A 72,089-nucleotide genomic window follows, 5' to 3' on the forward strand; every position below is an offset into this window, starting at 1 on the left:
TTGCACACAGCTTCAGCCCCCTTTACTTCCATTCCACAGGTTAAGCCTTTATAATTAGATTTGCACACTTTTTTATGTTCTTCTAATTCATCAGGTTTGCCTTTGTACTGATTTCTGGCACGATAAATGAAAATTTTTAAGGGAATTAATTATCCAACACCTTACCTGTGTCAAATGAAGTCACTGTTAGCACTTCGTTCAAAGATGTATGACTGCGCTTTTTCCACGTACCATCAAAAGCTGCTGCTATATCTTTGTCACCACTATTTCCTCAGCTGATCTCCTCAAAGATGTAGTGGCTTTAGGCAAAATTCTTGTTGAAACTTCCTGTCACTTTGGTTGGTATCTCGAAAACTTGTTTATCTTTAAACTTGGAAATGTACATTTTTGCTTGGGTATTACAAACTTATCTGTCAAAATTCCACTTCTTTTTGTCTGTCTATCTTGGGGAATCAGTTGGTAACAATTATTTTTTAACTTCCCCTAAAACTGTATTATTTGTATACAAGGTAAGAATACTCGACTCCACTAGAAGGCTTCGCTAATTTTGAATTCAAATTTCCAAATAAATATAGCTAATTTAATTCTCTAGGTGACCTGCGGAAAATGTCCTGTTGAAAATGCAATGTCATAGAATTCATTACTGTGTATATTGAAATAAACTTTCATGCAAAATTCTAAGTGCGCAAATTAAATCTTTTTAAAAATATCTTTCACAGTATATATTCACAATTCTGTATTGTACGTTACGTTATGTAGCAGTGTTTAAATAAAAGTTCCGGTGAGAGATCTACGATACTAGAACGTTAGAATTCACTTAAGTGAAATATTTTCTTAGACATATAACATTGAATCCCGTGTACTAGTTTTATTTTTACTCTATGAATACATGTGTCATTTGTTAAAATAAATGAATAAAGTTTGTTTACACATTTATTTATCTTAGTTATTTTCTCGTTTCCATCATGGTTACGCAAAATGCCAAAAGCAAAGGTATTCTCTAACGCTCTGCTACATCACATGGAGTCCAGGCATCATAGAACTCAGTAGTTCTCATATATAATTGAGCTTCTATGCTCAGTTTGCTTTAGAGATATTGTATGGACAGACAAACCGTTAGATAGATGGATGTAAATGAAACTTTTTAATTCACGAGTGATAGGCTTTGCTAAAGCTTAAACTATAAATTCATATTTCTTATAGCAAACCTTCATAATTCTAATGTAATGGTGCAATTATTAAGGTATTAAATTTTAAAGTTATACAGTTAAATTTTGCGTATTTTAAACACTGAACACATATACTAAAATCATACAGGAGAAATAAAAACTGTATTCACCTTGTATACTGGTATAAGGTGTTAATGACAGATTTGCCACAACTGCTAAGGTAAAATATTACAACTAAATTAAATATCCATCTGTTATTCAACCAAATTAATTGTACTCATAATGATACCCAAATCTAAAAGAAAGTTGTACGATTCTCATCAAGCATTTTTAATTTCCGGTTTTTCTCAAGCAATTTATTAGTAATAATATTGTTATACTGATTGTACATGTAGTAAAATTTATTTCAACGTATACACACTATAAGCTGACACCCCACCTCTCTCAGGATGGCTGAAAACTTTGATGGAAAGTACTGTAAGCGGTGGAAACATTTCCTTATCTTCATGTACACACCAGTGATTCTATCTATACCTTATTCTTCAATTTTTCCAAATACAAAGTGAGAGATGTAGCTTTACACGTTTTATACATAAAATCTTCCTATCTAAAGCCATTAAAATATAATTTACTTTATTTCATGAAAAGGTTATGTCACAGCGCAGTTACTGGAATATGGGTATATGTTACATCTTATAGGTGCTTTTCAGTATAAGACGATAATTTACTAGAAATATGTTTCTTCATATTTATATTAGTCATCCCGTCTTTAGTCACTTCAAGACATATCTTCACAAGTTTTATAAATTCTTTACAAACTTTTTCTCAGCTTCAGTTAATTTTTGTGTATTTATTAACTTTAAAAATTAAAAGACTTTGAATATCTATTAATTTTGGTAACCTATTTTATTTTATAATTCATTATATGCTTGAATTAGGTAAAACTTCAGTGACGGTGGCTTATAAGAAATTAAATAAATATCATAAGATATCAATTTGAATTGTGGGTAGTATTGTGACGCTATTAATATGTTTTTTTTTTTTTAGAATTTACTAAACGATAGTGACACTAAATGGGGTGTAGAATATTTCAATTTATTTAATACAAACAAGATAGGATGTGTAGGAGTACTTACAATAAGTAAATGACCCCCCAATATATTGTATTTTATGACAGAGTTCTGCAAATAATCATATTTAGTATCTAAAATATATAGTGAAAAAAAAATTTACCTTACTCGTTTAATAGTGAAAGGTTTACCTATGTAACCTACACTTTATTTCAAAAAAGGTTCCAAAGTTATTACGGAAGCAGTGTGCCATTGTTCGTAAGTATCGAGTTTAGTTCTTTATTTTGTCAAATTTTAACATGCATAACTATATATAACTTTTAAAATGTACTTCTAAACCAAACATTGGGTTTCAAATTAAACATGATCTTAGTTTACCATTCAAAATGGTAACCGATACACTGTCAAATTTTAGACTACACGTTACACTTTAATTCAGTTGTCAAGGAATAAATATATATTTTGATATATACACAAGTTTGGTATGCAACATGATAAATAATTTTCTCAAATGAATAAATAACCTTGCGATCTAAGCCTAATTCTCGAAAAATTAAAAACTACGTCTATTTAACGTGTATTAAAATATGTGTATCAGTTTCTCGTTTTAACGGAGATTTTACAAACTATAATTCATCGTAAACTAGATAGGTAATATTTTCATTTTTAAAATAAACAAACTCTTAAATATGTTTATGAATTTTATTGAATCTCTTCAGAAATGATTTACAACTAGGTTTTTAATTTTACGATAATGTAGTTTATAAGAGTAACGGGACAGATTGAGGGGCGGTCTATCAGATCCACCCTGTCAGACATAACCCCACAAATACCACAGTCGGTTCCCGGCAATACTCCATTACCTGTGCAAAGCATTTGAGAGCCTGCTTGTTTCATGGTTGATTTCATTTTTAACACGATTTAAAGTTTTATCCTTCTAAGATACGAAAAAGTAATATATACATTTTACAATGGAACTATAACATCTACAACATGCTATACCATCTAATTTATTAAACAAAATAAACCAGAGATTATCATATTGCGCCTATTTCATGCCTTTAACACTGATTTTCACGTTTCATACACATTGTATTGCTTTTTCAGTATTTGCCAAGGTTTACAATCACCATTACCCTTAAGCTATGGAAAAGTATGTTACAAGCACAGATCTCCATACATCACAAGCAGAGCCCTTCTTCATGCTCATTACTATTTATGCATGTTTCCGTAATATCAAAAAGTTTAAATTTATAACACCTTGCCCCATGACTGAAATATAAAATGATGTGTTATACGTAAAAGGATATTTAAACACATTTTGTAGTTATGGTAATAATTGAATGAATTAACTAGTTAAATTCTGCCCAATGACAACTTCCGTTTAGTGCAGCATCCAAAATCTGAAACTATCTTAGATTTGGTTCCTGGAATTTGGAGTCAATGTAGATCCAATAAACAGATCCAACAATGAGTTTCTGATCACGTGAAGAACTATATTTTAGTTTTGTAAATTTTACAATGATCTACTAAAATAATATGTGATACACGTGTTTGTTACACTCTAATGAGTCTTTTATCAAAATTAAGCAACCATACACAAACATGTAGTACATGTTTAACTGATATTGATTTTCATATTTACGTTTGATTTGTGTATACTGTTTTGGTTGATAAGTAAAAGTCTTAAATGACGTTTTATGTCATTTATTCCAACAAAAATATTTTTGCGTTCCTGTTATTCAATATAAAATCGCGTATAAAACCGATTGCAAGTCGATATATAATGGTAGTTTAGTATATATTGTAAAACTAGTGTTGTCATCATTTGAGTTTCTGAGCAATTTATTATGAGTAGAATATGAAATGCGGATTTTAACTAAAACTTTTCTAGAAAATTGAAACAGCCGTTGAAGTCTTTAAATTACCTATTTAAGAGGTTAAACTTTAGTTCTTTATCGACCATTCACATTTAAATTAAATTATTACTTTTTACCTTTCACGTGTCCCTTTTTGTAGGAATGTTTCACCTTTTACTCTTCCTTCATTTTGTACTTATATACCTTTCCTCTTTTAGTTTTGTAGCATACATGTATTCTTCGCTTTTCACTCTTAATATGTTTTCTTTTAAATTTCACTTATTATCGTTCTTCTTCATTCTTTTTTGTATAAAGTGTAGGTTATTATTACTGATTGTTATATTAATTCTTATTTAACATTTTGTGTTTAAAGAAAGTTCCTAGGATTTATATAACACAAATCGTATACTTTTTCATCTCAGAAGCAAAGAAAATATTTATATTGCACAAATTCTGACGTTCCATAAAAATGCTAAAATGTGTGTAAGGATCTAGATTATTCTAGAAAGTACACGGATATATGCACTGTTTTCTTATACGAAGGCTATGAATACTCCACGTGATGATTTAATTTATTGAGTATCTCTTATTAGGCTATAATCTTAAAACCATATGGTAGAAATTATCTTTATATTTATACATTAAAAAGTTACGGCGATCTTTATTAATTTACACAACAAGATACATTTATAAATATGCAGCAGCTTCTTGGAAGAAAAGTTTTATAAAAAAATTTAATAAAAGTTAAATTTATACACTTTCGTTTTTTGTGTTCTCACACTAACTGAATTGTATGTGTTACTATCCAGCAGCCACTTTATTCATTCTTGTCGAATACTAAAGAAGTATATAACTTTTATTTAATTACGTTTCTTATTTCTATATTTCACTGAGTAACTACCTGTTAAATACCTTAATAAATCTTACAAAGTATAGGTGCTTTAAACTATTTTAAATAATTTAAACAATGCTTATTGTATATTTTAGTTATGATGAAAAATTGTAGACCAATATTTAAAATTATAAAGTAATATACTTCTATTTTTCACGATTTCTTCGTATTGTACTAACGGGAGTTTGAAATAGGCAGAATCTACGTCTACGACCACTGAGTAACTCCCTATCCTAGAATAAAATTAAAATTACCTTACAATCTTTAAATCGTACTATCTACTAGGTGTTTTAATTTCCATTAATTTAAACGTTTTTTATTAATGATTTAAGAGTGAGTTAAGAGAGAGTTTACATTCTGAACACACGCGCTCGGTTTATTTGGACATCCGAATACACATAGATATATGTTTGCTTGTTTACATAAAAAATAAATTATGAATGATTATGTTAGGTTTATGTTGTAGCTGACCACGTAATATTCCCCTAAAATTATAATTTAATATGAAACAAGTTTTAATCTTTGAAATTGGCATACTAATTTATTCACATTTATTCTGAAACAAAATCCTATCTACACTTGTAAGTAACAAAAAGGGGGATGGTATGAAATAGGTAGCGGTTTATCAATGAACAAGATTGGCTTGGTATAAGTTACAAGAGGTGATTGTGAAGCAGTACAGTCGTATATAAAGTACAAATGTCTTATTAAAAACCACTGTGGTCGACCAATGAAACCTTACCAGCCCATGGCAAAGAATCAGGTACTACAACATGAAAATATTATGTTTCTTGATAAAAAAGCTTTTTACAAACCATACACATTTGTCCTAACTAGTGATCCCTAGTGATTGTATAACGAGTTCTTTTGGGGAGTTTTAACAGTATAATAACTTTCTAGTATATTACACGAAAGAGTCATACTGTTATGGAAAGATGGCAATATTCATGAATTTTCTCCCAAATAACTTATTTTTAATAATTAATATTAATTCAAGGGAGGATAAAATTTATACATTGGATAAAAAAGATCTGTTTTAGATTATTTATTAAACAAAACTAGTATATTTCAACTGTCCTCATAGTAGAACTTAGGCAAAATCTCTGCATAACTCCCAGAGTACAAAACCTTCTCCTTGTCCAAATATAAATTTGAATTTGACACTAATTGAATAATAATTGCTCTGCTGAGGCTCGATCTCTTACTTGCCGGTTGAGTGCAATACCACTACAAAACAGACACCTTAATTTTTACGATTGAATTAATTTGTATTGGGCCGTTTATGATACATATGTGCTTAGATTTCCTAACTAACATATGATGGAAAGACCAAATACCTGTCAAACTACTTTTAGTTACATCAATTAAATTTTAATAAATATATAATTAGCCGAATTTTATAACAACTAACATGTTACTTAGTAATACATTTATCCACACTATCAGAATGAGATAAGCGGTAGAGTTATCATTTGTATGCCACCTCAGCGAAACATGTTACGTATAGCATATTCATACCTTGTTCTAAATACATATTTGAAAATATTCTTTTTACAGGGTGTCCATACTACCCTATTACAATTTACCATTTGAATTTTCATCTGAAAGTAAGTAAGAAATGTCTTGTAAAGTATAGTCCTATATTACTTAGTTTACAATCTGGGTTTTAGGAGGGAAAAACACCTTTACATTGAATAAGTACAAAAAGTTCAAATTTTTCAAAATAGTTCACAATATTTAGTCCATTCATAGTATGTATTTAAACATATGACGGGAATACATGATTTTTCTACTGTAATAAATAAAAAAATAGGGAGATTTTAACGTAATTTAATAGGGATAGTGAATTATATGCTCTTTGTACATGTACATATTAATATTAAATTTATTTCGCTGCGGTAAATTATAACCAAATAGTAATTGTTTTACAGAACGCTATTTCTCACCTAAATTACTAACTGATTTCCTAATGTTGCTTTAGCTTATTAATAATTAGCTTTTTATTGCATTGAACGGAAAATAACGAGATTAATAGCTAGCTAATTGTCGTTATTTCGACTACTTGTACGAAATTTGTTTCAACGCAGTATATGTTGCTTTGCTGAATTGATAATAGTATTTTATGTTTTTTTTTGTGGTCTGTAAACAAAGGCATGTTATTACCTAAATTGATAAAGTAATTTATGGACACCCTGTACATACCAAGCACATACGTTTTGAATAAATTCACTACATGCTAGTTGGATAATTCTGGACATCTCTTGTATTTGGGCCAAAATTGTACAGCAACTGTTCAGACTTTCTTCATAAGTACAAGGAACTGCTACTCTCTATTATTAGAGTTCCTAGAACTATATCAAGGAGTACAGAATAAATATGCAGTTTAAAATGGTTTAGACAACCAAACTTGGTAATTTGGTCTTAGATTTACAGAAGAAAATTGTTATCCTAGACTTTGTTGAAATTTAAAAAGCACAAATAGCAAAAAAAGGACTAATTTGTTAGAATTTTTCTACCTAGCCATACATTAGGAAATCTCTGTATTCATCAACGATAAATTGAATAAAATGAATGTCTTTTTTGCAATCCGATTTATTTATATATTTAATTCGCAAATATTTAATTAATATCCGTACAAATAAAAAAAAAATACAAATAAATGTAATAATTTTAAATAAATAATAACTTGTGAAATAGAGGGTAATGAAACATGTAAAATGTGCTGTATATCTAAGTCTAGAGATTAAAACAGAAAGTGGGTTAATAAACTTCCAAGCCCAAGCTATTCCGCAGTCTGTTCAGGGAGTGTCTCCGGGGTTTAAAGAAGACAACGAACCCGCCCTGTATCTCTGGGTTTCTATTACTGCTTTCATGTTAAACCTACAAGACTTCATTTTCACCCTGCAGGGCGGAATCTTGATCTACATATGAATTGAAGTAAAATTATACTTTCATCTCTGCTGGAAATCATCATTGTTCATTCCATAATGAATAGTATATTAGGAGCATCACTGATAATTGTATTAGTTAGACCTTTTCTACCAATAGGGGAATAGAGTTTAATTCGTTTATATTAATATTTGTTACTTCATTTGCGTTTATAAATATTAAGGGCTATATATTGTAATAAAAAAGATTTTTTTAAGATTTTTTAAATTTGACATTTCATTGTGTGTTAATTTAAAAAATATACTTTAAGGGGAATTGACACCATTTTTACAATTTGGTGTATTATTATGGGAGTTCCGATTTCCAAGCGGTATAACTCGTTGATAATGGGACCTGATATATTGAAATTGCAAATGTAGAAGAAACGTGATCCTTTTTAAATAAATCATAAAAATAAACTCTAATGTGTTATAATTTTTTTAAGGGAATACACCATTACTTATTGGGACAAAACTTGTACATAAACAACTTAGAAATTTAAAGAATTTGAAAAATGTCTTTCTCAAATGACTCTTCCGCCAATTACAAAAGTTGAGCAACGTGATTAATTAAAAAGGGTTATGTCAGTGTTCAAGACAACTAGTTGTAAAAACGAATATTGAGTTGAGATTTTACTTTGCGCTTGATAAATTCTGATGAAAACGTAAGCGGAATATGAGATATAACTGAATTTAACATCAGTATTTAGTCAACACTTCCCACCATATCTATGTTACTTGAAGTAACAAAGTTGCCTCTAGAGGTTTTGTTTGGAAGACTAGAGACACAAATGGTAATTTTATGTTTATATAAAAGAATAAAAATTAAGAATATAATGAAATTTAATTATTTTCCATACTATAAAATACTAACATATCTTACAGGGTCTATGTTGGGTGAAATTAAATAATACTCTAGTGTATAAAAATATAATTCAATTTTAAATAATGAGTTTGCATTGTAAATAAATGTGCTTTACTTGCAGCATTAACTATCTTATGCTTTAATACCTTCTTATTAATAATAAATACTTATATTTGGTATGTGTAATAGTTATTATGGGGATCTAACTTGCTCCCTCTTCCACATAACATTAAGCATACGCCCCTGGCAGAATGTGCTCAAACCTGACGATGTGTATTGTTGCCATTAATCCTGGACTAATTCTTAGTCAAAGCCAGATCTGAGTCCTCAGTTACAAGTGGACAATTAATTCCAATATTTGGAACGGACGCTTGACTCCATTCATTAGCAAAGCGGATACGAGTGAGTGGGATTAACATTATAGGTCTCAAGTGCATTTCAAAGTCTTAATACAAAATGTCCTGTACTTTTGGATTGGTAAAAGGTGGCTACTATTGTTTACTTAAAAGAAACTCTGTTATCGTATCAATGTTTTACAAAGCATGTGTCATATGAAAAATGAGTTTGAAATATAAAAAGGTAATATTGCATATTTCGTCAAACAAAGTTTCTATTACGAGATATATAGATTATACTGCTTATAACTAGTTAACTAAAATATAGTAATAAAGAAATTAAAATAGATAATAAGAGTTCCTAGTCAAAACAAAATGAAACATGAAGATACACGAAAGGATAACTTTTTAATATTTTTTTACGATTAGAAAAATATAAATCATTCTTAAAACTGTTAAATACTTAATGCAAAGAAAGAAATTTACTTGCATTTACTAATCTTAAATTTGAAGAATTAATTAAAAGTTTATATTTTGTTAAAGCTAAACATGTTATTTCATAAATAATAATTGTTAAGATAGTTAAACTGTATAGAAAAACTATTTATTTAGAAAAGTTACAAAGGAAATGTTATTTTTTCATGTCAGGACTTGTTACTCAACTTCTGAAATTCTTTCATAAATTAAAGTTCTGTGATCTACCAATATACAATTAAAGTTAATCATAAAGGTTAATATCTGCTATTTCAAATAATATATCTTATATATCATTTTAAATGATAAATTATATACTTTAGAAAGGTTGGACCGACTCGGCTTATTCATGTTGTAAAATATTCGTTAAAATCCGAGGAAGTTTCACAAAGAGAAAGATTAGAAAATTAACCTAGATGATATTTTTAAGTTTGGAAAATATTCTATTATTCGTGCTTCATAATCCAAATGTAAATGACACTCATCAGCTTTAAATACTTTAAAGGTTTGGGTGAAACATCTGTTAACATTTAAATGTTATAATAAATAAACTGTACAGTGATTGACCAGTAGTGTAATAGCGACAGAAATTCCAAAAATAATATTTAACTTATACTCTAGATTGAACCAGTGGCGAATTTAAGACATCTAACGCATTGTATATATTATTAAAACACTATTATAAAACCAACATTCATGATAAATTCTGAGAACGATTTTACGTACATGTTTCTAAGCCGTGCTTTCTAGACACTGTAAAATCGAATTTTAGCAGTGGATAAGGAAATCAGAGAAACAGAGAAACGAATACCAACATGCCTTCAAACACAAAACTTCAAAAAACCTTATATACGATTATTGCACAAATTTGATAAAAACTTTCCCCTTTATATGGAACATAGAAGTGAATGGAAAGTTCGCAGGATTTCCTCCTAGTCAGTAGTAGGAACCTCAATCCAATATATGTGTGTATAGTTTCATCATTGGGAAACAAGGCAAACTCAACTATGGCACTGGACATACTTTAGACCACAAATAGATAACAAGAACCAGAAGTAGAGTTTTCACCGAAGTATATTTCCGGAAATTACATACGTTTGCATTTATCAGATTATTAAACCAAATCAACTGTAGCAACGTAAGTAAACTTCGGTACGGTTGGAATTAAACACATTTTAATCGAAGTACGCTTCACAGACCTATATGTGCAACTATTTTTCGCTTGAAGAAAAAGACAAAGAATACTATGGGAATGACAGAAATGACATGACCTAGGCTAGAAGTAAAACATTACAACCGAAACAGGATCACAATACCTTTGTACCTGTATTTATGATCGGGGAAATAACACTACACGTTACATTCAGCTGTAGTGTTGAGAGTATAATAATTCAATATAATAAAACTTGATATAAGTGTTCGGTTAAAGTCTGATTCTCTTAACCATGAACACTAAAATAATATGTGCCAGATGTATGTTTGAAAACCAATATAGAACTCAATCAAATTACTACATAAGAGCATTTAAAAAGTAGTATATGGATTTTGATTTTGAAAATTGCTTGTTTAGCAATAGGTAACACCAATATGAAATACATTTATGTGCATAATATTACTTTCTAAGTCTGCTTGGCAGAGGATTTAATTTTTGTAATTTGATATAACTTTAACAACTTAACTTTATAAACTTTAGATGGTAATTTCGGATATGAGAGCTTCTCTTGAATATGCGTGATTATTAGCGTTTTTCGATAGGACATATTATAAAATGATCTGACTCTACCAATCTTTGTTTTATTTTTTGGAATGTAGCTCTTTTTTAAGTCATATTATTATCACGTACAATACTTAGAGGTCATCAGAAAAAAGATAGCACAATTTCTTACATTAGCTATCCCTTTTTTTTAAGAAGATACATCACTACGTTTTAGGGATTAATATCTACCTTCTCCCTTAGGTCTGAAAATCCTAATACGTATAAAATATAAACTAAAAACTGAGGCGATGGGTTTTCGTGAAAATAAGGAAATAGTTTCATAATACCGGAATGGTACGGCAACGGTGTAAAGCCCAGACAGGAATTCAACCGATATCACTGCACAAGAGTTAAGAACGCAAATAACACATTAACTAGTGAAAGTGGAACGCTGACGAGTATTGCAAGTATTTACAATGATTAATAAGAAACACACTATGTTCATTGATATTAATTTTTGAGCTTAAGGGATAAAGGTGGGTTTGAAATAAAAATTTAATTTTGTGAATTGTAACACGATCTTTGTAAGTTCGACGATCTTCACCTCCCAATCTACGATTTTCATAGTAAAGCCATTAATTACTGTCGAGATGTAAATTTGTTTAGAAATAGCAAGTAATTTCTGTTATTAGCAATCAATTTTGTTTCAGCTACTGCACACAAATTTTAAATTATTTGAATGAAGGTGTAAAATTTGTGAGCGGTGTGGTTGGGGAAAAACAGTTGATATAAATAATATAATTTAAGAATAAACATTAATGAATGTACTGATTATTATTAGTTTACTTTATTGTTAGTGACCTCTGAAATAATATTTTTAACAGTTTGGCAGTTAATAGGTTTTCGTAAATTGTAAGCTATTTATTGTACAGACATATGGGCTAATTTGAATATTCAGGTCAATTATCGATCAGAGATAATATTTTTGTATTTATTATCTAGAATCTGTGTAACAAATTAATTTAAAAAACATCTGTCAAACTTAGTTTGGTTTCGTACGTTTAAAACGTGATATAATTTAATAAACTAAAACTTTTGAGTGTAAATATCAATTTAATTTACTACACAAAATATCGTAGGGTACTGTTTTATGTTTTTTTTTTTTTTTGCATCTCAATTTGCAACCTAATATTGCTAATCAACGATGTAAATTAATTTCATTCCATAAAAAGATTAAATAAAAAATGTAGTGGGTTTCAATGGTTTGAGAAAGTGCTTATGCAGAAAATTTTCAAGGGTATAATAATCATTTTAATTTTGATAACTTGATGTGTTATTTTAAACAAAATATCAAAAACAAATACATTTTCGTACAAATATGAGTATTGATATGGCACTTAAAAAACACTCTTATAGGAGAAGATAACGATAAGATAATAATATTAAATTTCATTTACAATGTTACTTAGAAGAAAGTTTCAATTATAGGTATAAACTTAAATTAAAAACAATTTCCTTTACGAACTTCCACGTGGGATAGGTAGCAGAAATACGTACAATTTTACAGAAGAAGTAGGTTTGTTAAACCTGTGTGTTGGGATAATTATTTTAATATTAATTATAAGTGTTTATTACTGATAATTAACTGATGTTATTTATTTTCTTAACTAATCCGATCAATAATAAAGTTCATTAAATATTTCTCTAGACCAGTCAACACATTTAATCTATGTTAAATCAGCTGAAGTAGAATTTTCCTGATGTGAATGAAGACATTACGTTTTTAGGGAAACAACAAATTTAGTACGTATTTTGCCCTCAGAATAAGTAAAACTTTTGTTATATAACGATGTATTTTTGGTTCAGTTGAATGGTATGTAAACTCACGTGATTTAAGTTTCAGTCATTGGTTTTAATAACACTTATCAGGGAAAAGCTTGTAATAATTTATGGTTGTTCAGTAAACAATTAAGCATTATCCTTAAATTGAAACTAAACAGATCACGAAAATGTATTAATCGTTTAAGTGCTTTTAAATTCAATTCGCTGGAATTATTGGCCATAAAATTTTATGTGAGGAATAAACGGAAATAAATTTACGACTCAATCATGTGATGATGCAGCTGCTTGGTTATTGTCCGTTGTTTCATTTAGTTTGAGCGTTAATTATGACAACATAAACTCCTAAATAAATATATAATCATAACTCCTTAATAAATTTTGTTACAGGTTGAATTTTTACGGAAATAATGTATTGAATATGAAATAAAATTAATAAAAACTAGTGAGATAAGTTCGTGTATAATATCTAAAAAGCAATTGTATTTGGTAAGTATTGTTTGAAAATAATATCCTTAAATGATACAATAAAATAGCAGTGATGTGTGCTCAGCCTTTAACAATGCGAGACATCTCACTGTTAAACTACTCATTACCTGAAGCTACTTGAAAACACAAAGTAGGTTTCCTTTGATTTTAAAATGAATACTGGAAATGAATACTGTGCTGTAATTTAAAATAAAATTGAAATTATTGAAATTAATTTTTGAAACTTTCATTATAAGTTTGACTTATGAATTATTATACATAAATTCAAGGTAATAGAATACTAAACGAAATGTCATGTGATAAACTTCGCTGAAGGTGTATGCAAAGTCTTTAGGTCATGCGATGGAATGCGATACGGTCGTATTTGTTTCTTTGACTTGTTTAAAGGTAACATCGAGTTCGGTTCCATGTCACTATATGAAATATGGATGAGCGTTAGGAAAATATTTAAAATTGGAATTTAGGGGTATCAATATTGGAACGATAAGGATGCAGATTACGTAAATTCGTAAACAAACTGCTACTATCCAAAAGAGAACAACATTCAAATATATTCTTGGAATACTGCATACAATCTTAGCTTAGTGGTTTACTCCTACATTGTAAGATTGTTGGTTAAGCTTCATTTTACATCCCGTTTAGTGTAACTTGTACGATCTGACGTTACAGAATTGACTGCTGGAAATCTATAGTCTACTAAGAGATAAAAAAATTCGACAACAAAAAAGTCTTTGCTCTGTATTCAAATCAGAAACACTTGAAAAATATAATATAGATGAATAAATGTTTAAAATGTCTCATCTTATGCCAATTATATACACTTTGGTGTTTTGAACACATAAAATCAAGTTGGAGCTATCTAATTTTCGACACATAAGGTTGCTATTGCTATGCGAATAATATTTAAACAACCACTCTACTATAGCTACGTCCTATATTATACTACATGCGATGTTTTACAGTTATTGCATACATCAATTATTATGTAATTATCAGTAATGTCTACTAAAAATCTCACTGTACTGCAAGTTATTTTTCAGCATTCTCATTCTGTCCCAGTGTAAACAAACGCAAACTATTTACAAACTTTAAGAATCCGTGTTGTTTCAGATACGTGGTTGGTGTTGGCGTAGTGCTATTAGCATTAAAATAATTTAGTTTTTACTAAGCGAAAAAGACAGTTTTATTCGGAGACAAAGAATAATACAACTAAAAATACAAGTTACAACTTTAATGTGTAAATGAGCAGAGTGTTGTACTTTATGGCAGGCAAAAATCACAGAACTAATCGTCAATGTCAACTTTTTAAATTAAACTTAATATTAAAAATTTCAAATATTCCTGGACAAATTCAAATAAATGATTTAAAGTTTCCTCAAACTAATCTCATCAAAAGATGTATTTGTGTCAGAGATGAGATGGTATTGGACTTTAATATCTTGTTCGAACAGTGGGATCTTCAATTTTATCAAGGTCAGAATCTTAATTTTTCTTCTGTACCAAGCGCTTTAATCAGTGCCAACAAAATCAAATTCTCTCCAGAACCTGACGAAAATATTTATTCATTTTAATTTTGAATCTTGTTCGTTTAACTTTTAGCTCACAAAATGCCTTGTGTCATGAAATATTAAAAAGCATACACAGAAGACTAGATATTTAACCCTCCCTTTATTTTCACAATAGACGAAGTACAGTAAATATCTTATTAAGAACAGGCTGCAATCAAATTCATTAAGTTTATATTTATAAACTTAGCAAAATCAAATTTTTAAAATATAACATCGAATATGTTCAGAATTCAATTCAAACAGTAAAGATACAGTTAATCAGTTACGTTTATTACCCTATTTTATATTAGTACATGAATAAAATACAAAAATCAGTCCAATTGTGAAATCGATCTCGATTCTAAAATATTGCTATTTAGCTCATAGGCGATTCTACAGGTATTTTGGAATGTTTAGTTGCTACATTGAACCATTTACATTTATAAAGAAAACATAGAGACAGGTTAATTAGGTAAGCTTATTCCAAAATTAAATTTAAATTGTTTTTACTCGTCGAAAAATAATTCAAAAGTAAAGCAAAGAGGCTTATCTCACACACTGTACAGTTACAGTGTTAATAACCATTCTTGTCTGATATAACAATGATATGCTAATTAAAGCATTCAAGCGGCCATTTGAAAGTGGGAATTAATTGGCTACTTTTGGTAACTAAGGACGAGAGTCAGGTCTGGGTTTGACAGAGTGCTAGTAGGATTGATATCAACATTACACTCTCTTGTGTTGGAAACATTGACGTACTTAGGATCTAATTTGAGGAGTAGTTAAGAAAATAAGAAAATAATCACAATTATACAAGATATGATTTTGCCACACCACGTGTTGCGTAACTGGAATAGCTGAGTTCTTATTTATAATTTTCATAGCCCATTTCATTATCGATGTGGCCTGCAGAAAGATACATGAACGGACAGACAACCATACAGTGAATAAGATCTTTAAACTCCCAGACAGATAAAACCAAGTCATACGCCTCAATTCCATGGATAGACATGCCCCATCATATAAATAATCTATGCATATGTAGAAATGAGTTTTCTTGAAAAGGTTCATCTCTATACGTAATTTTGTTCTCAATAATATATAATGTGGAATGACAGATAGAAATAAAAAAAATCAAATGTTTGAACCCTCAAGCTTGGTGAGCTTTCCTGAAACTCAGCTCATTAATAAAACATACTTTTTTCTATTTTATAAAAGTTAACCCTAGGAAATAATTCTTATTGAGTATTTAAAATTTATACATTAATCTTCAAACTCATTAGGTTGAACCTTTGTTTGATACGACACCATCAAATCCTCATATCTCTTCCAGGATCTTACAATGAAATACAAGTTTTGAAGTTGAATAACGTAAAACTGCTGTTTGATTTTGATTCAATACTCTTTAAGACGCAATACTGTAAAACACAATCATGAGTATCGTTTCTGATTTTGTTATAACAGCAGTGTAGGGCATATTTATAAAACGATATTAAATTATATTCTATTGAATATATAAAAATTCAAATCTTATTGGTATGTTTTTCAATTTAAATACAATTTTAAGCATAAAAGCTACTTTATTTAATACATTTATTTGCAATCATTTGCTTCTAAATTAATTATAATATCATAAAAATATGTATGATATCAGTGGTCTTATACATTAAAATACATAACACACATAGCCTTTTAATATTAATAATGTATGAAACTGTACATTATTTGTATGCAAGTATAGAAAAGTTAACCCAATGATAGACCGCATATTCATTACATAATCATAAAATCAGTAGCGGACAAGTACTACAATACTACTAGATAATGTATGTATTTTGGTTACATTACGAGGTCAACCTACACAACTTGTTACTGGGGTACATTGGATGAGTTCCCACATTTAACTGCAGTTCTCTGATTAACAATGCAACTGTTCTTGAGTTAATTGCTCCATTTGTGCAATGATCTGATCGGAATTTAGCTCTGCGCTGTGATATTGGATTAAATATAATAATAATATTTGAATTAACTTCTATTTGTGACACCATTTGCTTGTTTCTCTGTGCTACTTAATTTACTAATCAGTACATTCATAATATTAAAGACCATAAGAGCGAGGTTAACAATAATACTAACAATAACGCTTTTATTTCAAATTTAAACTTATTAATATTGGTTCTTGCTCTAGCCCACACAAAAACCACTTCAGTAGCCATAATTGCATCAGGCCAATTACGGTATTGAAGAGTTCATTCATGCAAAATATTCTTCGAAACTTAAATTAATTCAGAGAAACAAAAGTAATCTGTTGATTTACGTGGTCGCGCATCAATGGACTAATGAAGTAGCTTGAACTTGAATGAATATTGAGATCCTCGATATAACAAAATAAAAGGCAACTTTTTTTAAAAACGAATTAAGGTCAATCTCTCAAGGCTACACGCGTGTCTCACATTAGGAAAAGTTAAATTACAAGTAATTGGGAATACTTTTCTTTCTGTACAAAATGGCTAAAACGTCACTAAGCTTTGGGTAAAATCGATATGTGTTTTACACATCCGATCTAGACTGGATCATAAACATGTGCTAAAGTAATTTCCTATTTTCAGAATTTCATTCAGCCTATATTAAGATTGCCCAATCATGATCTTCTCAGTGACGTAGACAGAGTATTCATACTTTGAAACGAGAATAAAATACTAACATTACTCTCTATAGTATAAACTCGTTGTTTACTTATGTACATTAAACAATTAAATTATAAAACACAACCAACTGTTTCAATAATTATTTCTAAATTGCAAATAGGTAGGGTACGTAAAGGCCTCAAGTATATATGTTATTAAATACAACGTTTAATAAGTAGAAATTAAGTCAATAGATCAACTCTTTCTTGAGATACACTGGTAAAAATAAACACACATCCAATTTAGTGATAGCTATACAAAATAAACAAAAATTCAAGTTCATCAGCTTCTTGAGATATTACTCTGGATTACAGGATTTGTAAAAGAACATCTAGACTCAATGGAGGGTCATGTACCATATATATTTTGTCCTGAGCGTTGGCGAAAGCTGGCACTTAAAGGGCTGATCGTACGATATATCGATAAAAAATTAAGATTTAAATTAAATTTTTAACAAGGCTTCATTTATATATATATATGAAACACTGAGATCGATGAGGGTAAATGTCACTCTGTAGATCGTAACTGAGCGTAGATGAATACTTTTACATATGGGTAACCATGATGGAAATAAGTAATGTGAGAATACATAACTATTTAATGAAATGAAATGAAAGTTTTATACTAAAGCTTATGTCCTGTATTATCTGCAAGACATATCGTGAATGAAATGAGCTCTATAAATTTCAAGTATTTTGTGTAAAATCGCAGTGAAATCTGTTATTCTAATGGCTTGTTATTGTTAATAATCAAACAACAGATTCGATATTTAACAACGTTGTAGAAAAAAGAGATTGCATGTTTTTTATTTGTTTTATAAATAAAGACCTGCACACATGGATAATAACAAAAAGTAAATTGTTTTTGATTAAATTTATAAAGGTTTACTAGAAAAATAAGTTATATTAAAAAGTTAATAAGTAAGAAAAAACTATATCAGTATAAGTTTATAATGGCACAACAAATATGCCAAGCTATTACGTTTAAGTTCATATGCTTTGTGAATTCTTTTAATTGTGAAAAACACTTTGGTCATAAATGCCCTGTTTCCGAAATTTGATAACTCAAATTCTAATACCCTTTTCTCTGTATGAAATCACAAAACTTAATTTAATTGTCTTATTCAAAGATTTTATTGTTTTGAAACTAACGTTTCTTTGCAGTAATTACGCTCTTATAAAAAAATTTTAAATTAAACTAAAATGTTTTCGGAGAAACTGTATGAATGGCAACTGTTAATAATATTGTTATAGAAACATTACCAAGAGTGGATTGTAAAATTAAAATCTAACTTTGAATAATACCTTCTTTGTGGCTTAACCTCGGTGAAATCCAATTGTAGAACGAAGTTAAGCCGTTAAGGAAATCCGCTCGTTGGTGTAGTTTTCTAAAACCACGTTCTTTTATTTAAACTTAATCATTTTTGCAATACTTTCTTTCAAACTAGAACGGACCCAAAAAAAATACAATTGGATTAAAATAATTTCTATAGATTTATATAATTATAGGATTTCACTGTTTACTACTTAACCTAAGTACTGTTGGTGAATATTAAGCTCCTCCGTGTTGTAGGTACAATACGGAGGAGCTTAATATTCACTAACAGTACTTAACTTCAGGCTTGTCCACGACTGAAGTAAAAGTATAGTATCCTTCATATTGTAAAAGTTATTTACAATATGAATATTATATGGTATACTATTCATAATATAATAATAATAATAATATGGTATAATATGGTATTCTATATTTTTAATATAGAATACCACAGTAAATTTCACTACTAAACTTTATAATTTAATTTTTAGTGCAAGAGTTACGCTAAAAGTACAAATTACATTTAGTAATCAAGGGCTTTTACTATTTATGTAAGAATAAAAATAAATCAAGTTAAATACATTTCATAATTTAAATATGGCACCAGTGGTAATTTTATCAGTATTTAAATAAGTCGTCAGCAAAACCTACAAAAAATCGAAAAATGTTTGCCCATAGGTTATTTGGAAAAACAAGATTAGATGTGAAGACGGATTGATTATTTTCCAAAAAGAGAAATATATTTATATATTGTTTTCAGTAATTTCCTAGAGGATATAAAAAAGGTCAGCTCAATCTAGAGGGTTATATTTTGCCACAAAATCCTTCAGACTCCATCGGTTTAAGGCGTTCCTCTAAAGTTCGCGCGCATTCAAGTGAGAAAACTCTAGACCCTTTTCTAAAGCTCGCTTTCACAATGTTGTATTTACTAAGGGATTTATAAAGCTAAAAACTTAACGTTAGACCTTTTTATTCAATATGACGAAAAAAATTAAAAGAAAGTAGTAAAATTATATACTTCATGATAAATACAAAAGAGTAATGAACACTTTAAAAAGTTATTAATAACAGTGAAACCTGTTACTACTACTTGTATTGTTCATGATAGGTATACTAAAAGCATATTGGTGACACAAAGTAAGTTTAATTATTCCAACAATTTATTTTAAACCAATATGCATGTTTTTAAACATATATTACTCTAATAAAGTGTGAATGACCTGATTTTGTAAAGTAATATTAGGCGTATTTCTATGAAACATTTGTTTATTTAACAGGCTTTGCATAGATTCTTAGTAAATACCACTCTAGCAAAAATTTGCGGTTTCTATGTACGTATGTCCAAAACTGAAAGAAAATGAGTTCTGGAAAGATTTAACATTTAATGCATTAAAATTTCAACTCAACATTTTACCGCTCAAGATGTTTTATTTATTGGGTTAAAACATTACCTGCTCTACATTAATATACTTTTACAATATAGCATATATCTGTATTCATTAGCTTTAAACAAATATATAAATTATATTACTTAATATAGAAAGAAGAATTTCATACTACCAGAATATCTCAATTTATGTAAAATGTCAATTTGTAATAAACTTCCCCTGCTACTTGAGCTATATATTTTATTAAAATATTTTCCTATAAACATTAAAAATAATCATGAAAAGTCTGAGTTACAGATTTATAAAGTATAAAACATCCTTATAAAAATTAATGTTGCTATTAAATACTTAATATTACTTAATATAGAAATAAGAATTTCATAATACCAGAATATCTCAATTTATGTAAAATGTCAATTTGTAATAAACTTCCCCTGCTACTTGAGCTATATATTTTATTAAAACATTTTCCTATAAACATTAAAAATAATCATGAAAAGTCTGAGGTACAGATTTATAAAGTATAATACATACTTATAAAAATTAATGTTGCTATTAAATACGTCCCAATTTCTAGAATTACACTGTAACAAATGCTGTAATAATAGTCTACAATCACGTTAATGCTAGGAGCAATATTAAAACATTTTCCTATAAACATTAAAAATAATCATGAAAAGTCTGAGGTACAGATTTATAAAGTATAATACATACTTATAAAAATTAATGTTGCTATTAAATACGTCCCAATTTCTAGAGTTACACTGTAACAAATGCTGTAATAATATTCTACAATCACGTTAATGCTAGGAGCAATATCATTCTATTAACTTAAGCAAATATTATTGGATTTTATGATCTCCACGTCATATTCGTTTATTGTTACAGAAAACCCCTAATACGTATATATAGTTAATTCTATAACATAATATTTTTTACATGTTAACTAATTGCGCGTAAAACAAAGTTTAAACACTTAATCTGTGTAACATACTGTATTGCAATTATTTATCTTTTTTTATTCTAATCGTTTCACTGTTTAAATCATATCCTACGCCTTGAAAGTGTAATTAAGTTAAAAACCATCTACTTCCGCATTGATGCTTCAAACAAGAAAATATATACATACATAGGTAAAACAACCACATAAATACATAGGTTGTTTTTTGTCAGTCTTTTTCTGAACATTTTTATTGAATTCCGGTCTAAGGCAATGTCTTTGATGAAGAAGCATTTGGTGCTCTGATGAAGAAAAATATAAATAAATGGGCCTGGACAGTCTTTTTCGGAGTTAAAGCGTCAACTTCAGGCTACAATTATGCACTTATATTTTGAGGTATTTCCAATACCCGTGTCAGTTGAGTTCATAAACATAAATCAAATTTAATATTCATAGGACAGCTGGAAGGTGAACAAATATACTTATTCTTGGAGTTGAAAACATATTTAACTTCCAATAACCTTCATGAAAATCTTTTTAACTGTCTGTTGGGATGGACGTTTATTTTCATGTTATCATTGTAGACCACCAGGAACCTCAAACTTATATCTTTATAGCAATTGTAGGCCGACTTCAATCCCTATGAGCGATTGATTTTCATAAAGAATTTTTATTTATTTTTTTAGATCATAAGCCACGTGTGTATATAATTTGATCTTTATAGGAAATAGTGTTGGACATAGAGAAGCTGGAAAACAAAATATAGTTCTTATAGGGGTTTACAACCCATATCAACCCTTAAAGTAGTTTCATCGTTATGAACATGCTTTAGATTTTCTGTTAAATTTAAGACCATTTGTTAAAAATTAATAGTGAGTTACAAATATTGCTCACCATTCTATTGTACTATTGATTACATTTGCTTCTATAAATTGAATGGATCATTGTGATTCGTATGTATGGTATTAACAAACCTAAATAATAGCTGTTATACCATATACACACAGCATAGTATACCCTAATTCAAGTATTAAAAATACTCCTATTGAATAACATTGTTTATTGCTGGGGAATCGATTTTGTTATTAGTATTTCACATCTGCCATCGTTATATGTTACAAAGTATAACTCTTCGTTTCAAATATAGGACTCTATCCTCTTCTTCACGTCTTAAATAACCTTAAGAAATAAATACAAATTATCATGGCTAAAATGAACAGCAATGACTTCACTAACCTATAATTTGTATGTTGATTTACTAAGCCTATACCTGTATGTCCAGACTGGAGTCAACGAATACAAACAATCGTATAGGGATTTGCGTCTGTTAGGGCTAGCTCTCGATTTTCTTAGGTGAAAGTGCTAAATGCTCATATAAAGTCACCCTAATCTTTCATTGTAATTGTTACCAGCGGACTGTTGGGTAGCGTTTCATATAATGTAATAGGTGCATATTCTGAGTAAATTTAATGAGCTGGCAAATATTATAAACTCTCTGAAATTATCATTAGATACATGAATTAAAATTACAAGTGGCAGTGTATTTATCTGATTTTTTATGAGAAGAATTGGGTTAAAAGATATATGTTCGTAGTCCATTGTGTTACAAAGATTCATTTTCATTTTAAAAATTTCAAATGGATAGTATATTTACATCCATATATATTTATTTATATATTTATATATAGGAATTACAAAGCCATAATAATACTGAATTCAACCAAAATTGTGATGCAATCAATTCCTACAAAGCGATAAACGTGCTTCTGCTAAATCCCCACGAGCTTTAAGCCGTGTACATATATAACTACTGGCCAGTAAATTGCCGTCAATGATCCGGGCTTCCAGTGATGTAATGGAGAGAGCTGACCACCTGCTTCATAAAAGATGCTCAACATGTTTCTGGAGTCAATCATATCAGGTACACTGTATTATAATGAACTATTTTTTACTAATATGAAATGAAAAACTATCCACTATATAAAATAACCCAAAATGTGTCCTATACAACCTTTTAGCTATTAAAACTTTATGGCCATTATGTGTCAGTATGTATCTCAAAAGTGATTTATTAACATGTTTTACTTAAGATTTCGTACAGTATTTAAAATCAGAGGATAATACTAATGGTATTTAATTTAAAATACGTATTGTTTGTATATTTGATTTAGGTAAAAACCTAGATCAATCTAAACAGACTAAATTGTATTTCAAAATAATGTGTCATTACATTATTTGCCTAATTTTTCAGCTTTGTATAGTTTCATATAATACTTTTTAACGTTTACCTTACTACACTTCAATATACAAATTAAATTACTATAAGTAGTTAACGAATGATCATACCGAAGTACTTTTTTAGTTTCTTGGATATCCTTAACTGTTGACTGAGAAAATAAAAGTAAAATAATTCTAATACATTCCCTAATCAGTTTACAGTAAAATACTTCCTATGCTATCTTTTTTATTACTGTACATTTCGATACGAAAAACTCATGTTAACTTGCTTATTTTACACATATTATTTTCACAGCATCCTGTTCCATACACACGTGTTGGTGGCCATATAGCAAACATACACTATATATTTTACTAATGAACTACTAGATTTAACTAAAGTTACTGTCAACTTCTACAAAAATTAGTATACTTAATTATATACTTGTCGGTTCTTAAACAGTTGAACTGTTATAACTTGTAATGGAGAAATATATTTTCTGTTACAAAAAAGTAAACATTTTATACAGAACCGTCACTTGTTTACGTAAATTACTGTAAAACACCTATAAGAATACTGATAATGATTATTCGAAGAGCGATTACGTACATAAGGTAGAATAATGGACAAGAAAAAATTTATTTATAGCACTGTTTTACATAACGTTTTAACAGTTAGTTTCACAAAGATTTTAAACAAATTTTAGATAGTAAAAGTTATACGATAGTTCCTCCTCAAAAGGAAATAATAGCCTAAAATTGAATTATGCTGTTAGAGCAATGCAAAATAACATCTCTTCCTTAAAAAGTATTGATTATTGATTATTACTACGTTATTTATAGTTAAATAAATCACATGTACGTATATAATGAATGCTCTAGTTATTTTAATTGTAAACTATACTTTATAATTTTAAAGGGTAAAATTAAAATTTTGTAATAGATATGGCAATATCTTAGCATAAAACAGAGTATACTTTTATATTCAACTCATTTGGGTTTTACTTATATAAATAAATGACAACGGCGTAGTGTAACGTATACGGTGATTATCGGAAGATCACTCAATCAAGCAACGTGCTTTCAAGCAGCCAGCCTGCTCGAGCACTGAGATATGTTCAGATGTCTAAGTATTAAACAGTGCTTCTTTACTCTTAATTTTCCTCTTTTCATATGATAGTCTATTCTTTACTTTATGAATATTTAGTGACGTATTCAAATATTTCAACACACAATCAAGCGTCATAAGTTTTAGGACATGTGCTTAAAAGCGGTTTGTAATATTGAAGGCAATAAATAGTATCCCAAGGTTTAGGAGGAGTTTGTTAAACATAGCACCTCAGAGACTAATATCTGGAAAACCCTCACATGACACGCCTGGAACCTCTAATACCGACCTTGTTAATCCTGTGTTATCCTGTGTTAACCTTATCGGAATATCCTGTGGCATATTAATATTTTCTTTTCAACATAGATCTAACAGAATTCTAATTCTCATGTAAATATGGGAGACAGAAACTATTTATCTTAATGCTTTCGCCGTTTAAAGAGTTATTTCATAACTAGAATATTTTTAAATCCTTTAATTTTAAAGGAAGATCAAAATATAAGAAAGAAGAGCCTTTAAATTTTTTTATCACAGAGGCTCGTGATGAGTATTATTTACGCAAATACAACATCCAATTCATGATAAGTTAAATACGCTTCTATGGTCATAGTTTACTGTGTATTAATAGTTTTACATTTTTTTAGCATATAACGAGAAACAAAGTTGATTCCTAAGAAACTAATATGAGACTTGAATGATAGTTATAATAGCTATTTTAAACTTACTAATTACAATGTTTTTGTAACGTGTGAATAAATATAACGATATTGTTGGATTTTATTAGTTATGAAGGAGCAAAAAGGACATTATTTAAATTATTTCAATGTCTGACATCCTCTACTTAATTCAAAAGGTGTTAGGTAGGTTCCAGAGACTTAAGAACTGTACCTAGGTTTTTTTAGTCCAGGAAAGAATACACTTTTGACTTTGAGGCCAAAAGATGACGAGTCTTTATATAAGAACATCTGCACGTCTGTGTGGCAATGTTTAATAATAAAAACCACAGGAGCTTCAAAATGATCCCAGAATCTCTTAAATGTTTATGTTAATTAAGGTTAATGAACTTTGATTAACCATGTCCTTAAGATTTATCATCAAATTTACTTATTGTTTGTTGTATATAAACAGATTGTAAATAAATTAAACTCAAAAAAAAAAAAAAGATCCCATATGTTTATATATTTCCAAGAAACAGCTGTATTTAATTTAGAGTCATAAAATAAAAGATCAATCTTTTAATACGTAGGTGTGAATTCTCTTCCGTTACACATCGACACTCTGCTGTGTAGATAATTTAAATTTAGCTTGTACTTAACTTTAACTTGTTCACTATATTAATAACATTTGCTAAACCTCATTTGTAATACAGTAAATTAAAATCAATATAAATACCTAATACAGATCATAACTTTGAACATCGCTATTCTAGATACGCATTACATATTTTCTGAAGCAGAAGGTAGGTAAGACGACATCTGTTTGACAGCTGGAAGGTAAATGATAGACAAAAGTTGTCTCTACAGAATACAGTGACATCTTCGGCAATTTGTGGGGTAATACGTCACAACTACAGTCACCTGACATACGTGTACCTCCCAACCATTATGACACCTCAATCTTCTGTCTACTTGGTTCAAGCCTGAAATCATTAAATTAAGTTATATCTAAATAAAAATTAATTGAGATATAGACTTGAAATTTTGCACGTAACATAATATATACACAGGCAACGTTGTATTTCTTAATGGGCCAAATTCTCTTCTGTCTTCTTGTAAGCTGTAGGAATTTATTTTCTCTTTACGTGTCTTTCTGTGATTTTAGCAAAGCAATTTACGTTACTGTTGCCTATTTTGTATAAATTTAAAATAAATAATTTATTTTTCAATGAATATGAAAATTTCTAAAGGTAAATATTAACCTAAGTCTAAAATATAAACCTAAATGTCTAAATTTAAGGGAAATGCGCAGCTATAACCATTGTTACTGGTATTAATTGCGGTATTAAGCGGATCTAAAAGACTGATTCAATAATTAACTAAGAAAATAACTAATTGCCTACATGTACTAGAGAGTACTCTCTGACACAGACTGAGTTGACTTGTTTGGAATTGAGGGCAACACTCTACACTCTTGTAGTATTATAAAAGCATGCTATCACATCCTTTCATTGTAATTTGGCATTCACGTAAAATTATTAATAGTACACTATAACGTGCATTATTGCGCAGTGCACGAATATATTCGTGATTGGCAATGTACTTTACACTGTTCTTATGACAATGCAATATTTTTTTAGATATATTTTTTAAAACAATAGCAAACATCGGTTATATCGTAGCAATGATTGACGTACAGCTCGTAACAGTATTTATTAATTATTTGAAACACGTTCCTCAGTAAGATATGTTTAACCATATAACCCAAAACATAAAAGTGTAAAATGTGTTATAGTTAATAAATTATCAACTGAACAGTAGTAATCTGTATCTGCTAGTGCAATTTTTTTTTAACAAAATCAGAATATTATTGTATTATAGTAAAAACTGTATCCATTATATTACTAGATTTTAAAAATTAATAAGCTCTACTGTACCCACTCCCCATAACATTTTGATTTAACTCAACAATAGAGTGACATTTCGTTTTCAATACACTCTTATTTAAAAGCATATCTAATATATGCATTTGATAATTTTATTTTAAAACATTAAAATATCGTTAAAGGAACTTACGCTTGTTAACTATCAAAGGTCTCATTGGCGGCACTCTTGATTTTACTTACATGGAAACAATGTCAATCATCGAACCTATTACGAACGAAATTTTGGTCATAAAACAAACTCATTTATGTTTCATATAACATATACGTAATCACTTCTCATAAAATGTTATTTCCTTTTTCAATTAGTAATGTAGGTTGAAAAATATGTTGTGAAACATTATTTCTGTACCTGGTTTGGCAACACAAACTGTAGTGGAATAAGGGTCAGAAACTAAGTATGAGACACCTTAACACATACAGTTACAAGCAAAGTTTGGCAGGAACTACACTAACCGATATGGTAACATTAGCTTATCTATATACAGACAACTGTGACCTCAATATTTCAGCTAGTATGATATACCGAGTCCCAGACATTTGCAAACAAAGTTTGGCAGGTACTACACAAATCAATATGGTAACATTACATTATCTACATGTAAACAAGTGTGATCTCAATATCCACGCCCATTTTTGGTGTTCAATACCGTTTAGTTTTATTTTTATTGTGCCATTTCAAAATCTTATATAGAAGAACGAAAATTCGTTTTTAGTACAGTTTCTCATAACTTTTACGTTCATTTAAAGTATTACATTTTAAGAGCACTGCACACCACTTTTAACAGGAACAACTATAGCAGAGGATACATATAAAATATGTAGCGTATTTCTTTTCTATATTTTTCTTTAAATCATACCTGAAAGACAGTCATACAATCATAAAGGGAAGAAGTATTGACATCCTTTCGTCAGGACAAAGGGAAATCGTATTAGAATACTGAGTGAAGGCATCACAACGTTCAGCTAAACTTAATACATAGACATAGAACTCATTCTCTTCAATGTAGAAATGAAGTTACATACTGATTTCAAAGTGTTCAAACCAAATATTTCTTAAGATATCTGGCCACTTGATACATTGACATTATTGTTCAGTAAGCTAAGTGTCAAAGTAGTGTGTAAATCAAGGTTCCGGTAAGCTAAGCTAACGAGGTTAATAAACGTGGGAGTGTGCTGAAGTTAAATATTTTCCATGACTTATAACATGGACAGTCTATTGTATTTTTTTTTGCTCTGTGGATCAATTAGGTTTGAATTTCTCATGGATTTATTGAGTTTATTTTTTTTAAATTATTTATTGTGCTAATTTTGTATTGCCTTCACAGTTATCCAGTGTCCAATCAAGAGTTATTTGTTACAACTCAATCAAATCCCACGCACTGTCATTGAACTCAGTGTTATTCACTTATAAATGAAGCTTGAGAGTGCCGATGGCCGAGTGGTCTAAGACGTTGGACTTTGGGTCTGAGTTAGAGAAAGCGCAGGTTCGAATCCTGTCTGTGACCGTTGCACTTTTTATCAATACCATCGACCTTGTACTGTATCGACTCTTCCCCTTATTCTGTTTGATAATATCCTCGCACAGGCCAGTGGCCCATGAGGACGGGCAGAATAAGGCATAAAAGGAGATCGGCTCCTCCTTTTATTATAAAAAAGGAAAAAAAGCTTCATGCAACGTCTAGGGGTGAGTTCGCTTTCGCGAAGTCGTGCGGACAGACAGACATACAGAAATTAAAATTTTCCATCCCCACTATAGATAGGCATTTTAAAGCCAATTACTATTTCATGATGGAATATATATATTATATATATATTATATATATATATATATATATATATATATATATATATATATACTGTTCTCGTAGTGCCTCAACGGCTTCTACAGGTAAAATGGGGTTAAAGATATATAATTCCTCATATTTTACAGATTTTCATGCAAGAAATTCACTATAGAATATAAACCATTGTTATAAAAGTTCATTAGTAGAATTTAATGATTGTATTTTTAAAATTTCAATAGCGATGAAACTATAAGGTATTAACTTTAATAGTTTTAAGAATATTTTTGAATTTGAGACGTTCTTATTTGTAACGCAATTTGAATCTTTATTACCCTGTAAAAAGTGGTGGCCTCAGATACGGAGCTACAACCACCTAGAATGAATTTTTAAAATTATTAAATCAGTAAGAGTATTTACTTGTAATTTTTTTCGGTAGATATGCAATACAATTAAATACATACCAAAACCAATCCTTCAATACAAAACGAGACAAAGAACCCACATAACAATATATGAGTAAATCATTGTTTTAATTTAATAAGGATAGAGTTTGAATATGGTTTACAGTCTACTTTGCTAGTTCATGGTTTACTTCATCTTCTTACTTAAGGTGAGTCGTACTATACTTTTTACTTTTACAGTAGGCCAGTTAAAATAGTAAACGTGTTGAAAGTTCACGAGGGGAAACTATATTGTTTTACAAATGAAGAGTCTTACTTAAGTTAACAAGTGCTATCTACCCATCTTTAACCCAAACGTATTATGCAAAGTTGCCAAATAATATGAAGTAGCCAAATGTAAAGGCTTCTAAATGTAATGAATTAACATTAATTCACTGGTTGTTAATTTGTTTTTTATAAACTTGTTAATAGTTTATAAGAAATATTATTATTATTTAATTTTATTATTCTGATTTTACTTACACCCACTCAGTCTCTTCTATTCTCTTATATAGTTTTACGAATTGATAAAGGATCCTGAAGCAACTAATCAAACAAAATCCGACTCTGCCACATGCATATTGCTAACATTCGTACATACCAGCATGAGACTGAAAATCAACTTACAAAATCAACATCAGTAATTTCCCAATGTAAACGTTCTATTTAAACATTCGAATATATATTTCACAGACCAAACATCTAGCATTGAGAAACTTTAATAATAAGCTATTATAGTGTCATATAATACGGGTGTGTCTAATAAAGGACTATTTGTAAGTGTTATGCCTGAATAATCTGCCGTTTTGTGCAACCAAAATAGTTGCAAATCTTACTGGTATCGAAATCAAGGTTTTAAGCTATATGTTTCTGATAAAGCCTTCCACTGAAGTAAAATAAACGGGTAATAGTAAATGCACCATTTTAACTTTTCACACTTAATATTTCTTATAAAATTCGAAAGTGACCATTCTTACAATTGAAGTGCATCATTGTAAGCACTTTTTGTACAAGAAGTTAATACTTCTTACAGTTTGGCGAAAACTTTCGTTGGAAGAAGAAAGCGGATGAAACATTTGCTTATCTTCATGTACACACCACTGCGTCTACCTATACTTTATCCTTCTAGTTGCTAAGTAAATATTGAGAAGTGTAACATTGCACATCTTATATATAAAATACTTTTCCTGCTGATAAAACATGATTTACTTACTTTTATAAAAAGGAATTGTGATATTGCAATATGTTAGTACGAATTGTATAACAAATAATAATAATTTTGTAAAAATGTGTTTGCGTCTATTTTTAGTCACTGACTGAGATATCATGAAAGGTCAATCACTTTTTGAACTTTCGTCCATAAATTTTAATACCTTCGGCCAATATTGTGTTTTTTTTAATTAAATCATCTAAATAAACATTTTTAAATGTCTTATAATAGTGGTTACATTTTTAATTTATATATTTCATATACGTATATACTTAAAGTTGGCCCAACTTGAGTGAAACTGCCTAGTAAATGATAACGTAATGTTTACAAGAGATAATTTCAGTTGTAGATAAAAATATAGTTTAATCAATGATGAAACTTGAAAAGAAATACACTATTTGCCAGAAAAGGTATATTTGCTTGTTAATGCTATATCATCTTCTTACAGTTTGTAAAAATATAAATTTCAAATCTAGTAATTGAATAATTGGTTTCATTAAAAATAGTTTTCAACAAAAGAACGTATTATCTTAACTAAATGCTAGAAATTCACAGCTTAGCATTAAAATATAACCATATTTAAATTTCTAATATTTTCCAAAATATATTGTACAGGAACTTATACCATTTAAATTGTTCGGAGGAATATATTAATTTTTGTAAATACCAGGACTGATGAATCACCGATATATTTTTAAGGTCTTTAATTATTTTTATCTTTTTAACTGACTCTTGCAACAAATTTAAGATAAGGCGCGTTGTACAAATGAAATGTTCGATTTATACTGTGTCAAGCTAAAAAATATTATTAGCGATGAAAATGTTTTCAAAGGAAAATAATGAAATATATATATATATATATATATATATATATATATATATATATGTATATATAAGGAAAATATATAAATATTCGTAGCATACAAAATATTGCATATTGGTTTTATTTTAAAAGCTATCCAGGAATAGGTTTTAAGAATTGAATCAGTCAGTAAAATATGACTAGTTGCGGGCTGAAAAGTAATAGCATTCGTTAAACATGATGTCTTCTTTTGCATGATACGAAGGCGTTTTTAAGCTAAAATGTTTATCACACTAATCTATAAATCCATTTCTTCTCTTGACCTTAATAGGATACCAGCAGGAGGCCTTGTTTTCAAGGATAGGACATGTAAATATCCGGTCACTAAATACAGGATTTGATGAACTTTGCAGTGTCATTGAGGATTTCGATTTTGATGTTTTGGGTGTTTCCGAGACGTGGCTTAATCCAATGACCCCCTCAGATTGTTTCAGGGTGGCTGGCTACAATCTCTTAAGAAGCGACAGAAGAATGATGCCACAGACTTCAAAACTTCAATCCGGTGGTGGAGTCGGGTATGTATGTGAAGTCCGGTCTGACTTTAAATCAGATTTTCTTGACAACATTGACAGTCGGCTGGAGTACATCTGTTGTAGAACTGACATAGGAAAACCACAAACTTTGTGTCTGTATAGCATATAAGCCTCCTGAAACTCCTTACACTTGTCTGAGTTCCTTGTTGCAGTCACTTTTTATTGATCATGTCTTAGGTGTGGACTCAGTCATTTTGCTAGGAGATTTGAATATTAATCTTCTTGAGCCTGTTAAGGCTGAAGTGAAATATCTGACAATTTGTTTAGCTCTTTAAGTCTTTCTCAATTGATAAGGGAACCCACACGCACCACAGATTCGTCATCAACACTTATTGACCACAATTATTGCAGACAAAAACTCGTTCCTAAACACGTAGGTTTAATAGACACTTCAATCATGCTTGATGCAAGGGGAAGAAAGATAACTGATCATAAGCTTGTGTTTTTGTGATATTTCTCGATACAAACGCCAAAGGGAAGCTAAGTATATAGCCTATAGAAACTTTCGAGATTTCGATATGGAGAGTTTTATTGATCTTGCATCAAATACTAACTGGGACGAGATTAAAGAATTAAAGTGTATTAACGATAAACTAACAAAAGTTATAATAAATATCTTTGACATATGTGTTCCGTTAGTTAGAAAGCGTGTCACTAAAGATAGATCACCATGGCGTGACGATTACATAAAAAGACTAACCGTAATGAAAAATAAATTGAGGAACGATTATGTAAAAACAAAATGCCCCACCATTAAGCAATCTTATTGCAAATTGAGAAATAATTTAAGCAATGCCATAATGCTTGCAAAGAAATATTATTTAAAAAACAATTTAGATCTGAAAAAATCCTAAAGCTTTCTGGAAGGCGATGCGAAGAGAAGGAGCGATGAATACTGGTCAAGATAATACGAATACCTGCAAAATAACTCCAGATGTATTGAACACTTACTTTGCTCAAATGGGTGCAGGAAACACCTCAAGTACAGATATGCTTAATTTTTTTTTAAATAACTCACACAGTGAAACCAGGAGTGATTTTAAATTTAGGCAAGTGAGTGAGTATGAAATAAAACAAGTAATAAACAGCATTTCTTCATCAGCTTTCGGAGTAGATGGTATATCCATCCATATGGTGAAAGGCTTAAGTCCATATTGTTCCGAAGTAATTACTCACCTTATCAATAAATCACTGATGGATGGTTGTTATCCGATGGCATGGAAGAAAAGCGTCGTGGTTCCGCTCCCCAAGGTACCAAATGCTTCTACTGCCTCTCAGTTTAGACCTATTTCTTTACTCCAACTATATCAAAGGTGATGGGAAAAGGTCGTGACAGAACAAATTATTTCATATATTTAAAATGAGAAAATCGTGTCCGAAACACAGTCAGGATTCAGGAGAGGCTTCAGCACTTGCTCTGCACTTTTAAATATGGTCGATGAAGTCTGCAGGGCCAGAAATAACAAAATGTGCAGTGTCGTAGCTGGCCCTGGACTACAGACAAGCCTTTGATTCGGTAAATCATGTTGTATTACTAGCAAAGTTGAAGTTTTACGGGGTTCGATGATTTGTCTCTGAGGTGGTTTTCATCGTATTTGAGAGGCAGGTCTCAAGTGACAAAGGTTGATGGTCGGTTTTCAGAATGGTTACCTAAAGCTGTAGGAGTTCCCCAGGGGAGTTGTTTGGGGCCCAATTCTGTTTATTTTGTATGATGCAGGTTTGGACAGCCAGTTAAATTTCTGTTCATTGCATGCCTATGCAGATGATTGTCAACTCTTGCTATCTTACCATCCCTCAGAGGCAAACGAGGCTTGTATTCAGCTGAGAAATGATTTGTTAGCAGTTAGTAAATGGTCAGAAGATCACGGTCTCAGGCTGAACCCTGAAAAGTGCTCGGTCATGCATTTTGGTAAACAGACCCTAAATGCTGATATGTGAAATATTTCGCTCATAGTGTTGATTTATTAAGGTGTGATAGGCTGAAGATTCTTGGAGTCAGCATAGACTCGGAGCTTACTTGCAATAGCCAGATTGAGTTGATACATCGTAAGAGTTATGTGCAAACTTAGGATGCTTTACAGGCTGAAGAATATTCTTCCCGAGGCTGCAAAGTTGCAACTTGTGCAGGCCCTTATTTTCCCTATAATTGAATATTCACTTCCCGTGTTTGGTTACAGCTTGAGTCAGGAACAACTTACAATTCTTCATAGGCTCCAAAACTGTGCAGTAAGGTTTGTTTACAATATTCGTAAATTTGACCATATTACAAGTTACCGCCGGAAAGCAAGTGTGTTAACTATTAAGGAGATTTGTAGGAGACAAACTGTCACCATAGTTCAACAAGGTTCTTGACACTGGTAGACCTGCGTACCTGAACAAAAGATTGATGTTGCGGTCGGCGGTCAGGGAACGTCATACTCGGCAGGACGCCATGCTGCAACTGCCGAGGGGTTCACCTAGAGAGGGGCAAGAGGGGATTCTCGTACTTTGGACCCAAGGAATACAATGCCCTACCACCTGCTGTTAAAAACCCTACCCTTAAGTAGTTTTAAAAGGAAGTTAAAAAGAAATTAACTTAAGTTATTAGGTAGCCACTTATGTATACTTTATTTTATGCTGTTTCAGCTTATTATGTAATTGACCTGAGTTAATTTGAAAAGCAGTTTGTAAATACTGAAATTCGCTTGAAAATAAAGTCATTATTTATTTATTTATTTTATATGCTTAGTAGCATATACTCTTATGGAAAATATAACTAGAATACTAAGTATAAACAGATAATAAATTAAATAATCATCGCAATTTTTTTATTATGAATAGTTAATTGTTTTACTCAATAACGGCTTAATTTTATCTACATCTAAAATCTTGTAATAAGTTGATCATCAACTAAAAAACTAAATTTTAATCATTTGAAATATGGCTTAGTCGAGTTGCTTGACATACTCGTATTTTCCAAGCAGAGCCAATTATTCTACGAATAAAACTATTAGCTCTTTACAACCACTTTACGGTGGATGGATTTCTTGGATTAGAATCACTTGAGTTAGAGCCTGCCATTTCTATTGAACGTGACGACAAAGTCAAACCGGATCGAGTTCTTTTATCCTGGGTGTGTTATTTGCTGAGCGTCAGTCACTCAAGTGACAGGAAATATTTAATTTCTGTCCACCTTTTTACATAATATCACGAGAATTAAGCGAGTTGCAACTATTTCGTTTGCAGCCTCAGCAAAGCTTGTTACATGGTCTACCTTTGATTTACCTACTTTAAAAATTTAGAGAATATAAATTATTCAATTAGAAATCTGTAGTTTATAACTAAATAGTTTGGCTCAATACTATACTTTAAACATTTAAATGAAATGTTATTTATAGACTGTTCTGCATTAAAGTATAAACAGATTTGATTCTCTACCGTAAATATTGATTCAAATTAATTTAATACATTTAATTGATTTAATACATTTCAACCTCTTGGTTTGTTACCGTCATGTTTGTTCTCGTACTTTTTGTATTTTTAATGATGCTGTATCACGTTCTCTGAATTAAATACTTTATTTAAGTAATAGTTTTATTTTAGTAAAAACGTTATTACAACTAATTCATATTTTATAATGAATATGTAATGTAACATTTGTTAATGCTATAGATCATTACAAATACAATATTTGACCACACTGTTAAATTTAATACCTCATAGAGTTCATGGACTGTCAATATAAAAAATAGCATTATAACAGGTGAAAATTAGCTCTAAGAACCTAGAATGATTTATTATGGTAGCTCTGCAATTTTATAAATATACAATTCATACGAGAATATTAGTAAACTATATAGTTTAAATAGTATATTAATATTTTTGAGAAATTGCATTATAATAATACCTCTTTGCAAGTAAACATAATACGTAAAAGTAGTTCCATTGTTTTGTTTGTAATTAAAGTAAAGTGGAGGTGGAAGCCCCAGGCAAGACGATTTATCTGGAGGTACAGAGAATTCCTGAGCCAAGGTCTATGTGGATGATATTCTCACCGGAGTTTAAACCTGACCTTTAGAGTCTGGGTCGTACTAGCTAGGGGAATATTACCAAGGATACCTAATGGTTAACTTTTATGATATCTTTTTTAATGTCATTTATTTTGTATTTTTAAACTGACACTCATAAATAAACAAAAATGAATAATATACGTAAATAACAGATATAGTAATAGTTGATTCTAATCAACACATAAATTGTAATGCGTGGGTACGTAAACACAGTAAATTTTCTCGTAAAATCCCTTACACCATCGTAGATACCTATCAATCTCTATAATAACAATATAAAATCTTCTGTGGAATTAACACAGCACGGAGATTTATGTTATATGTCATCAACAAATTAATATAACACTGGTGTGGTGGTGACGCAAGTCACAGACATATGTGGTTTAAATATTATCTTTTTAATTTCGCATTAATGTGGTAATGTTATCTATTTAATATCCTAAACTAAAGACCTTCATCAAGGGCGTCGTAAGCAAAGTATCATAAATCGTATACAATAATACAAATATTCTTTAGGGAAAATAACTCGTAGAGATAAAGAGAGGTGTACAGGTAAAGATTAAGACCTTAGAAACATTCTTAGTTGGATTTGTGAGAGAAAGTTCCAGAATAGCATATCATTAATTCCCGGTTTACTTTGTGTCAATAGACGTGGTAAGCTTTTTAACATATAAATTTCCAATCTGAACGTGGTTTGGAGTTTTTAAAGATTTCATGTACATTTTTAAGCTATTTAATTGTACGAGCTTATTAATCAACATATAGGTCTACATATCGTCTTGTATAAATAACCAATAACGTTAGTTAATTTAGTTTTAGAACCGGATCCGCTTATAGTACTCTAACCAAGAAGTTATAGGTTTGGAAACGGTAATGGTTTTTCACGCAAAGGAAAAGTGATTGTACTCACAAAATTCATCCTCTTGTAGCACGTGTGGTGGACAGCATAACTGAACCACAAAACTAATTAATTGTGGTGGTCATGTTTTACACTGATCATAACACTGTCAGATTGTTACTGATACAAACAGATTACATGTGTTAATATTACACATATTTTAATCTGTAATGAGTGTATTAAATTTTCTTAAAATGTTTTTTATTCTGATATTTTCTTTTTGACATCTTGATGACATATATTCGTCTTATGTATATAAGACGAATGAGAAATATTCGCTAACGCTGAGGTAAACAAAACAAAACTTAGATTATCATTGAGCTTAAGGTTTGGCATGTAAAAATTAAACCTCGTGCACAGATTCAAGTCTGTAGGTCAGTTAAATATTGAGATACAATGGAGACAGACAGACGGATAACAAATTCAAAATATCAGCTCCACGAATAACAGGCACTTCTAATGAAATCTATGATTTTGGAAGAACGGATGAGGGGCCCAGTGAACTTGCAAGATTCAATACAAAATTCCTTGTACTAATTTTATTTCAGTTTCGAGTTACACGTGTCTCAGTTACATGATGCAATTAATTAACTATTATACCTCCTTGACGAGAAAGATATTATTTAACATAATAATTAAAACAGTGACAAAAGCAGATGAGTTTTTTTAAATATTTGCAATCCGAATAGGTTTTGTCTTGTACCTTACAGCTATCTTTGTTTTTTTTTTTTAAAAAAAAAAGCTTTGTATTTTGTATTTTTTCATTTAAAACTTATTGTCAAAGATGATTAATTTTAAAATATAACAATAGATTTGAAATTTTCCATCGTTATTTTCAAATAATACGACATTTCAGGAGTTGATATCAATGACAGAAACTTAACACAGGAGTAACTACAATCAGTGATGAACTCTGCAAAGTAACCTATTTCAACATAACAAGCGGTACGTCAAATAAATTCATGCATGATTAGGAGCTTCACTTGTTTCAAACCACTATTCAATTAGCAATAGGTCATCATTTTTGTCACAGCGTTAGCAAAAGAGTCCAAAATTTTCACTCCTGAGAGTGATGGATAGTCAAACAATGTGTACAAAGTAGAGTATTCAGAATTAAAAGGCTGACCAACAGATTTAGTGGTTTTTAACGTTTACCTACCTCTTTCGAAGGACTATTTATATTAAGCACTGATAGAAAAATTGTAAATAATTAAAATAAAAAGAGTGATTACAATGACTACAAATAATGAGAGAGCTAACAAGATGTCAGTGTAACATAAAGGGAGTTCGGTAGACTACAACTACCAACTTGGGAGGCAAACCAACAGCTTTAGTGATTTGCAAGTGAAGGTTTTTAACGTTTACCTTCCTCTTTCGAAGGACTATTTATTATATTAAGCACTGATAGAAAAATTGTAAATAATTAAAATAAAAAATAGTGATTACAATGACTACAAATAATGAGAGAGCTAACAAGATGTCAGTGTAACATGAAGGGAGTTCGGTAGACTACAACTACCAACTTGGGAGGCAAACCAACAGATTTAGTGATTTGCAAGTGAAGGTTTCTCTTTGTAAGTTGTAGTGTCTAGTATACCAGTTTCCTTTTTTTTCTCAGCGGGTAACATTATGAGTATATTAACATCCCTCACGAATCAATTAATTAAATATCATATCGTATTATTGGAATTTTATCTATTAACTATACCATGATAAAATAATGTTACTCGTATTAAATTAAAAGTATTACATCGCTGGCTGAGCGTCAACATATGAAAATAAACCTATTAGCTAAACTGAGAAAATGATATTTCTAAAACAAAAACTCACATAAGGAATCGAAATCTCGCATTAAGCTTTATTTTTTTATGCAATTCTGAAGTTGATGAAGGTGCATGTCACTCCATAGTATTTTGTTGAGCGTAGGGAATACTTTTTTGGTCTCATAGGTAATCAATATCACAGTCTTGACAACGAGAAAATAACAGTATAAATAGATTTAAACAAAAACGTAGAATAGTCATAAGATATTTTAACACGTGACATGTTTATGCGCAGAGGGAAGGAGAAAGATGGAATTGAATGTCAATGTTAAAAGTTGGTGAATAAATTTGATTCCAACAAAACCCAGTGAACAAAAATGTGAATGATATATCAATATATATATATATATATATATATATATATATATATATATATATATATATATGATGTGGCAAGATATATCTAGAAACCTTTCATATATGTTTTGAATTGTTGGCGATACTTTATTTCGTAAAACAAGCAATTATTTTTAATCTATAAATTTTGTGAATTGTACGTTTGTTTAAATATTACCTTTGACAGTGCTATTTAGCTGTACGCAAATTTACACGCTATTGTGATGTTCTTACATGGACATTTGGGCTATTACAGATACTGTAACATAATTAAAAGGAAACATCAGCCTCTTAACTACAAAATGAAATAAAGATAAAAGAAAACTACTGAGGTTTCAAAGGGATCTAAAAGTCATTAGAGTGGTCTTCTCGGAACAAACAACCTTTTCATCAGACATTAATAAAGAAATTACTTTGCTTACAGCTGTGACAGTGTAATATTGCACAATTTAAAGTAAAAACTTATATTTACCTAACCCTAATTAACGTTTTTATTATCTTGCTTTGGTTCTTCACTTCATTAATTACTAATATATCTTAATAGAACAATTAATATAAAACAGTACTATATATATACGGAGTGTTTTAGAGAGGTTGGCACAATGTTTGGATATCGTATTACCTGAAAAAACAGGAAAAGTGTAGTTTTTTTAACAATTATTCAATCTCGCTTCGTTAGTGCCTGACTGTACGTGTTCTTTATTCTTTTTCCTTTTACACTATTCATATCTCAGAACTTTTAGGAGTAACATGAAACTTGGAATTTATGGTATGCTAATTAAAGAGAAGATTAAAAAATATTAATACCTTTTATTTCTCTCCGTTACAAAATTGTGTGTTTTAAAATTTTCCAACTTTTATATCCAAAAACATTTAGATACTACGTAACAATTACGTGCATAATTATTTGTTTTAAATGCACTTACAAAATTAATCATACTAAATTTGTTTGGATCGGTTTATAAATATTATATCCGTATTAATTATAGTTGGTCACACTTTATGCTATCTTACTGGAAACCTTAGAACCATGTCTTATTCGTTAATTATCGCTTATTTTTTTCAACAGCTTTTTTTTAAATTAGTAAAACATTTATATGCATCAGAAATTTGTCTTTCACATACAATTTATATTAATATTTGAATTTATAAATGCTGCTCAATGTGGTACCATATTCCAGAATAACATTTAAAACAGTTTCACACACAGTAATAATCTGATAAATGTAAACTACCGGGACTATTGACCATCCTAAATGTAAAGAAAGTGAGATACGTAATCTGTAATTTACTTAAAAAATTAAGGATGTTTTTGGGAAACATTAAGTTTTATTCACACAATTAAATAACGTGCATTAACGCGTGCTTTAACGCTGGTATACATAAAATATTATCTTACAGCCAATATACATACATTGGTTCAATTGATGTGAATGGGTTATATTTGAGGTGGCTGATACGTGAGACTTGAAGGCCTGTCAAAGCCAATGCTGCCATCAAAACGGTTTTGACATTTGTACTAGTACGCGATGACAGATACAGCCTTCACCAGGCGTATCATTACTCTTCTGTGTTGGGCAAATTGATTTATTTAATGAGTAATGATTTCTCAAAAATCCTTCCTCTCTGCAAAGATTTCATCCCCACGCTTCTAACCCTCAATCACAATATAATAAATGCATCGTGTATCTCCAAATAAAATTATCCGGAACAACACAACTTTAATTCAAGTAATTGCCCTAGTTATTTTTTCACCAATTATCTCCTACCTGTAGGTACCCATAGTGCCTACTTTACTTCTTCATTAAGTTGGCAGTGTCACTCACCACAACATGATCGCCTGTTATTTCCTACAAGCGTTGTAATGAATACTAACAGCACATCCATTATCGTTTTGATGTTAACTTTTAATCCATATATCATATGTTTGAAAATAAAAGACTAAAAATCGCACTCAAAAGCTAGAACTAATTTCTTTTCTGCTATAACAACGCTTGCCAACGCAGAGGTAAATTATTATAAATGGAATTTTTGAAATTAGTAAAAAATCTACTTACTTTAAAATAAGTAAAAATTGCAATTTAGTTTTGAAAAATGTACCGTACACCTCCTCTTAGTTGGTTTTGAGGAGCTTTTCATAACAATACCTAAAAATAGAACCAATTCTATGCAGAGTGTACGTAAAAAACGTTCCATACTAATAATAGAGTTGTGATATATGAGTTTGAAAATAGTGACTAAAAGCTTTTAAAAGCGCAGCGAATTACCTATTGAACCAGTAATAACATAACCAAATTTATTTGTTGGTTAATTTTGTCTTTTAGTTTTTTTATATATAAACATTCTAACTTTATGTTAGACATTGATAATCATGTAATCATGTTACGTAATATCACTAATTAATTAATTGAAGACCAAAATTTTGTTTTGAAGAAACACGTTTGGGCACCAGGAGAGCAAAGTAAAGGGAACGTCGTTTGGCAGTAAAATGTTTATGAAAATGAGACCAATACTGCGTCGCTCCAGCGTTACGGTTGACTGAGTTTGTGACCTGATTTCTTACAAGGTTGAGAACTCAGGTCTGCTAAACTTATTTGATTTTTATATGATCGCACAATACGTCATTTTTATACGTACCAGCAGAGCTCAGTAGACGATTGAAGATGAGTAAACAATGCATTGAACTATTTTTTTAGTTTTAATCATAAAATACGATGGCGAATAATTTTTTCGATATCTATTTAATAAAAAGATTTTAATTTCTGTATTAATGAATATTTGGAGTGTTTTATTAAGTTTAAATGAGATTATATGCAAAATATGTCTAAACCCTTATAAATAGAAGTTATAAAACGTTTAGGTTAAGTTTTAATGAATTAACTAATGAATAAATAAGTAGCTAATGATGGATTTAAAAAGAAACATATTACTTGAAACTAGTTTATAATGTTTTTATTATAACGTTCGGATCATTAGTTATTAACCATTGTAATACTTAATCATTTTTATAACACTAATTAAAATATAAAGAATTGTATGTCCTATTGTTCTGATAAAGAGCACCGGAAACATTGTGATAAAGACCAGGACATGAGAGGGCATTAAGCCAACGTAGGCTTTAAAACATTTCCTTTACATTTATTCTGTTTACGTGGTACTTGTGCGCAATCATACGGTTAGCCTCTTATCACATGCTAAAAATTTATCTAAATCCTTTCGCAGCCACACATGAATAAAAGTATTGCAGGTGAGTGTAAGCAATTTCTGTATCGATACAAATTATGCACTAAAATATAGTCCTGTGATTGTGTGTTCTTTGTATGGGCTTTATAGGTTTTATGGTGGGTAACTAAACCAATTTTGCATACTTTTATTTGTAAATTGTTTTGGATATGTTCACAAAACATTGTTGAAAATAATATTCATTTTGATTATTTTTCTTAAACTTCAATTTTATCTTTGTTTCGGAATAGTTACTTTAGGTCAGTTTAACATTACTTCAATTGAATCAGTATTTTATTAGACTTCAAACACTTTTATTAACTCAAAACGAGTATGCCTGGGTTTTGAGTGACGAAACACTACATTAGATTGCCTACTACTACTTATGTGTAAACCTAAATTTACTCACAGTGAGGTCATCTTAATACAATGGCTGTTCATTGTGATTCGTCCAATTTCCTAAGTAGGTTTAGGTTGAAGATTAACCTCTCAGAGTCCTTGTGGAGGGATTTTCATCCTATACCTTATACTAAAATAGTATAGCCGAGTACTGTAACAGAGTACACATCATGACTCAAGCGATAAAGATGGAAGGCAAAAATAAAATCTCTGGCGAGTTTCAATGAGTTCATTCCTAAATATCGGTTTTAATTTTGAAGTACCAGGCTTCGTTATCATCATAGTTACCCATCAGACCAATGTATAAATATTCAGTAAAGATCAGTCAAATCCCATGAAAAGATATGCACTATCATCGAACTTGATCTAGCTAATGTAGGAATGAAGCTTTTTGCCAATAGTCGATAAGCCAGTGTATTCTCTCGATACTATTCACATGACGTCTAGACAGACAGACATGAATAATATTCCTTGCATCGCTTACGCTCAGCTAATAAACATTCTTACATCAGTTGTTTGAACATTACATTTAAAGCTATAAACACACAATAGTAAGGATTGTAGAACCTGCACTGTATGTGACAGTGTATATCATACTTGACGTATTTCCCGACAAACTGCCGCAGATTTAGCGTTAGTCTCTGAAAATATCTCAAGTCTGTCGAATTTAAGAGTTACCCATCGTCTTTCGAGGCTCAATAATAATCAGAGTTTAGAACTGTAATGAAGAGATGTTAGTTTAAGATATGAGTTAAATGTTTTTTGTGAATTTTTAATTCTCAGTTTTTTATAATTGCAAAATTAAATGATTATTATGAATTCAGAACTAACTTTGTTTTTATGACTGCAATTTGTAGATATTTAATTGTAACTCGGCTTTACCTCTACTCTTAAATATGTTAGAATGGTAAAAGCAAAGGTCTACTAAAGAGAGCATCAAATTATTTTTATAACACTATGTGCTATTGTATTTAAATTATTATTTTGCATCAAGCAAAAGCAGTGTTTACTTCTATACGTGTGATGTTATTTTTTATATTCATTTTGTTATTTTTATTTCCATAATACTTAATATATAATAGACAATTTATTTCCTTATGCATTATTTATTTCTTCAAGTTTTTTTCCAAAATTATGTTGTTGTTAATTAATTGTTAGTAAGCCGTATTTGCCCTAAAAATTATTTATCGTTTTACCTTCTCTACGAAATTTTTGCCTGTTTAAATTGCTGAAATTTATACTGGTCCCTCTGTGTACTTGCCTGCTTTCTGAATTTGATGCATTACTTATTGATACCAATTATTTCCTTTAAGCTCTCTTATTTAAGTTTGTGTGCAGTTTCTTACATGTTATTGCGACTTGCCCATATTTATGTTTTAATTATTATTTGGCTTATTGGCTGTTACCTGTTAACATTATAAATATAAAATTTTATTGATTGAATGTAGTTTGAGGGAACCATTTTATAATATATTCACTCTTATTTATCGGTATTTACTTGTCTTCCTGATCTTGGGACACCGCCTGTTGTGTAAAACTAATATTTTTGCTAACTATAATGGTTTAAGTTGCCATCCGACCTGGGTCCCAAGAATCCTGGCATTATTTTAGATTTAGTAATTAAGGTTGCGTGAAAATGACGCACCGAAAGGAGCAAAAAATTTGGCCTAAGCAGTTTTAATAGTTTTCTGTACTAAATAATAATTGTTATTGTTGTTTTGTAATAATATTGTTGCACGTTCATTTTATTGTTTATATTTTATCTGATTTTTTTTTTATGTTTATTTTAACTGATATTTTATGTTATATTCCCACATTTTCTGTGTTAGAGCTACATTGGTTACTAATACTAAGGGATTAATCATTTTAGTACATCACCACACCCACAACTGAAAGAGATAGTAGCACCAGTGAATCTGAAATCATCCCTGTGTAATTATATTCATTGAAGGATGTTGGTATATCAGGGATTTATAGGCTTAAGAAAAGTTTTTTCATTCCAAAATTGGATATTATATACAAATTGGTGTCAGAGACTTTTGGGTCCGGTTGGTGAGATATGTTTGTTAGTTACCGTTGACTAACTGCTTCTAAGGCATAGACAGCTGTTTTAGATACTATGCTATCTGAAGTAAATCAAGATGATATATGCGAGTGTTGCCAATGTTGAACGCTTAGTAGAGATAGAACGATAAACAGTTAATGTGAAAGTAACTTGTAAACCTTCTGTTTCTGTACATACTTTTAATTACTTCAGTGGTCGTTTGCCTTGGTACACAATATCCTGAATTTATTTTAGATTTAATTATTAAGAATCCAAAATATATACGGAAGAATAGCATGTTCTCTAAAATATTTTAAGCTAGATATATTTTTTTTCTTTTATTATGTTTATATCTAATTCAAAATCAAAATCTTTTTTTTGCAGCGACATTGTATATACATTGTATGGCAAAAGTCAGTACGGGGTTTTCTAAAATTCCAGGCATTCATTCACACAGTACACATTCATACATACAATTTTACAATCACGACCCTTTCATTCTTTGCCAATGCAACCCACTTAGTACAGAAGAGTCAGTCTTCTAATTGGGCGGTCTCCCAGTCGAATGCCAAAACCTCACCCGCATTATAGAATGCTTGAGACACCAAGAAGCGTTTGAGGCGAGTCTTTAACGCCTTAGGCGTTGGGGCATGTTTAATTGAATTGGGCAGTCTGTTGAGGAAATGCACACCCGCTTGCGAGGGTAGGCGTTCATAAACTTGTTAACATGTTCTGTGTCTCCCAGTCCGGTAGTTTGCTCTGCCACGCGTCTCATACATGTGTATATCTTGGCCTCTGGTTAAGGCACATTTACTCATACAAAACAAGGTTGTTTCCAAAATGTAGAGGCACGGCAGAGTCAACAGCTGCAAGTTCTTGAAAGCTTCCGTGCACGACTCTCTAAATTTTATTTTGGCGATTACTCGAATTGCTTTTTTTGGGAGTCTGAATGCTCTTTGAAACTGAATGTTTGCGCAAGCTCCCCAAAGGACCACTCCGTAGGCAAGATGGGGGTAAATCAAGCCGTAATACGCCGTAATCAGTACCTGACTCGGACAGCATTTGGCTAAAGATCTCAAAACAAAAATGCCTGAGCAGATTTTTGCGCAAATATGGCAATGTGCTCATTCCAAGTCAGCCCTCGATCGAGGTGCATTCCTAAGAATTTTGAAGAGCAGACTTCTTCCGTTGTGGAGTCGTCTAACAAAATGGCCGGCACACACTGGTTGCCTGTAGTGCGCAAGGCAAAATTCAAAACGTTGGTTTTTGAAGAGTTTGTTGTTAGATTGAGGCTGTGGAAGTATTGGACACAGTTGTTGATGTCAACAAAAGCCTGTTGTTCCAAAACTTCGCTTTACATTGCATTGAAAAATAGAGTCGTACATCGGCAAACTGCACCAAGTTTCCTTGCAGAAACGATGATTTTTATATCGTTCACGTAAAGCAGGAAACGCACAGGACTGAAGATAGACACTTGAGGGACTCCATATCTCAAGTCTATCGGTTTGGATGATTTATTTGATATTTGGACAACTTGGGATCTCTGACTTAGAAACGAGCTAAGCCATTTAAGAGGCACGCCTCGAATGCCGTGGGACTCAAGTTTGTCGAGCAGTGTACCGTGATCTAAGCAGTCGAATGCTTTGGACAGGTCTAAAAACACACTCATTATGTAGTTTCGACATTCAATCCCCTCTACAATCATATCGACAAGACTCACAACTGCGTCTGTTGTCGAATTGCCCTTTCTGAAACCAAATTGTTCACTTGAGAGCTGATTGTATTTGTCCAAAAAGTGAAGCATTCTTATAAGAAAAAGCTTTTAAAAAATTTTGCTTATCACTGGCAAAATTGAGACAGCCCGATAGTTAGTAATTGAAGCTGGGTCGTCTTTCTTAAAAATAGGAATAACTTTAGCAATTTTCAGGAGAGAGGGAAACACTCCTTTTTGGAATGAATAATTTACTAATTGGGTTAAGGGTCTCACTAAATGCTTACAGCATTTTTTTATAAGCCATGGAGACATTATATTGAGGTCGTTTGATTTTTTGGCTGGGAGCTGCTGAATAATTCGGTGAAGCTCATCCTCAACGACGGGCGCCAATTGTAAGGATTGTAAGGAAGTTCAGGTTGTTAATCTAATACAGTCTCTATAATGATTATTTTACTGTTTAGAATAAAGAATCCTACCCGACTTTGGCTTAGGGAATGCCATGTACAAGGATAATTATGTGTGAATCGAAGGAAACGTATTACTTTCTTAAATGCTCCCTGACTTAGAATAAAGTTATTGCGTAGATGTTTCTAAAATAATTTTATATTGACATATCATGAGGATGCTTTACTACTGGTGGAACCGTACGTACCACATGAACCTACACCAGCACATTATAACACATATATTACAATACACGAAGCAGTTTTTGTCATATCCATATTGCTGTTAATAAGCTGAAAATATTTAATCATTTACAACAATGTATATACTATTAAACAGTCTATTATACATAAATGAATTTGTTACTCTTTATAACTCTTTTTAGCGGATTTAGGACATTTAAGTTTAGGGATATAAAAGAGTATGTAAATGCCCAGGTTTATGTTGTTTGATACTACATTTAGTTAAACATAAGGTGCTTATCTTTATATTGTACGGCTTAAAGATTTTGGTATGTTCATCGTACTAAATGGAATTAACTGTAACGTTCTCTTATTTTTAATTAACATACCTAATAAACAATTACTAGAGAAAATATGTACAAATAAATATATTAAAAAATATAAGTAGATAAAGTTAAAAGATGAAACATTCGAAACAACTTTTGTTTCTCAGACCATACCTTAACACACAGCAACAGTTTTACACATAAATGATGTTATATGTTACCGTCAAAAAACTAGGTAGAGGCTGAAAGTCACCATTTTTCTATTAGGCCTTCTTTCATACCATCCGAAATTTATTTTTTTAGATGCGATTTATCATTATATTAGTTTTATAAATAATACCAAGAAAATATATTTTTCTGTTTTATCTATTTAATATGAATAATTTACGTTTCATTCCCGAGTGAAACCAGAATTATTATTACCATTACCATTATCATGTACCAGTATAACAGCCTGCTAAACGTATTGTATGAAAAAATGTTTAAATAGTAAAGCATAATAATACTACTCAATTTTTAGAGATTAATTTTTTTTATATTCATAAAAGAGTACGATACTGTTTCCTGTGCTAGTGTAAAAGTTATACTGGTACTTTACAGTTTGTGGTGGATTAAGATACATCGAGATAGAATCCTTGAAAATTGAAGTGCTTTTGTAACAGGCCTGACAAATGTTATTCGGTCTGACATGTTAAAGAAAGTGAAAGGTGCGAGCAATAATATGTTATGACAGTTTTTAGGGCCAAGAAATCCTTATAAAATGTCTTCCCGAAAGTATTTTCTCACATTTTTTTCTTTATACAAACGTCCATATTATTTTTTAGTTTCATTTTAAGAATTAGAATAGGAACCCATTTTCATTTGTGGTTTGTTCTTATCTAGAAAGCTTCCGCATTATTTGGGCTCGATAAGCACTTATTTTTAATCACTTACTAGATTTTCACTAATTGAAAATTGTAATATTTATCATAAATTTATAAATAATATGTAAGATTATTTTTAAGTTTTGAATACGCATAAATAAATAGCATGGCCTTTTCAAATCTAGAAACAGACAGGAAGATAATGTATAATTATATTTTTTAATCCTTTCTGACAATATCATACGCAAGTGTATAGTTTGCATTAGTACAGATCTAATTATTTCTTATTATGTAAAACAAGCGTTAGATATATTATCGAATAAGAACTTCTATATAGATAATATACATCGGGATGTTATGCAATTGGTGGGTATTCGTTCTTTGATCGATCGACAAGACTGACTAGAAATAAATTACACCGGATGATTGAGTAATCAGTCCTGTTGTACAAATTGAGGTTTTATTGTAAACAATTGTAGTCGACAATGGAATCTAACAAATACGAGTAGTTGAACCATTTTGTGTGAATGAATCAGGTACTACACAATGGACATTGAAATAAAAACTATTATCAATAAAACGAATAGCTTTGTGTACAGCATACCAGATACGTGATGATGACTGTGTGTTTTTTTACTAAAAAGGTGATCAGCTTTTTTTATTGTAACTGTATATATGCGGAGGTAGTTGTGCAGATCTTTCTTTCAAACACTCCCACACAACATAAGGCATACACTACTGACAGAATGTGCTCTAGCTCGAGGATGTGTAATGTTGCCATAAATCCTGGACTAACTCTCAGTCAAACCCAGTCCTGAGTAACAAGTAGCCAATTAATTCTAACATTTGGAACGGTCGCTTGACCCCATTCATGTGCTGAACTTATACGAGTACATGAGATTAACTTTATGGCTGTGCAGCGCATTTCACCATCTTCGTACTATTGTAGTATATATTTTGATGCTATATGAATCTTTCTCATTTTGCTATGTCTTTTGATTGAAAAATCCCAACATAATTCATTTTTTAACGATTATATTTTACGATACAAATATCAGTATTCTAGAAATAAACCCTATATATATATATATATATATATATATATATATATATATAATTAATTACGGCATCAATATGTTGCCTGATGTAAACTGAGAATATCTTTGTACATTTAATAATTCAAAGATGAAAATAAATAAAACAACTATGTTTTTGCATAGACTACTACTGAACCAATACTGAGGTTTACGTGCTATAAAACTGCTGATTTTTCTTTTCAGATCTGTACTTATAACTTTTTAAAGAGTAAAAAAAAGTAAATATATTTATTTAATAATATATTTATGAAATAAATTATGTTTTAAGAATGCCTAATATTTCTGCAGCACTTTGTAAATATATTTAAAATGATCCTTCAATAATGTCCCAACCAAACCTAGTAAAAACTATTTTAAAGCCTGTTTTCATAAAACGAGTTTAAATTTTAATACGCTATTTTGACTCATAAATAAATTTATATTATGAAACACAGACTTTAAAACGCCTAAAATAATAAATAAAATTTAATTTTATTTTTATATATTCGAGTATACAATTTATCTTGTATCGAGTATACAAAACTGGAATCTAGAAAGTGGAATATCCAGTAAGATTTGTCATATAAAAAAATCTAATTATGTTAAATATTTAGAAGCTTATTATTCCAACATTTGAGCTGTAATACGTCTTAATCTAACGATTGTCATTTTAAGAGTGTTTGGGTTACTACTGTTCTTTAATGTTAGGTGTCTTTTATTGTTTGATTAACAAAATACAGTAAATCTGAGCCATTACAGTTGACTGTAAGTCGTAATTATATGCTATGTTCTAAACCCATATAGTTAGGTTTAATTATCTCCTCTCTGTACTGTAGGTTTTTAAACGCAGAGGAAATTATAGGTAAAGTAATTCCTATCATTATGTTAGGATATCCAACACAAATGTTATTTTAAAAAGATTATTGTAAATATTAACAAGGTTGTGAATTTCCAGTAAGACGAACCGCAATGACCCTGCCAAGTTACCTCAACAATTATTTTAACATTTTAAAGTTATTTCAATATCAAAGGGAAACTGGTAGACATTTGCAACTAGCTTTTGATTCAAATTACTCCTATAGAGAGAAGGTCCTAATTTCGACTAGGGTCTAAATTCCGCCTAGCAGGGTTTCGCATACTGGGGAGTGCTGCAGTCTTACGAAAAAAATGTGAAACATCCCCCCAATACCTTGTCATTGTTCGGTAGAAACATCAGTTCCGCCTGCCCACGAGTAAGGAGTGCACCAGTGAAAAGTTCGACTTGGTCATTTTGTAAACTTTTTCAGGTATGTTTTCTAATTTGTTTTACTCATAGTATTTTAATGCCAGCTGTAAAGTTGTTAAATTACCGTATTAAGTAGGTTTTAGGCTCTTTAATTTTGTTTTTGTTTAATCATTTCCCTCTCGTTTAAGCTCGTACATAAACCTCAAAAGTTGAGCAATACCGTGGTCTGAATTCCGACTACTACTGTATTGGTCCTAAATTTCAGACTAGTCGAAATTTGGACAAACAAGGCTAGAAACTAAACCTGCGCCGTTTTTGTTTCAGAATGCCTAGAAGAACGCCTAAATATGTTCCAAAAAATAAAAGACGTCAATGGAAAGAAGAGGACATGAAAAAAGACATTTATGCCGTTAGGGAAAAAAAAGATGGGCACCCTGAAAGCTAGTAAAACGTACAACGTTCCTCGTAGTACATTGCGAGATCTCAGCAAAAAGGTTGACAAGTCCCCTTCTAAACTGGTAGTTGCTAAAATAGGGAGGAAGCCAGTACTAGGAGATTATCTCGAAAAACAACTTGTAAATTATTTACTTCATATGGAAGCAAAGTTTTATGGGTTTACCTTAGGGGATCTACGGCGTATGGCATTCCAGCTTGCGGTGAAAAATGGAGTAAATCATCCTTTCAAGCAAGGAGCAGCAGGCCGTTCTTGGGTTGATCGATTCTTGCTGCGTCACAAAGATACCATGTCTTTAAGAAAACCCTGTGGAACTTCTTTTTCACGTGCCTTAGGGTTTAATAAAGAAAACGTCACTCTTTTTTTTCCAACTATTAGAAGAAGCCTATGTTAAACACAAATATCCAGCTGACCGCATTTATAATGTCGATGAGACTGGTCTGACTGTAGTGCAGAGTAAAATTCCTTATGTAGTAGGAAAGAGGGGCAAACGCCAAATCGCCAGTCTTACGTCAGCAGAGAGAGGGGCGACGGTGACAGTCATAGCATGATCTGCTAATGAGAGGAGCTCCCCCGGGGACCGTTGGAGTTGCTCACCCATCAGGTTGGGTTCAAACCAACATTTTTCACTAACTGGTTTCAAACATATTGTAGATAAAGGTAAAACCTACTGAAGAATCTCCAGTTCTTTTAATCTTAGATGGGCATCACAGCCATGTTAGGAATGTTGATTTGATAGAATCAGCCAGAAACAACCATGTGACAATTGTGTCTTTGCCACCACATTGTTCACAACAAGTTACAGCCGCTGGACAAAACCTTTATGGGTCCTCTAAAATCTCACTATAGTGAAGAAATAAGACAGCGGTTACTTCACTCAGACAAACCATTGTCTACTTATGACATGATGGAACTGTTTGGAAAGGCATATTTAAAAGTGCAAACTGGGGAGATAGCAAAGAATGGTTTCGAAAAGATAGGCATTTTCCCAATGAACAAGAATATTTTTCACAGATGTTGACTACTTAGCTTCAGTTCAAGAATCTGCTAAAAACCTGCAGTCCTCACACACAATAAATCCAAATGAGAAAGTTCAAGCAAAATCTTCATCTCTTGAACCAACTCCTTCATTAGGCAAGCCACACGAATTGTTGATTGCTGATCCTTACAATGACCCTCAACCTAGCACTTCAAAAAGCAGTGTTAGTCCTTATGATATCACCCCTGTGCCATCAAAAAACGAAAAGCAAGCAACAGAGGACGTAAGGCTGTAGGGGCTTGCATCATAACTGGCACACCGTACGAAAGAAGCCCTGACACAATCATTTATTGACACAACCGTTAATCCGGAAAAAATTCAGTTAAAAAGAGATTAGACTTAGATTTTCAGAAGAATAAAACCAAAAAGGGTAAGGATTTACTTACAACAAAATTCAAAGGAAAGTCACAAGAGAAACCTGTTTAAGGTCGCTTCTTCTGAAGATTCTGAGGGTGTCTCTATTGTCGACGACAACATGAGTGATTTTGATTTCCCCGTTGGAGTCAAAAAAACAAAAAAAATGATGATGCAACATGTATGTTTTGTCAAGGTCAATTTTCCGATGACCACAGAGGAGAGCTCTGGGTTATGTGCGTCATGTGTCAAGTTTGGGCACATAACGAATGTGCTGGAGCAGACAAAGACATTTATGTCTGTGATTTTTGTAAATAATATGTCAATCGTGAAAGGTTCATTACATTAATAATATGCTACCATTAACAATATCGGTATGCAAAGTCTTAGTTTGAAGCAATGTTCAAAGTTTTTCGTGTTATGTGAAATAATAATATAAATAATATTATGAATTTCCATTGTTATTTTCATTTCCTTGCATTTTGTAGCAGGTAGTCGAAATTTAGACACAGTTCCAATACTAAGAGTTCTATCGCATGTAACAAAAACATATTTTTAATAAGTGTTATATTTTTATATCATGTAAGTGATCGGATTTCATTTATAACCATATCAGCTATAACTTCTCAGTCATTAAACTAATTTTAAATTGGTATTGAATATGTAATAAGTGAAAAGAAAGTGGTAGTCGAAATTTGGACCTTCTCCTCTATTCACTACAGAAAAAGCGTGGATTTCACAAAGCTTTTGTTTAGTAATTATAAAAAGTTATCGTGTAGGACACAAAGTATAGATGGAACAAACAATATATTTTACATGCTCTGCTAGTACATTTAAATAGATAAACGTTTTCATGTAAATTATATAATTCTAAGAACAAACTATGTAGTCCAAGTATATAAATTATCTAATAAAAGAATCAAAACAAATGCACAATCTGATGAAGAATCTCTAGTTTTAACCATTTATTATTTGCTGTATATCACATTAATAAACTATAAATGTAATAAAGTTTGCTTTCTTTTATAACATAATACTTTGATTATTAAATAGGTTGAGATATAATTTTTATACATCAGAGAACATTTATAAAGATTAGTAAGTATTAATTTGAAGAGAGGAATATTCTTCCACTTTTTTGCATTTATAATTACAAAGTTTTCTTAATTTTCTCGGTTGTAGAAAAATTATTTCTGTACCTACCTAATTTCAAATTGAATTATTATGCTGCAAAATGTACCTAACTTATTTTTTTATACTGTATATTGCTGATATGGACTACATCTTCTTTTGTAGACTCGCCATATCTTACGATATTAACTTTACTGATGGTAAAAAATTACTTTGGAGAGTTTTGTTTATAGAAAAATACATGACATAGCTATATTATGCCGTACCAAAATCACGAACGAAATCAAACGAAGCAAAATTTTATTATTAATAATTAAGAATGGCCTTTCCAACTAAAGTTAAAAATAATCTGGCACTCATTATTTTCATAGCAAGTGATTATTAAGGACATATCGTTACATCACCAAGCTTAATTAATATTTAACACAATTTAAAAATGCATAGTTTAAAAATCATTAAACCCTTAAAACTCAAATTAGTCCCTGTGTTTGTTGGATATAGGGTAGACTCTGCCCTTTTAATACAAATATTTGCTCCGGCCTCAAAACTTATTCATGAGTATAACCGTTTTTTCTTAAAGAAACGTCCAGAAACCTATGTGTGTAAAAAATAATAAGTATAATAAATATAAATTGTCTAAAATATACTTTTGGAACATTTCACTGTATAATCTTTAAAAAGTTTGTGTAAAAATGTTTTTTATAACAGAATGTGTTTTTCATCAACAATGTTTGCCACAGCGTAATGTAAAAACGTTATTATGGAAGTAAAAACGATTATTAATATTATTTATTTTATGTTTTTACTTGTAATGGACGTGTATATATATATATGGTAATTTATATATAGACGTCTATATATATAAATTACCATTAAAATTTTTTGTATACGTTAGTAAAAGTTGACTGATTGTTTTCTTGAAAGTTCAGTGGACTGAAACTATAAAAAAGGAAACACAGACGTAAATATACTCAGTAAATGTTTCCAATATTGGCAACGCTGAATTATTTCCTGCCAAACTGTATCTGTACACTGCTATTTTAGGTTATGAGCATTTTCCTATATTATAGTCTTGCATTTTTCACTTGTTTATATACCCATATTACCGCTGTCCTAGACTTGACTGGATCATGTCAGATTAAATAGGTTTTTATAATTCTAGTAAATTTTTATTACGTTTACTTATTTTAGATCATTATTGACGTGTTTGTAAAATATACGTAGCTACTTGGCTCCATATACTACTTATATCTGCATTTAACTTAATTAGAATTTAATAACTCTTTTCTCCTTACATTTGAACTCTTTAGTTGTTTGTCTGCATTTGGTTAATTATTCTGGACATAAAAATTTTAATTTTTAGTTGTAAAAATATATATTCGATAATTTTAAATCTAAAAGTAAACATTAGTTTATTTATTTCTCTCACAATAACCTCATACATTATATTCTAATTGTAATCAGCAAAAAAATACAGTACTAGTACGTATTTTTCTCTGTTAAATAATTTATTCGTTAAAAAATGTTATGTTGTAAATAATCAAACTAAACTAAACTGAACCGTGGATGACCGAGTGGTTTACCTCAGAACAGCTTTTGAAACAAATGTTCCAGTGACTGCTGGAGAACAAAGTATCAGTGTATCTCAGCAAATACTTTAGTGCTGGGGGAGAACGGTACAGTGCTGAAGTGCAGTTAATGGAGTCAATTCGATGAAAAGTACGAGTAGATGAACAATCAGAAAGATGTACGCGATTAGCTGAGCTTGAAGATGGAGGGCAAGTCTAGATGAATGAAGCACCTAGGGAGGATTAGGTGTTGCAGTGGAGCAGGGCCGTCACTGGAAGACCAGGTCCTGCCATTCCAAGGAATCACCCGAGTCAAAGAGGTGACGAGCCTTTGGCTTGATGTAGTAGTCCAGCGTCGGGATGCCAAGAGAGCTTCATAAAGTTTTCCAAACAAACAAATGGGTTCTAGATATGAAAGAACAGCCCTGTGTTCGAATGATTCGAGATATTTCCTGGGGGTAGTGGCCAGTTGGTTATACTACACAGGGTTTGGGGAAGGTGATGGATGGCCGTTTTATCGAGGTGTAAACGAGCAGCTTGGTAGAGGTGATATGAGGGGAAGAGCGACGAAGAATGGAGCAAGAGACATAACAGCAGCCCGGCAATCCTGGATCCTGGGGTTTGCAGCAACCTTTGTCGAGAGCCGCCTGGTCAGCACTATCCTGAGGTACCTTGTCGACGTAGTACATCGGAGTCTGTCACCCTGGATAGTCAGGACCCGGATTGGTTTTGGGATACTTTTGAAGTAGTTTGTAAAATGTGTTGGTTCAAATTTTGAAATGTTGACCTTTTAAAATTTTGACTTTTGACCCCGTGAATAAATTTATTGTTTTATTTTTAGTTTAGTTTGATATATTTAAATATATTTTGCAACTTTAACAAGTATTAAATTTTTAAGCAAATATAATGTAATATTCCATATTTTTTAAGGACAAAAAAATAGTTAAAAAAAATAAATAATTATATTCTTTTTCTATATTTTTTATTTTTTATTATTGTTTTAGTAATTATATTCTTTGATCAAGAATTTGAAATTAAATTTAGAAATAATTTTAAGAAAATGCATTTTAGACGATTGCAAGACTCTCTATTTAGTATTTCTTGTGTGAATATATTTTATCCTCAAAATTAGAATAATGTTAAAACTTTGTATCTTTTCCAAAAAAAAGTCAATACTGTGTCAGAGCTCAGGCAATCTTTATCAAAATGGTTTTTTATCATAGGCATTTAGTATTTAGAGAATTCGTTGCTGTTTTCTAAATTTAAGTTGTTTATTTTTAATATCAAATAATATTGTCAAATACAAAATAATTGTACGGATAATCATCATAAATATTGAGACACTTATAGGAACAAAAACCTAGTGATACTTTGTCCAGATTAAATGTACCACGTGACTACTGAAGCGCAACTAAATCTCCCCTGATCTACTTTAAAACCATCGTTGTTTGTAAACTGGCGATGTTATTGTTTTTTGAGCCAATGTTGGATATAAAACAAGAATGAAAAATGCATTAAAGATTATGAAATAGTCTCCCTTATTATATAGAAATATTATTATTTTTCTTTTCCCTTCGCAATGTAACACTAACTAACGTACTATATAAATTGTGTTTGAATACAAATATTATTTTAGTAATATAGCGTCGAAAATTATGTAATATAATTACGAAGATCGAACGTAAAACACTTACCAATAATCATGAAACCGACAGGGATTCTACAAACGAAGGGATTCTTTATAAGAAACGAACAGCCCTGTTTTGGGTATTTCCTGGGGGTTGTTTTCGTTGTGTTTGGTAATTGTTCCTTGTAACATTGTTGAAGTAGTTATTTTTTTAGGAACTGCAGGTTAATTAAGATGGATTATTCTAATTTGAATTGTACATTATAAAATAAAAACTACAAACGTGTTGAAAGGTACATTTTGTTACTTAAAAATATTACAACTAGAAGGAATTGGAGTACTCCAGAGTTTTCATAAGCTTCTTTTGTCTCTCTCGCATCTTTAAATAAAATATTGAAAGAAAGAAATCCAAAGTAAGCTTGAAACATTATTCATAATATACATCAACTCAACAGGGGAGTTAGGATTTGTATCTTTGCAATTTGAAAAGAAATAATCTCCATTTATCCTGAGTAAAAAAATGAATTATACCGATATATCAGTCTGTTTACTAAACTGTGTTAACCTGTCATCCTTGTAATGTTGTATGTTTCATTCAATAATTATTAATCTGTGATAGTGTGGATTGTGCGTTCATCTTTTTAACCCTAGAACACTACCGCGCGTAAATTTTGCGTATATGCGTCATGTTTATAGTCACACCTACTCTCCCCCAAAACCTTCCGGTTTAAGCTTTTTGCAGTGCTTCTACTGATCAATGGTCGTTCGTGCTCCGAAGTGTAAGGGTGTGTGTGTAGTTCTTTTTCTTATCTCAATATTGATTTCCATTTAAGCCGTGCGTCAATTTTACGTAGCGGTAGTAATGCTTAATAAACAAAATACGTATATTTTACGTATAAGTGTGTATAATAAAATAAGTAACTAAACCTATTTTAGGTTGTTTTTTGGTAAATAAAAGTCTTGGAGTTAGTAGACAATTTGTAGGCTTTTTGGAAAGGATGAGTTTCTATGGCATTGTAGATATGAAGATAAGGTTAGGAAAACACCATGTATCACACATGCACGCATTACACACGCACACACGCTTAAACACACGCATCATCAACTTAAGTAAGCACATAGGCAAGAATATACACAATCACAATACACAGGCATGAAATAAACCTTTAAATAACTTAAAAAAAAAATAAACGTGGCACGTAAAATTTACGTATCGGTAGTAACAAAGGTATATCAAAACACGGTAGTGTTCTAGGGTTAAAGGACTTAAAATAAGATAAGAGGCACACTTTAATATGTGAATACGTTCAACTAAACAGCATTTTTAATAAAAAAGTAGGGCAGTTTCGGGACTGGTTGACAGAAGTGAATCCTTCTTGTGATGCGCTGTGAATATAAATCTTGAAAAATTACGTTTGCTATTTATTCAATAGCTATTTTTTTAAATTTTGAAATTATATTAGATGCTTAGGGTTTTAATTAAAAAGTGTTTTAATTAACGTTAAACATATTATGTCATACTTTTTATATTTCATTTAATACAATGACCTCTAACTTCTAAATATTAAATGAATATATATTTATACATTTTCATTATAATTGTTTACATTATTATCTATAAATTATTAGTATCAATTTTACAGTCATGTATTTCCGAAAGAAATACTGCAATTATGGATTTATGAAAACTGCAATAACAGATTAGAATTCTAGAATAAAATCTAGAACTTATGTATTATCTCTTATTAAGTTAACTAATGGTTTTTACGTTTCTTCAGCGAATTTTGTATGATATTCTGATTATAATTTATGTATTTTTTTAATCAATCGTAAAAGATTAAGATTAGGCCCAAATTAGTTGGGTAAACTTTATAATTATAATCCACATAAAGAAATATTTTCTGCTCGGATTAAATAACGCTAAGACTTTTTTTGTTACAAAAGATGTAATCAATTTTTTTTAATTCTTTTCCAGAAATCATGTCAGGACGAACCTAGTAGTGAACTGTAAGAACGAACATAGTGACGTTGCGTGACGCGAAACGAAGTTTTTCCCCGTGCACAGCATACATCCATAATCCGCCAAAAGAAGTAGTCATTTCTAAAGTTGATGGTTGTACTAAGACTTATCTCTCTATTCCACTGCGTGTCATTGCACAAACCCCGAAGTTTTATCGTCTGTAAAATAGTTATCGTCGGTTATAATGGGCATATATAAAGCGATAATCGATATGAACACACGCCTCGCTTTTAAGACAATAACCGATTGGGTTTGTTTTTCATTAATTTTCTGCTCAGAACTTGATTATATATTTCTAAAAAGTTGCTATTTTAAAACTTTTTATATGTAAACTTTTACTTACTTTGTATGGCCATTATAAAACTCTAACTATAGCATTTTCATGAATTATAGTCTTGCATTTCCCTCTTGTTTACATAAAAATATTACTGCTGCCCTAGATTTGACTGTATCATATCAGATTATATTAGTTTTTATAATAAAAAAACTGTTGTACGTTTATTTCGTTTACAATATAAACCTATAGCTAATTTTTCAATCCCTCCCTTTAAATGTGATTTAGTAAAAATGTTTCAACTGTCGGAAATCACTATCGCATAATTTCCTTGGAAAATAAGCCTGAAAACGACATATCATTTGACAACAACGTTCACATTATATGTGACAGCACTTGTCTGGTAGTACTAAAAGTGACAACGTTGTGACAACTAAAGTGCGGACAGACTGGACGATTGTGAACGTGGTCCTACTTCCAAGTACAGGGATAATTCTGGCCGTAAAGTTGGTACAAGTTTACACCACAGCCCAGTAAGAACACACTTATGGTAAGTATAAAACAAGCCATCTACGTTCTACCTGATAATAGGAATACTAATATTTCAGCATTTCACATGGGGACCGAATTATTAATACGCTGTAGAATATAACTTTTAACTACCGTCACCTTCTAAACACCAAAAGAAAAATATACCTTTTCTAAGGGTAAGTGTTCATATACAGTGTTATTATCCTTCCCCCTTAACATCCAACTAAGTGAGAGATGAAGAGGGAAGAATGAACTCTCAAATTCACATGTTTAATTATGGCAAAAATTTTTATTAACCAAAAATGACGATTTTTGTTTCCTCATGAAGTGAGGGTTTTGTTCTTGCTTCAATACCGAAACATCTTCAAAGTTCACGCATGCGCACGAGGCTCACGTGGACCGCATGACCCCGTGACAGACCTACTTCTACACTCTGGGATTCTAGAATCCACCCTAAACTGGGTAGCTTATATTTGCTTAAATTTCAATAACAACGTTCCAAACCCCCTTGATTTTTTCTGTCTTTATTTCAGAACAATTTCATTTTGAATGGAGTTGCCCATTCAAGTTTTATACATATTATATTTTAATCAACTTAAAATTTGGAAATCATTATTACGTACTAATGTTAAATTCTTACAGATACGTTAACGAATTAAACATATATTCTATTCAGTAATTTCGATATTATTATAGTATTAATTTGTATGGTATTTGAGCAGTAAAGCTTTAGTTTTAATTTTTGTTTATTTGTAACAAACCCTTGTTTATAACTTATTGCCAGAATAATGTTTTTTATTAATTTGATTTATTTAGTGGAGTCTGCAGTTTATTATAGCAAAAAGATAGGAGTTTGTTTTTCAATTCCTTACTTACTATATAATTACAGTAACTGTTTATTAAAATGTAACGCCTCGTGGTTTGTCATATTGTAATATTGCAATGTAAAAATGTAATATTGGTATTTTAACGTCTTTAATATTTTAATATTCGGTTTATACGGACCTTCCCAAAGTATGCTTGTGGTATATCTCTAACTTAAATACTGTAAAGGTAATCTATGTCCGTCCGTGTGAAACGGATTTAACACTCTATAGCTTTAGTACTGTGATATCTGTTTGACTAACTTCTGTCATAAATTTACTTAACAAATAATTTAGATACTTTAAAATCTTTACTTACTTTTCTGTAATAATAGTACTTATTCAGTTATTACGGATATTTGTTAACTTGGTTTCTGTGACATAATAACTATAACAGTCAATAATTTCGGTATCTTTATATATTATCCTTTATTATAAAGGTTAGTGTAGCCATATGTTAGTTTGTTAATGTATTATCTAGGATGATACGGATTAACTTTAATTTCGGATTTCACTCATTTATGTTCATGTAAAATACATGTAACATAAACTTAATAATTTTGGTTATTTTACTTTATAATAAGTCTACGTCCGTTTAAGGACCCTCCAGAACTTGATATATACATGATAATATATAAAATTTTCTGTACCGATAATTAATGTTTGTGTAATATAGACAAACCCGTATGAAATTGGGAACCTTTTATACCTTCCATGTGTTAACTGTACCTATTATTATATAACTATTGTTATATTGCTTAACAGTCGTACATAGGTTAATTTGTAAGAGGTTTAAAGTCTAATATCATTTCGTCGGTAGCTGAAGTCTTAATGGAATATCTCTGTGTTCAGATAGTCTTAGTGCCAAAACCTTGTTTAATAACATTTATATTACTCTATTGTAATTCTATCAGTTTTATATCGCGGTTTTGCTATTTCCAGGTCTTCCTAAACCTGGCTTACTAATACTAAACCATTCATTGGAACCCTACTCACTAATAAATTGAAAAAAATATTATTCACACGTTGAGACCCAAATTTTAAATTCAGACCCCGATAACGACTAATGCATTTGATCCAGCTAGCCATCACGGTGTGTCTAAATTTCAAAGTAGTTTAAGTTTATATATTTAGTCGTTATACGTGTGTGAATCTTTAAGGGATTTTTAAACAAAGAACTATATTTTCCTGTGTTTTAGTGTGCTACCTGAAGTGTACCATTTTCGATGCAAAAATTTTTTATGTTTTCAGTTTTGCTCATAACAGAAAGTTTCCATTTATGTGTTGTAGAATATGGTGTCGAAACCTTTCTGAAAATTATTTCAATTGACCCTGTTGACTTTTTACTTTTCACTATCAAGTACTGACTATTTTTATGTTTTAGTTCTTTCATGCTTTAAATGAAAGTAGAATGGTCAAATAATTATTACACTGTAAGATTTATATTTACAAAATTTTAATAAATTATAGAAAAAAAGTTTGTTATAAATAAAATCTGATTCCCTATTAGTAAATTGTACTTTATATAAAATAGGATACACATTTTGAGGTCGTATTTAAATTATAATCTTACAAAACTATATTTTCCTTTCAAATCTTAGTAGTTCCTACATTTAAATAAGATAGGTATTTACATTTTTTCTCCGTTAAATAAACGGCATATGCATGAAACACCACCCCTTGAATAAAATCAAACCTTAATTGATTGACGACGTCAATGGTATTAATTTTTTTTTATTTTTTAACTAAAAAAATTAATATGACATTTTATTACACTATAAATAACTTATTAGTACATTGTATCTTTGTAAATTACATCGTTATGTATGATTTTACATGTTAAACAAGGAATAAATCTATATTTAATTTTATATGTTATAATTTGTAATTATATAATATAAGATAAAGAATTATGTTTTAAATTATATTATACATAAAATTGCTAGAGTAAATTGCAAAAGCTGGCTTGTATTACAATTTTAAGTTGTAGTGCAAAAACATGCTGAGCTGCAGGTCTGAGATAAAGTCTAGCTTTATTCTGTGTCATATACTTCCAAATGCATGGTACGTGTATATCAAGAAATTCCTAGTAAGATTCTTGTACTAAACTGGTTCCGTCTTTACTCGTTATTATCGCTAGAAGACAGTCAGTAAAGTAAGATGTGTTTAAATTCGTCAAAATTACAATTGAGCAAGTATAAAGTGCTTAGCTCTTAAACTGTTAAATATAACACTTTAATATAACAGTTTAAGAGCTAAGCACTTTATACTTGCTCAATTGTAATTTTGACGAATTTAAACACATCTTACTTTACTGACTGTCTTCTAGCGATAATAACGAGTAAAGACGGAACCAGTTTAGTACAAGAATCTTACTAGGAATTTCTTGATATACACGTACCATGCATTTGGAAGTATATGACACAGAATAAAGCTAGACTTTATCTCAGACCTGCAGCTCAGCATGTTTTTGCACTACAACTTAAAATTGTAATACAAGCCAGCTTTTGCAATTTACTCTAGCAATTTTATGTATAATATAATTTAAAACATAATTCTTTATCTTATATTATATAATTACAAATTATAACATATAAAATTAAATATAGATTTATTCCTTGTTTAACATGTAAAATCATACATAACGATGTAATTTACAAAGATACAATGTACTAATAAGTTATTTATAGTGTAATAAAATGTCATATTAATTTTTTTAGTTAAAAATAAAAAAAAATTAATACCATTGACGTCGTCAATCAATTAAGGTTTGATTTTATTCAAGGGGTGGTGTTTCATGCATATGCCGTTTATTTAACGGAGAAAAAATGTAAATACCTATCTTATTTAAATGTAGGAACTACTAAGATTTGAAAGGAAAATATAGTTTTGTAAGATTATAATTTAAATACGACCTCAAAATGTGTATCCTATTTTATATAAAGTACAATTTACTAATAGGGAATCAGATTTTATTTATAACAAACTTTTTTTCTATAATTTATTAAAATTTTGTAAATATAAATCTTACAGTGTAATAATTATTTGACCATTCTACTTTCATTTAAAGCATGAAAGAACTAAAACATAAAAATAGTCAGTACTTGATAGTGAAAAGTAAAAAGTCAACAGGGTCAATTGAAATAATTTTCAGAAAGGTTTCGACACCATATTCTACAACACATAAATGGAAACTTTCTGTTATGAGCAAAACTGAAAACATAAAAATTTTTGCATCGAAAATGGTACACTTCAGGTAGCACACTAAAACACAGGAAAATATAGTTCTTTGTTTAAAAATCCCTTAAAGATTCACACACGTATAACGACTAAATATATAAACTTAAACTACTTTGAAATTTAGACACACCGTGATGGCTAGCTGGATCAAATGCATTAGTCGTTATCGGGGTCTGAATTTAAAATTTGGGTCTCAACGTGTGAATAATATTTTTTTCAATTTATTAGTGAGTAGGGTTCCAATGAATGGTTTAGTATTAGTAAGCCAGGTTTAGGAAGACCTGGAAATAGCAAAACCGCGATATAAAACTGATAGAATTACAATAGAGTAATATAAATGTTATTAAACAAGGTTTTGGCACTAAGACTATCTGAACACAGAGATATTCCATTAAGACTTCAGCTACCGACGAAATGATATTAGACTTTAAACCTCTTACAAATTAACCTATGTACGACTGTTAAGCAATATAACAATAGTTATATAATAATAGGTACAGTTAACACATGGAAGGTATAAAAGGTTCCCAATTTCATACGGGTTTGTCTATATTACACAAACATTAATTATCGGTACAGAAAATTTTATATTATCATGTATATATCAAGTTCTGGAGGGTCCTTAAACGGACGTAGACTTATTATAAAGTAAATAAGTCAAATCGCCAAAATTATTAAAAGGGGAGTCTAAATTGAAAAAAATTGATTTTTTTTCAATTTTGGGTTTTTTATTGAATATTACAGTTTGAAATTTCCTCTTTCCAATGATATATAACACTTTGTAATAAATAAATCATAAAGCCATGAAAAAAATCAATAAAATAGTGCCTGCAACTCAGTTTTAGTAAAAAAGCTCCTTGGTCATGTAACTGTATCAATCTGAATCCCTATCTTATGGACCTGATGTAGTAATTAGAAAACTAGAGTGCGTAGGTCATGTACAGAAGCATATGGGGACTCGCCTACGCACTCTAAAAGACAAATGTAAAAATGAAAAATTGTCAGATGGGAAACCTTTGTCTGGGAAAAACCGACTAGCGACTGCTGTGGTTCAAAAGCTTCAGACGTTTTATGGATTATCAATTAGGAGGAACACCCATAGTGTAGTTGAGATGAAGAAAGCTGTTTGGGCAACATATTTTCATGTCCAATCTACAAATGAAACGCCAACACGTCAATTGTGTCTGAATGATGAATTGACGTGGTGTAAATATAAAAAAGCAGAACTCGAAAATAAATCCTATGACCATGGCAAACATTTCCATCTCCTTGAAGCCATTATGTTGAAATTAAAACCAATTTTCAAGAGCCTGTCTGATCCAGAGTTATTAGCACAGTGCCTTAAAGGGAAGTCCCAGAACCCAAATGAGTCACTAAACAACCTCATATGGTCTCCTATTCCTAGAAGTACTTTTGTACGATTGCACACCTTGACATTTGGCGCACATGATGCTGTGCTATCATTTAATGAAGGGTTTTCCAGCAAGTGTAAAATATTAGACGGGTTAGGGCTGAAAGTAGGATCTAACATGCTTGCCGCTATGAAGAAGATGGACTTGGACCGACTCCGAAAAGCAGAAAAGGCCATGACTGACCTTGAAATAAATCCGACAAAGCAGGACATTAGGCAAAAGAAGACTGGAAGACATTTACCAGGAGTCAGAAGACCCAGACAACCCATCTTATCGTGCAGGATTACACTAAAGGTAATATAACTTATATTTTGGTGTAAATTTTTAAATTTTTGTAGTTTTCCGCATAATAGCATTTTTGTATATTTGATGTGATATATCTCAAGAACGGTTATAGGTAGGATAGCAAAAGTTTTACTGTAGCTGCATTACTATAAACACTAGTTCCTCCTAAAGTTTCATAATATTCCAATTATAAATAAAAATTTAGCAAATAGAAAAATATAAAAAATTGTTTACAAAAATCATATTTTTTTTTAAATCACCATTTTTTTTATTTTTTACCAATAATAACAATAATTTACGCGGAAATAACTAAAGAGCTGTTCTTTCAAACAAACAAAAATGTAGGTTTCTAGGTTACTTAATTCCAGAGATATGTAACATAAAGTTAACATTATCGTTAAATGGAATTTAGACTCCCCTTAGTTTATGTTACATGCATTTTACATCTATTGAAGTATTAAAAGAGTATATAGTATACACATTTTTCAGTACATATAGAAATATATAATTTTCTAAAAGTAATTTTCATAGATTTTGTAACTGCATTTTCGGTAAGAATATCGCACCTATAATAAACACATCTTTCTTAGTACAGAAGTCACGTTTTTATAAGTTTCATGTTTTAATGAAATAAGGTTAAAAGAATTAAACTTATAATATATTATATTTTATAGTCCATTTCAAAGGACTCAAACAACAATACTAAAATCTTAGAGTGGCCGGACTCGATTTATGACGTTATTATTAAAGTTCTGTATAAGACGAATTGCAAATAGGACTTAAAGATTACTAAGGAATAAAGGTGGAATTGTAATGTGGTTTGATCTTTAGACTTTAAGTGATCTAAAATTCTCTCTCTCTCTCTCTCTCTCTCTCTCTCTCTCTCTCTCTCTCTCTCTCTCTCTCTCTCTCTCGTCAATTGGTTTCAAGAAATACCGTAGATATAATAAGGAAATGTGTTTGTAGTATTAAGGAATACAGTTATTTAATTTGAGACTTATATCTGAGAATGAGAAAAGCGTAATACGTAAATATATATTTAAAACAAATCCAATAACGTATTAGGGTAAATATAAAATAGTATTTGTTTAAGACGCATAATTGATTGACAGGATTTTAATCGTTAAAGTTCCTGGAGTTTAATGTTGAATTTAACAAAGCATACCTGATTGGCAAGTCATTTATACGTGAATTTAATGTATTCTCATGCCCTGTATTTCGTCAATTTCTATTGTTCTTTATGAGAACATTTTTCGCTGATATTTGTTTTGTCCTCTTGAGTTTTATAAAACTGCTATGTTAGTTAGTATATAAATTCCAGAACATGTTTTACGACATAATTTGGGGAGTAAATTTTGAATATGGGTTTGTTTTAATACTAAATCAAAAAACATGTTATTAAATTAATAAATGCAATATATATTTTTTAGGAAATCCAACAGTTAAAACGCAAAACCTTTTAGTATATAATTGTATAAACCTTTAGTTTTGATTTAAAATTTTGAATCTGATACTTTTTGACCTAGTAAGTATTCTCGAAACAAAAAAATCTACATGAAATGGTCTAGTAACTAACGTTTCAGGTGTGGTAGAAAATTAAATGATAAGTACTCTACCTCTTCAATATACTGTTATTTATACGCGGGAATGACTCTCTTTTAAATAGAAATTCAATTAAATTATTTTATATATTTCTGCAAATAATATTTTTCAATCGTAATTTTTATGTTAAAGAGGGTAGTACCAAGTTCAGATCTTGTTTGTTTGAAGAAAATACCTTATCATGACATTTTTTCTTGAACGACTGTCAAAGACAATTGTACCAACACTCATGAGAATAATGGTGATTAGACAGTCTGAATTAGAGTGCATGTTCATGACACTTCTATTGATACAACGATGACGTTATAACTGTAGGGAGCACTAAATAAGCTTTTATATGGCTTCTACCATAGTTGAAAGAGAAAACTAATATTCCGTCAAGGATAAGCGTTAATGCAAATATTATACTCCATTAATAAAGTAAAAAATGTATAAATATATCGTGGACGTGCAAAGTGTGGTTATCAATGAAAGCAAGTTGTATAGATTGTTTATTCTACACTTAGGTTACAACATATATAAGAACTAATGGTACGTACATTATTGGTTTATTGCCAATAATGAGTAGATGAGTTGAATGAATTAAAATATTGCACATGACACTTATACCTGTTGATTATATCCATATTAAAATACGTAAAAGTAACAAAATGGCCAATAAAATACAAAAAAAAAATAAAGTAAAAGTATATAAGGAATAATTTAAATAAAGAGATAATCTTGTGGATACAATTTGTAAATGGAATACTATAATAATAATTCCTTTTGTATTTAATTGCCATTAAATTTTGCAATTATAAAAAGGAGTGAATTATTTATTTAATTTTTACATATTATAATAATAAAAAATTCTTTACTTATAGTAAACTCTGTGTGATTACTTAATACTCTGGTGATAGTATCCTGAACATCAAAGAAAGTATAGCAGTCTAGAAAACATAACCAGTGCGATGTTAGTTAAACGTAAGATATCATGTTAGAAACCTAGCCAACCGAAATAGTGGTACTCTGCAAGAGTGGTCTCATTTTCATAAACATCTCACCGCCCTACAACCTTCTATTTCACTCTACACTCCTGATACGTATTCACGTTATTCATAAAGCATACCCACTATAGTACCACTACATGTAACATATCAGCACGGTGACTCTGTCAAACCTAATACTCGTACTCTGCAATACTAGTTTTATCACCGACCCACAAACCTTTATATCACTCTAATCCCCTGATACGTATTCACGTTATTCATAAAGCATTCCCACTACAGTACCACTACATGTAACATATCAGCACGGTCACACTATGAAACCTAATACTCGTTTCAGCAATACTGGTCTTATGTTTACATAATCTCACTGCCCCAGAACCTTCTATTTCACTCTACTCTCCTGATACGTATTCACGTTATTCATAAAGCATACCCACTACAGTACCACTACATGTAACATATCAGCACGGCGACTCTGTCAAACCTAATACTCGTTCTGTGCAAAATTGGTCTTATGTTTATAAATATCTCAACTCTACACAATTTCTCTTTTATTTACTCTACTGATACGTATAGAGGTTCTTTAACATACCCACTACAGTATCGCTATATGTAGGTCATCAGCTCGGAGACCCAGCCAACCGTAATGCTAGTGTTGTGCAGGAGTGTATTGTTTTGATAAACATCTCACCACGACACAAGCGTCTCTTTCACTATATTCTCCTGATATGTATACAAGCTTCTTACAAACAGAAGCGTTCAATTTATCATTAAAATTATATTGGTTATTACTCATTTTAAATAGCCTAGATCTTCATATGCATATTATTATACGCTGCACTACCACAGAAACTATACTGATTTTTAAATCCTTTTCATATTGTGTTGAAATACTTTTAATACTATTGCAAAATACTCCTTCTAGGTATAAATAATGTAAAATGGAAAAGAGGAGCTAAATTTAAAAATAAATTTATCCATTTTCATTAATAATTATTGTAAGTAAGTGATCCACAAGTCAATTTACATTCCACAAGCCCACAACCTGTTTTACCTTGAAATTGAAAGATGAAATTTTCATAATAATGAAATGATGATCTGCTAAACGCCTTGGATGAAACACTATTTGAATAATCAAGAATAACAATACATGGCAAATTATTTTAAATAATATTAAGAAATAATCAAGATGGTATATTATGCTGTTTCATGTGCTAGTATCAAAATGATACTGGTACTTTGCAGATTGTGGTGGATTAAGACACTAAGCGATAAAAGCCTTGAACATCGAAGGGCTTGTATAACAGTCCTGACACATGTAATTCGGTCTGACATGTTAAAGGATGTGAAAGTTGCGATTAACAATATGTTATGACAGTTTTCGAGCCCCAAGGAATCCTTATAAATTGTCTTACCAAAGGCATTTTAACAAATTTAGTTTCTTTTAAATCATATGTATATTTTTTAAGCAGGTTCTCTAATGTTGTGTAATAAGTTCGTTTTCTATATGTGACGCATATGTGGTTTCATGCATGTTATATATATATATATATATATATATATATATATATATATATATATATATATATATATATATATAAAACAACATATATTTTGTGTTTTTGTCATTGTATACTTAAATTTTTATACACTTTATATATATAGCCCATGAAATAAAAATATAATACAATGGAAATGCAAATACTATAATTATCCCATGGAATGGAAGATAATATTATTACTATTGTTACAAAATGTGATTGGTAAAGTAGCTGGCAAGTCTTTCTGTAGTGTATGGCTATGCCACAGTTTTTTATTGTAGGGCATATGAAAAGTCGATAATTAAAAAATGACTGTTGAAAATACAAGTTATTAAATGTTGGTCTGTCGTTTATAAAACAGTTGTAGTGCCTTACATTGTTCTATTTCTTGTAGGGTAAGTATTCCTTTTAATTTTAATATATATATACAGGGTGATTCATGAAGTTCTCCCCCCACTTCTACAGCACATTTTACTAGTAAAAATAATGAAAAAATGTTATATAAACATAGGTCCGAAAACGCTTCGTTAGCGAGTTACAGCTAGCGAAAGAATTCGCCTGAATTCCTGGGTAAAGAGTAAAATAAAGCCATACTGAACTTTTGGAAAGGTTAATTAAGTAAGAAATATCGTGGATTCTTATGTATTTTTACCTGATAAAGCTAATAAAATAGGTTTCAGAACTGTACCTGTAGTAGTTTTTAAGGGATTCAGGGATAAATGCAAAAAATTGGGGCACGAAACAATGTTTTTTTAAGTTTGATATACAATAACTTTGTTAAATTGGTAATAAATACATAAAATCAACAAACATTAATTGTAGAGAATTCAATTCTGAGAAAATTGATATAATCAAAGTCTAAAATAAAACAGAAATAAGTACCAAAAATCGATTTTATTCAGTATAATACATTACTAGTTTTAAGCAAAATTAATCAGGTTGGGCCAACCGTACGCACCTTTTTATAATAGATGTTCGAAAATGAGGCCATCATTATCAATACATTTTGCAGCACGTTTGTGTATTGCTTTTGTTGCGTTTCTTAATTTTTCAGGACTTCCCTGAGTCTGCACAGCCGATTCCATAATACGGGCAATTAATTCATCACGAGAATTCACTTTTGTCTTGTATACAATGTCTTTCATCCATCCCCAGATGCAATGGAGATAGATCTGGTGATCTTGGTGGCCAAGGGTGAGGCCCTCCACGACCAATCCAGTGTCCAGGAAATTGATGATTTAAGTAAGCAGAAACGGCACGTGAAAAGTGGGGAGGTGCTCCGTCATGCTGGAAGTACAAATTTTGTCTGAGATGTAAAGGAACATTCTCTAACAGCTGTGGCAACTCATCTTGAAGGAAATGCAAATAGAACTCAGCATTTAGGCGTCCAGGTAATATGAAAGGTCCAATCAGCCGATTGTGCAAAAGGCCACACCAGACATTGACGCTAAATCGGTGTTGAAAGTTCTGTTCCACTACCTCATGTGGATTTTCTTCTGCCCATGAGTGTTCATTGTACAAGTTATTGACACCATCCCGAGTGAATTGTGCCTCATCCGTAAACAAAATACGCTTGTAGAGTTGATTATTAATATTCAAAAAGTTGCAAAACTCCAAGCGAAGCGGACCATCCCCTAGCTGTAGATGTTGAACCTTTTGTTTATGAAACGGATAAAATTTGTTTCGATTAAGTGACCTCCACACCGTTGACTGCGAAACTCCTATCAGCCTAGAAATACGTCGTGTACTTACACCTGGACTGCGATGAACAGCATTAATAACAATATCATCATCAAGTTGGACAGCTCGTTCATAATTGGTTCTAGTACTTGGTAGTGATCCTGTTTCCCGAAGAGTACGAAAAGTTCCTGAAATTGTTTTGGTATCTGGAATCCTCATATTAGGGTAACGTAGTTCATATTCTTCTACAGCAGCTCTAGCATTACCATTACAGTAACCCAAAATAAAAACCATATCAGCGTATTCCTCTGATGTAAATAAGTAAGGCATTTTTTCGCTGAATAAACAATCAAATTATAACTCACAGAAAAATTGCATTTAATAACACGATTCACAGAATCCGATCTCCTGCTGTAGCTTGCAAAACACCACTAATACACAGTTCTAACGTAACAGTACAGAATACCATTGTTGATCAGCTGTTATTCGTGCGTTACCAACTTAGAAATTAATAAAACAAAAAACTGCATTTCGATGATTAGTAAACAATAATGGGAAAATGTTTGCTTCATTTATTTTTGAACATTTGATGTAAATTTTTATAAAAAAAAATACAACGTAATAAAAC

This window comes from Homalodisca vitripennis, chromosome 7 (assembly GCF_021130785.1).
Source record: "Homalodisca vitripennis isolate AUS2020 chromosome 7, UT_GWSS_2.1, whole genome shotgun sequence".
NCBI lineage: Eukaryota > Metazoa > Arthropoda > Insecta > Hemiptera > Cicadellidae > Homalodisca > Homalodisca vitripennis.